Source organism: Platalea leucorodia, assembly GCF_965183815.1.
Source record: "Platalea leucorodia genome assembly, chromosome: 1".
NCBI classification, from domain to species: domain Eukaryota; kingdom Metazoa; phylum Chordata; class Aves; order Pelecaniformes; family Threskiornithidae; genus Platalea; species Platalea leucorodia.
The window spans coordinates 33,718,153-33,790,241 of NC_138823.1; the positions used below are offsets into that span (position 1 = coordinate 33,718,153).

General features: G+C 37.9%; 1 protein-coding gene across 2 annotated transcripts; it reads left to right on the forward strand.

Moving 5' to 3' along the window:
• The first annotated feature begins 10,849 nt into the window (after nucleotides 1-10,849).
• Nucleotides 10,850-35,653, forward strand: PEX2 (peroxisomal biogenesis factor 2). Of its 2 annotated transcripts, XM_082305752.1 has the most exons (3): nucleotides 11,041-11,124; nucleotides 11,461-11,505; nucleotides 30,828-35,653. In XM_082305752.1, exon 3 carries the CDS (start codon nucleotides 30,849-30,851, stop codon nucleotides 31,761-31,763), a length of 915 nt encoding a protein of 304 aa, XP_082161878.1. In that variant the 5' UTR covers nucleotides 11,041-11,124; nucleotides 11,461-11,505; nucleotides 30,828-30,848; the 3' UTR covers nucleotides 31,764-35,653. The 2 variants fall into 2 exon arrangements, with proteins under 2 accessions (XP_082161879.1, XP_082161878.1); XM_082305753.1 differs by lacking the exon at nucleotides 11,461-11,505 and having other exon boundaries at nucleotides 10,850-11,124.
• The last annotated feature ends 36,436 nt before the right edge of the window (nucleotides 35,654-72,089 follow it).

The window sequence follows — 72,089 nt, forward strand, 5'->3', positions numbered from 1 at the left end:
TAACACAGACCACCTCAACCTCCTGGCTGCCCATCACCATACCAGAGGTGTTTGCATGGACTGAGTACAACTCATGGCAAAATAAGCGCAGCTGGGGTGGGGCGGGGCAGACACAGGTGTTTATGTAAGTGTGTGTCTAATTGCTTGTCATTTTCTTCTTCTCAACACTCAAAACAGTGATCAGAGATTAATGTTGGTTTGCAATAAATTATCTCAAGTAAAATTCCCCAACTCTAGATTGTCTCACCAACTATATTACCTCAAATTTTAATCCAGGGACCTAGTTCTACCAAATTTGAGAGCGATCGAGTTCCCAAAGATATTACAGCTGTTGTGGTACTCAGTAAATGGGGAGAGCCAGGGGACAGAAAGGTGGGAATAATCTCTATTAATGCCCTAACTGATGGTAGAACAGGGAGACTTTAGATGTTATTCACTTTGACAACAGCCAGCAGGCCATTCAGCACACGCATTCTTTGGAATAAGCACAAACTTTGTTTGGAATAAGCCAGAGCGCATGATGCCTTTTGCCCAGCTAACAGAAGTGAAAGGAAGCTGAAGGTACTACAAGTATATGTTTTCAAAAGGACATGAGAAAGAAATGTGAAAAACTGCAGTGGGATTCAAAAGATATCATAGGACTGAATGTATAAGGATATAAGGGATACTGCTTTAGAAAGCCCTAGGGAGATCTAGAGGTAGTACTAAAAGATGCCAAAGAAAGAGGAAGGTAGCAAAAAGCTGGATTTTACAGTGGCGGGATGTAGGGGACATACGATACAAAAAAGAAAAAAAAATCAAAGAAAATATACTTTGTTACTTCTCACTGAACAAAATATTGCACTACTCTAACAATAGAGCATTAGCATGGAAAATGAGAGATATGGGTTATCTTCTCAATGTGAAGACGTACGCTTTAATTCCATGGCACTCTAGCCACCAAGGATGGGCAGATAATGGGGTACCACTCACCCTTCCTGCAGCTGCTGCTGTAGGTAGTCAGGAATGCACGACACCTGGGACCAAATATGCCACCATGGGAAGTTTGCCCTTCACATCCTTGCTCCCAAGAATGTTTACTTCCTCTGCAAGATCCACTCCTACGCTCTTTCAGATTTCACTGTAAAATGACAGAAAGTTATCTTTGATGCCAATTATGGCAGCTTCCTTCATCACTCACTTGCTAATTATTTTTTTCTAACAATTTTGATACTACTTCTCATTCTCCCCTTACTATTGGTTGATGGTCCCTATAAGACTGTGCTACATTTTTAACTTTTACTGGGGGGAAAAAAAGAGAAGTATTTTACCAATAGAGTATTTTAACAAACTAATTAGTCTGAACTTGAAAGCTATTAACTTATTGAAAAAGCTATTAATATATTTTCATTACGCTATCTTGCAAATTAAATATTATCTATGAGACTCCAGAATCAGGTCTTTATTCTGAGAGGAAATGTCTCTGCTAAGGAGATTAATTTTTTTTTTTTTTTTTAAATTAGAAAAATAAGGTAACTTGACAATGCGTATACATTTCCCTCGCACATATTTATAAGTGGTGTTCGTTGTACAGCAAATGTTACAGACATCAGACTTTGCCCAATTCTAAAACCTGTATTTCAGTTCCCCAAGTGACAGATCCTTGTTTTTTGGATGGCATGTTTTTATGCTTGTCCCAGACTGTACTTTTCATTTTTGTTAAACCAGGGAAAGAATTACACATATAGATGTCAAGAAAAATGTTGCACCCACTTCAGAAATTAAGTACATAGGAAATGCTTTGTCCTTATTGAAAGCGGGGAAATGTTTTGCTTAAAAGCCTAAACCTCATCACAATTCAACACAAAAGTTTGAAATAAGGCATATGGGATGAACTATCTCAATACTGTGTTTTCATGAATCCTGCAGAAATTCTCCCACCTTTGGCCAAGTTGTGAATCTCTGCAAATTATATTTTGCATATGCTCAGTAGAAAGTTCATTCCAAAAGCAAAAGTCTCTTAAAATAAACATCCCTACTGAGTATTCTCCAAACTGGAGATGAAGGAGCTAATCCAGCCCTTTGTAGTTGCCTCTGTTCCAGGCTATTACAATGCCAAAGACAAGAACAGACAGCAAGAGAACACTTCCTTCTGTGCCTTTTGTTCCTTCACTAATTGAGCACTGAGAGTTCACAGATGAGAGAAGCATAAAAGAGGGAAGAAAGACCAAAGACAATTAGGTAGATTAGACAGACAACTGCTACTGGAACAATGATACAAAACGTCAGAGGGGAAAAAAAACAAACAAACAAAAAAAAACCAGCAAAAGGTGGAGAAACTAAGATGAGACAGTTTTAGACCTGCATTTGCTCATGAAGGACAATGAGCAAAGTCAGGACAGAAAGTAAGGTGAGGCTATGGGTTAAGCAAGATGAGGAAAGATGCCAGGGAAAGAAAAGCTGCATTAAACAAGAGGGACACAGACAGATGTGGTCAGCTGAGAGGAGGTAGCGTGCAATTCTGTACCTATATAATACATCCTGCTCAGAAACTAGCACTCAATCCAAGTTTACAATCTCAACAGTCTTCGGTGGTCAGCAAAGCATGTGCTTTAACAACCTCTAGAAGTTGGCCCATATACAGATGATTATTGTTGGTACTCTCTCAAATTAAGTAGCAGATGTTTGCATTATCACAATGAACTATGTGAAGATCAGTATAATTCCAGATAATGGAATTTTTTTTTTTTCAGTTTGCTTCACTTAAAAACTTAGCAGTTTATATTGATAAAACTACAATTTTTCTGAGTGATTGTTTTCTAACTGGGTAATATTATTTCCCAAATTACTTTTATGCCTTCTTTCATGTCATAAATCACTGCTGGAGAAGCACTGGTATTATATCTAAAACTGACAAAGAGTTGAGCTGGCATCACCAGTAACAGGGTAAATATTTTTTAAAGATCTTTTTAGTGCTTTGCAGGAAATATCACCATCACTGCTCCGAGCTAATAAATAACCCTGTTTTTGGATAAAACATTTACTGAATTTGTCCTTCCACAGAAAAATAAAATCTTATGGAATAAACTTGAGATACCAAGATCCCTCTGATCATACATAATGAGGTGAAAAAAAAAAATCTATTTAATTCCCTTACCAAATACAGTCATTTAAGAAAAATATCCTTCACAGTAAGCCAATTTAAAAAAAAAAAACAAAACAATATCGTAAAAGCGATCTTCGTATTTATCATGCTTTCCTAGTCTAGATAATCAGAAAGATAAGAGGGAGACCTGTTTTGATGAATGTGGCCCCATTTTTTTCATTCAAATTTTTTTATATTATTTTCCATTGGGAGGGTCATAAAAGAGCATGCCTTCTTCCTTAGTTGCATGCAACACTAAACTGAAATTTACAGTGAAGTTTAGATTTTAATGTTGATTTTCGTATCGTCATCAAATATAATGTAGACACACTGTAGTGCCCCTGCTCTCATGAAAACCTACACAAAGTAGGAGACACCTGTGCTTTGAGAATCAAGTTAGCGTACAGTGCTGCAAAGATCTAAAGGGACAAAGGATGCCAAGAATTTAAAGTGTAAATCTTAAAATGAGAAGGATACTACTAAAAGATGGTCCCCCCCAAAAAGAAAATGGGGGAGAAACACAAATAAGAAAAACCATACCTTCTCTATCTCTAGCTATTGTTCTGAAGAAGAATCCTAGGTCTCACATCGAAGAAACATTGACTGAAAAGCACAGAATGGAAATTTGTTGCATTAATAGGTACCATTTTAAAAAGTTACTTTTCAGATTGAAACTGCATTTTACAGTGATGCAAAGAACTGCAAAGTTGAAAAGAGGGATTATAAAACAGAAAGGGTACTCTTCAGTTTAAGAAATATTTCTATTGCTCTCCAAGGTGATTTATTTCATCCACCATATAGCATGTGTCAAGAGTTATGCTGATCCTTCACTGGGAGCTAAGTACCCAATAGTTTTTACGTTACCATGCACCACAATAGCAACCCTTGACATTGGTTATAAGTGTCAGACAGAGCCTTCGTTAATTGTCATCACCTTTAAGATATAAAAGAAACCCTCTCTTCCTGAATGTTATTACACAAAAAGTGTACATGTTATCTATACACAGCAAGTGCAAAAATGTTTTGTACTGTAATAATAATCATTTAGAATATATGGGATAGAAAAGTGTACTATTGTTAAACTGTCAGTCAAAACCCTTGTTATACAAGGACAGAACATCACATTCATCTATAACAGCCTTTTCTGTCAGTCAAATGTGTTGTTCTATACAAATCTAACATCAATTTGATTTTTAAATTGGCAGAGGCTGGAAAACATTATTCTGATGTGATACCAATGTGATCTAAGTTGCTGCTGATATCAGAATACAACACAGGTTTCCTCTCAAATCCAGTTCTCCTGCTTTTAGGCATCTGCATAACGTAGATGATTTTGCATATATAAGTACATGAACAGCCAAATAATTTTTTTTTTTCTTTCATTACATGGCAAAGAATGTTTGGTGATAATGTGCTCCAATTTGAAATAAACCATAATTTGAAAAGTCTATATCAGGGTGATGAAATCAACATTAATATGTACCCTACAAAACCCCAAAAATATTCCTGTTTACCCATCACATACCTTCATTCAGAATCAGATTAGTCCCTGTATCCAGCTATGAGCAACTGTGGCTTATGAAAATTGAGTTAAAGAGCATTGAATTTCTGCAGCATTTTTCTGTGACATTAGCCACAGAATGAACCGAATGGGACAAACTATTCACTCATAAAACAATGCAGAGTTGGACTCTGTTTCTTGTGCCACTGCAAAATTGACCACGAATAAAAAGGACAGATAAAAATTAAATTTTATTATGTGAAAAAAAATAGAAAAGAAAAAGTCAAGACAAGCTCAGGCCCTTTTTAGCCTATTCCATGTACACCTTGACATCTGCAATTTTTGTATTAACTTACTAATTTTTGTACCTGGGTTCAACACAAGCTAGAGAAAGCATATCAAATCAATCTCTCCACAGACCACTAACAAATTAAACCATCCATTTTCTTCCGTCTTTGAAGTGTGTGAGTAGAGGCAATAAAAAGTACAGGTTACCAAAAGCGACGCTAGGTTCTCCTGTCATATTTTTTTATCTTTCTTTATTAATTTCGTATAGGAATCATTAATCTAGAGTGATTTATTAGCATTCTTACAATTATTTGGGCATATGCAATGTAGCAAACCTTCTTCATGGATTTAATCAGTGACTTTTAATATACTTGGTATACACAACATTCCACTTTATGGAATATTACCTAATGAATTACAAGATTGCAAAATCCTCAAGAGCTCTGGGGGCAAGTTGAAGCAAATTGCTACTGAGATGGTATGGTTTACACATAAAAATTAAAAAAGGTAATTAATGCAATTAACATTTATTGCAATATTTACTTAGGTATTATGTCAAATGAGGCTAAAACATAGGCAGCTTGCATATTGGTACCGTGTGCGGTCTTTCCATTCTGAGAAAACTGTAATTTACTCAGCACAGTGCATTGCATGTATTCAATTGTTTGGCCTTATAACATTCCATGTGGCCAGTCATGTTATGCTAACTGCTTCTGTTTATGTGCTTTTTAATTTAAGATAGGGGTAAAAACTACTCAATCTCAATTACCATTTTGAACATTTGAACTGGTATATGAAAGGTGGTCTACAATGAAAAAGTCTCGACAAGGTAACTACACAAATCACAGAGTTACAGAATGGTTGAGGTTGGAATGGACCTCTGGAGGTTGTCTTGTCCAACCCCCCCCACCCAAAGCAGGTCGTTAAGAGCTGTGTCCAGTTGAGTTTTAACTATCTCCAGGGATGGAGACTCCGCAACCTGTCTGGGCAATGTGCTCCAGTATTCAATCACCCTTAAAATAAGGGGGATAGAATAAATCACTCGCTCTCAGTCAACCATTATACTGTCAAAAATAATATAAGCATAGTTACACTGGAAAAAGAAAAAAAAAATCTAAATCCTTTTGAAGATGTTGCTTATTCTGCTTAGAAAACCAGTCTATAAATAATAGCAAAAATATTTTTTTTTCCCCAGTAGAAGCTTCCTTCATGAGAGGGCAGGCGCTTGACACTGTAAAAATACATAGGACACAATCCCTGTCTCTGGGAGTTTACAGTATGCCATCAAAGTGAAATTTAGGACAAAGAACCTCAAGTACATAGAAAAACACCTAAAAACTTGGAAAATAAAGGTATGGAGTCTGCCTGTTCCTTCTTTTTTATGGATAGGTATACATATAAAAACTGAAATGAGCTAAACTTTGTTTTAGTTTTCAACTTTCTTAACAATATTCTACATAGCCTTAATATAATACTGATAAGAATAACTATTTCTTCTTTAGAAGGAAAGTGTAATGGGGAAATAATCAGAAATTACTAAAAAAACAAGGAAATTAATGTTTGAAATTCATGTGAGGAAGAAAATGTTGATCAAACTATACCATATATTTTATACATTGGAGTCAAATGTAAGGAAGTATATTTACAAAACCATTCACAAGATTTTTCCAGTTACAGAACTAAAGACATTACCATCACAGTCTCAGTGGAAACTTGCTGCTTTCTATTAGAGACTAAGAACCACATAAGGGGAAAATAAAATAATTTTTAAAAAAATAAACCAGAAAAGATGCAAGATCTTTCTGTTACTTCACAAATAGCAAAACTGAATCATGAAATTGAGTTTATATAATACCTTAATCTGACAAAAGACAAAAAAACCCCAACAATCAACCAACTTTAAATGTGGAGGTTACCACATAAACCTTTCTTTTCCTCCAGAATGAAAATACTAAGATTCATTCTTTCCCCAAATTTATATCTTCAAAGAAGACTACATCATAGTTGATTTTCAAATGTATGGAAATAGTCATGGAATACAGCACACAAATTTTCACAGTGACAGTAAAATTCTAATCATTACTTTGATTGATAAAAATGTCTAATGTCTATACAATGTAAATTTACCTAATGTACAATCTCTTCCACCAAAAAAAACATACTAAAGATTTTTCAGTACCAGTGCACTGCCTTACTGCATCACAAACTATGGAACAGAATCAGTTCTCTCAACAGATTTGCATCTCCACCAGGGCTTCTGCTGGCTGTATCAGGTAGGTACTATGATTTTTTTCTTCCTCCTGTGCTGTCATGATTATGCCAGCAGAATACAGTTGGATGTACGAATCTTAAAATTTCAAAGCATAGAACAGACATTAATTTATGTCTACAACACTAAGAAGCAAGCAGGTATTTTACATACTGGGAAATCAAAGAAAGGTGAAGTGCTTTGTCTAAAGGCACTTGGAAGAAATGAGTAACAAAGCCATAATTAAAATTCAACATCAAGCTTCATGTTAATCCTCTAGACCTAACTGCCTTTTTCAAAGTGCATGATTTGGAACATCAAAAATAAGAATCAGTTCAGTCTCTTTTCTCAGTACAAGCTTTAATGATAAAATAAACCACTGCATTCAGCTTCTTCCTCTGTATTAGCAAGAACACTCATCTTTCTTAGGAATCAAATTCATGAAATCATTTTGGATTTAAAAAAAAAAAAAAAAAAGAAGTATTAAAAAGGAAGCCAAAAGTTAAAATATAAATTCCACATTCGATTTGGCCTCTACCTCTACGTACTGAGGTACTCACAGGAAAACACACATACGTGCCAGGTATGCTCGTATACCAACTTATACTAGACTGATTTAATTAGTTTGCTTTCAATGCAAAGGTGCAGCACCTCAGCAATTATGGGATCATTAATACAACAGAGCATAACAGCACCTTTAGAGATCTTGTCTAACCTCTAGGCACACATATAACTCCCATTAAGGCTAATGGGAGTCACATGTGTGCATCCAAGGGAGAAGAGACCCATTAAAACGGATACAACATATCCATTAATCTTCAGGTCACTCTTAAGGTCAAACATTATAAAAATGTTTATGAACAGTACTTACTAGGTATGCACAGTGGCTACTTTGGTTTTAGGACAGACCTGTGAGCAGTTGAGGCCGTGGAAAATGTCTGCTTTAAAAGCATCACCACTTTTCAAGTAGTGGCACGGAAATTTGAGAGTGCTTTTCTGTAGTCAGAGAGGACATTTTTCTATCATCTCCTGAAAGAATTAGAAGGATAGAAATGACAGGGAAGGTTAGACACGAATGAAAACCTTGGACAAAGGTATGCCCTAGCTTTTTTTTTTTTTTTTTTTTTTTTTTTTTATCCCCCATCCGTATTTCAGTCCCTTAGTTGTGGTTTTCCGCTTCAGGAAGAACATTAACTGCAATGACTAAATTCCTAATCTGTGCAGTCTGCTACAAAGACACTACAAATAAGATTTTGATTATTGAATCACCGGCAAACCACAACAATTCAAGCACTGCTTGCAGGGAGGAAGGGGTGTTGAAAGTTTTCCAAAGAGAACAGCAACCTTAGTTTGCTACCTATTTCATTCTGCATCTGAAAACTCCCCTTTTCAGCACTGTAGTATAGTTTAAGCAAGCATGCTCTTTTCCAGCTTAGAAAAAGCTAAGGCTATCCAGTCTGTAAAACTGATCTGATCAGCAATGAATTTGCTATCTTAGTCCACATTGAGTCCTGGAGGAGAGAGAGATTTCTCAGCAGCATGGGGGCCAGATGATCACCATAGGAACAGAGCAGAGAAGGAATAGCAGGAGGAAATGTGAGTGCCAGATGAGTACAGAAATGAGGATGAACTTCAGACATGAACTACCCCTATTTGTTTACTGTTTCTTTCAGGAACTGGAGTGAATGAGGAAAGGTGGCTTCATCAACAGTTACTCATGAACAATTCTGAAACTCATCTTCCAGAACTCGTGTCAAAACTCTTATTCTGCACGTGGGACTTGTTCAGCACTCCCCAATTACACTTCCTGTTACAGGGTCTGTAAGTATTCCAAGCATTGACAACTTAGCATTGCAACCTTCTGTTCAGAGACCTCATGTGACAGACATAAATGGTCAGCTGCATTTGGAGTGTCAGGTCAATACACAGGCAAGATGCTGGAGAACCACCTCTCACCTAGAAAGCATGGCTCCCAGAGACAGTCACAACAATATCAGCCCCACCAAGAAATAGCACATTGCTTCAGTCTTGAGTGGCAGGTCCTCTGTTGCCTTTCTCTGGCATACCCATGTCACACAGGGTCTCACTTCACAAGATTTTTAAACGCTGATATAGCTCTTTACAGTGCCCTGCACAAGGAAGTGTTTTTCTTTGTTTCTAATTCAAATATGCAGTGATAAATAAATGATAATAAATAGAAGATTAATTCCATTATTCAATTAAGTTAATTACTCAGCAGAAATAAATGATTGCATGGTTTGTTTCAAAAACAAAGCAAAAATCACCCCAAATACCTTGGTGTATATGGCAGACTATCTAATCATTTCGGGGTGTTTTTCTTTTATTAGTGGTCATAAGCTTTTCACTAGAATGTCTTTCTGTGAAACAAAAGAGCTATCCTAGCTCAAAAGATAAAGTTACCTCATTTTGCTTAAAATGCAGTTTTCATATAAAAAGATCTAATCCCCATTTTGTGAAATCAGCCATGTGAATTCATTCCAAACAGTTCTTCTGAAATAGGAATTACTCATTGTTAACAAAGTTAGGCATCTGTTTTGAAGATGCTTTACTATTCTGAAAAATGACATGTAAATATTCAATGAAACTGTTTGCTCAAGACCATAATATTCATAAAGGGCTGTATCCTGTTTTGTGACACCACAAGTAGTCCAGAGTGCTATCTCATTTCTTTGTTGCGAGTTAGAAAAAAATGGTATAGAATCCATCAATCTATGCCCACAGAATTCCCCCACAGCCTCCTTAGCACAGATAACCTCAGCAAGGTATCTGAAGAACTGGGACCCTTAATGTCACCTGTGAATCTGTATTCATGAATATGCTGAAACTAAACATAGTTACTATTTGGAAATAAATCACTATTTGAGTATCTTTTAATTTTTGTGTTTAATAAACAATACAGATGCCTCTCAACCTGTTCATACAGTCACATTTTAGAGTTCCCTTTAATTTGCTTTCTAGAACCGTAATAGCCAACTTTCCAACGCAGTTTTCCTCAACTAAGTGTGTAATACGTTCAAATAACACCTTCTGAGTCACCTAAACCACTTTGGGACCCGTGAGGGAGGACCTGGCTGTCACTAACACCAGTAACCAACCGATCAACCACGCATCAAGCAGCGCTGCTGTAAAGCTGCTGGAGAAATACCTGCCTGCAGTACTTCCAGGCTGTTGCCACATTCCCTCCCTAGTCTGCTCAGTTTCTCCTCTCGCAGCGCTGTGAATCCTGTCACTAAATGCTACATAAGCCCCTCGCCCCCCACGGGCCGCGGCTGCAGCCCAGGTTGCTCTCGACTCCAAGCTGCTCGGTCTCGCCGCCCCCGCCCCGCCCCGAGCCGGGAGCCCATCCACCGCCGCACAGGCGGCCGGGGTGAGCAGAGGCCGCTCCTGGCGCTTGCCGAGCTGAAAATGGCGAAACCGCAGGTCCCCTTCCACTGGGACGCTTGACCGCCCGGAGGGCCCGGGAGACACCGGCTTCCCGGCGGCCCCCACCGCGCCCCAGCCCGCTCCCCAGCACTCGGCCCGGAGCCGCCCCTCCTCCTCCCTCTCCCATTGGCTCCACGTCCTCATCCCGAGTCACTGATTTGCTCTGTGGACTGTCAGTCAAACCGCCCCGCCGTTCACCCTGGCACGGGTAGCATCTCGGGAGCCCTTCTGGTGCGTCATCTCGAGCGTCCAGAGTACTTCCTGCAAAGCCACTCTAGGCCGTTACCTGCAGTGTCTATTGTCCGTGCCGCAGCCGCTCTAGGCAGCGGGAGCTGGCTCTATGACCCGGCGGGGCCTGCTGGCGGCTCGGTGCCGGTGGGCGGGGGGCGGCAGCAGGGTGGCGGAGGGGAGAGCCCCCGGGGCGGCCCGAGCAGGCTACGTCCGCGTAGGCCTTCGCTAGGGAGATCGAGGCAGAGCCCGTCGCGCCCGCTCCCCTGCAGCGTCCCGGCGGCGGCGCAGGTCAGTCGGGGCGCGGGGCGGGACGAAGCGGGGGTGCCCCCGGCCTCCCTGGCGAGCGGGGCTGCGGCGGGCGGCACTGCTCGCGGTGCGGGGGCTGCTGCCGGAGCCGCGGGCCTCGGCGGAGCCCGGCCAGGCAGCTCCCGCGGCCCGGCAGGCTCCGGGCGGCTGGCTGGGGCGCGGCGGCGGGCCTGCAGGGCCGGCGGGGCGGCCTCTGCGTCAACCCCGGACGCTCCTCCAGGCCCTGTTCATGAAAACTTGTGTTTCTCCTCACGCTGTCTCCGGGCGGCTCGGTTCCCCGAGTGCCACTGGCGTTCTCTCTCCTGTTGCGTCCCTCAGTAGGCAAAGAGACTGCAAGGTTTCCAGCTAGGCCCAGGCTGTAAGGTAAGAAAGGATGGAGCCTGGTAACATGCTCTGTAGAGAGGAAAGGGCGTAATATTCTGGCAGAGGAGTATTTTAATCTGAATTGTCTTTCTGATGTCAGTTGAGAGAGTGAACCATTTATAGACCTCCAAAGGCCTTTCTTTTGACAGCCTGCTACAGGTGACAAGGTTTCCTTTAGATACTGCCTGCTAAAGGTGACAGTGGCTGCTCTCCACTTTCTGTTAATCCAGTTTCGTGCAGCCTGTACGTGTAAGTAACAAACCATTAGTTTGCCACAAAATTAATGTCGATTTAGTCTGAATGCCCAACGTGTTTTGGCAGAAGGATGAATTCCATTTATGATACAGTCCATACTGAAAACCACAGCACTGTATATTACTTTCAGTCCCCAAGTATATTTGTTGTATCATCTTTCACCTGTCAGTGGGAGGGAAGTGTTGATCAGGGTCAAAGATGAAGTATGGCCAGTTTGTAGTAAAATCTGATTCCAAAATCTTTAGTCATTTGTTTGATTTTACTGGAAGTTAGTGAATGCTTGTCTAAGTTCTGTGGAGCCATTATTAATATGCAGTTCAGCAACAAGTTGCTGGTAAAGTGTTGACTTTAAGTCTTATTACTATTTTTATTCTTTATTGTGATCTGTTTTATCAGTACTTTCTTCTACAAACTTCTTTTCCTCTCTGTGCTTCAGTTTTTACTCAGCAGTTTGTTTTTCACTTCCTGGATGTCCATCACCACTAGTTTATCTAATGAAGTGATTAGTAGGAAAACAGCTAAAATTGTTATTGCTGGGGCATGAATTAGAGTAGCAAATAAACTATTAAGGGAAGTAACAATTCACGCCTTTGAATTCTTTTGTTTAAGTTTGTTCATACTGCATAAAATCATCCATTTCTGTACCTTATCTGGAGTTAGAGGGATAACTTCACAGCAATAAGATGTATAAATGAACTCTTTAAAAAGGCTTTTTTTTTTTTTTTTTTTTTTTTTTGTAGAAATTGAATAGACTGATAGGGCTCATAACATCAAGAGTATTGGAGGGACACTTATATTTTAATTCTTTTGGAATTTACTATGGAAATAAATGATCATGTCAGTATTGGAACACCTACCCTGCTTGCTAGTGCTCTAGCACTAGCTGCTAGTAAGTATACTTTTTTGGAATTAAAAAGTTATATTCTCCATGAACCCTTTCTTTGGAGAGAATAGCTTACCACTTGTATCTGTGGTGATGTATGTGGAGAAACAGCACTTTGCATGAGAGATTACACCATGAATAGGCTGTTTCAAACTAATTTCAGTTTTCTGTAAACAAAATCCTTCCAATATTTTGCTATCCTATATCTGCAGTAATGTTTTGAAAATAATTTGTCTTCTTTTGTGTAAATTAGATATTATATTTATTGCTAAAAATTGTCAGAAGTTTGTGTCTGCCTGTGCAAACATATTCTTCAGAAAGCAGCATTGTTATTTTTTATTTTTAAAAAATATTAATATTTTAATAGCTTATGCATTTACACTTTAACTACCATGATGCTTATAGTGTTCTCTATATTGTTAAGTAATTGATAGAGTCGGTGAACTGGAAAGTGGAATACACTTAAAGCTATTGTCTATGAAGGTTTTGCAAGGATCTTATATTTATATCCTCTTTCTTGCCTACGAATCTGTGTTGTATTGTGGGAGGGTGAAGGAGGTGGGGTGTTTGGGTATTTTTATAAGTAACAATTTATATATATATGTATTTTAAAAAGGTTATGTACATACATTTACATTTTTAAAGTAAGAATTGAGTACATATATTGAGTAGAAAGCATACTGAAATTGCGTTTATGTGGGGACAAGGCAGCGGAAATAACTCTTTGCTTAGAGTTTTGCCTCGATTTGTAAGTCCTTTTAACTTCTAGGCCTGCCTTCGTTCAAACTTGTGGTTCTTTATTTGTTGGGATCATCCTCTTTACCAAATGAAGAAAATCACTTCCCACTGAAGCTTTAGTGAAACTTTTAATGTTGATATAATTGACTAAATAATCAAAATTAGACATATCTTCGAATGAGTGGCAAAGTAGCTTTTACTCATGTTAGAAATGTTGAAAACTGTAAAGTAATAGTGGTGAACTTACATGTATCTGAATCAGCTCATGCTTAAGTCTCTCATAACTACCCTTAGAACTCTTAGTACAGCAGTACAAGCATGTAAAATATCATCCTCTGACTTTATTTTTAGAAAGTTTAGTTTCTCAGGTAATGGGCCTTCAGATGCATTTAAATCCATCTACTGATTAAAAGGCTGTCAGGTAGCTGGAATGGTATCCCCCAGTTAGTGTTGGTGGATTATTAAGGATTAAGCTAGAAACATGGAATGTCTGTTTTGTTCAAGGAGGATGTTTAGATTTGGGAGGGAATTTTTCTGTCTGTTTGTTTGAGAGCTCTGTGTGCTTATCTCCTATTAGATTCTTTTATTATTCCCCCACCCAAAGACTGTAGGTATCATTTCTTTTATTAGAGAAGGTAGTGACTTACAGAAAGGTTTTGATACTTACTGTGATTCAGGACATGTAGGAAGCAAATGTTCTTGTGATGGACTAAATAAAACTCAATTAAAACTTGCAAACAGGTATTGATAGTGTATAAAGACGTTAGACACTTCATAGAATAGAATGGGAAAGGTAATTTCTATACTCTGATAGTTTTTGACACTGTTACTAATCCGAGGACCTCCATTTCTGCTTTGACATCAAATGCTGTGGTGCTAGTCAAGAAAGACATTTGATCTTCTCTTGTGTTTAATCTTCTATAGTCTTTTAAAGTGACAGTTCTGAAAATTGCTAAAGACTGCTACCAAGAGAATATTTGGAAAGGAAGGAAACAAGTTTATGGCTATATACTATCAATACCAAAAAATATATTGTAAAATGAATGACTCTTCAAGACGTAAATAATCAAGGGGCAGGGAGTGATGTCTGAATCCACTGTAAACATATATTTGGATATAGTAATGAAGCACATGGTCCTTCAGGAAAAAAAATAATTACTTATACAAAATGGGAGAGAGTGGAAGTGCCGTTCCTTTTCCTATTTTTTTAAACATATGAAAGTCATTTCAAAGCTATGGGGTTCAGAGAAAGTAGGGGGAATGGAAGGACGGAGAAGATGAACAGATGTCTGAAGGAAAACTAGTAGTAAATTAATCAGTAGACAAATCGGTCAACAATTTGAGGTTATAATTGAAGTACCTTATTATCTATGTGCTTTTTTTCTATATTGGTTATAATGGCCTACTCTAAAAAAAAAAAAATCCCACAGCACTTTTGCACTTGCAATTTATGCATTTATTCAGTGACAACAGGAATCAAGAAGATCTAAAAAAAAAATTGGGTCCAGCTAACACTAACTGATAAGTTTTAGGCATAAATACAACTTCATTAAATTAGCTTGTAAACACAGTGTGCTCTAATAATAATAAGAAAAATAAGATAATAATAAGAAGAAACAAACATGAATAAGTTTTTGAATTGAAAGATAGTGCTGTATTTCATAAGAAATGTTCTTCATATATTACCAATAAGCTTGTTCTGGATTAACGTCAGTCTAACTGAAGAATAAGATATTTTGTATTATATTACATTATTTTTTAATATCTGACTTTAAAACTTTTTAGATATTTAATGATTTTTGGGCAGAGAATTTTTTGAAGACTCTCTAGATAATACTTTTTTAATAAAGAAGTTTAGCATGTTTATTCCAGTTTAGCTCATGTCTCTTTTAAGCTGTATGGTCCCTGGCAGACAGTAATGTAATCTATTTCTTATTCAGTCGGTTACTGATATTAGTGCTTGCTTTCTCTGAGAGCCTGGTTTAAGTATTAGAAAGCAAGATCACTTGACAGGCTGGAGAAATGGGCTGACAGGAACCTCAAGAAGTTCAAGAGGGGAAAGTGCAAAGTCCTGCACTTGGGGAGGATCAGCCCCATACCCTGGTATCTGCTGGGTGGCAACCATCTGGAAAGCAGCTCTACAGAAAAGGCCCTGGGGGTCCTGGTGGACACCAAGTTCAAAAGGAGCGGGCAATGTGCCCTTGTGGCAAAGGCGGCTAGTGGTATCCTGGGTTGCTTTAGGACCAGTGTTCCCAGCAGGTCAAGGGAGGTGGTCAAGGATCCTCTCACTCTCTTCAGCAGTGGTGAGGCCATGTCTGGAGTAGTGTCCAATTCTGGGCTCCCCAGTGTAGGGGAGGCCTGGACATACTGGAAAGTCCAACAAGGGGCCACAAAGATGATTAAGGCACTGGAGCATGACTCCTGTGAGGTAAGGCTGAGGAAGCTGGGACTGTTCAGCCTGGAGAAGCGAAGGCTCGGGGGGATCTTATTAATGTCTATAAATACCTGAAAGGAGGATGCAAAGAGGGTGGAGCCAGGCCCTTCTCAGTGGTGCCCAGTGACAGGACCACAGGCAGTGGGTACACACTGAATGAAACACAGGAAGCTCTGCATAAACATTAGGAAACACTTTTTCACTGTGAGGGTGGCCGAGCACTGGCAGGGGTTGCCCAGAGAGGCTATGGAAAAGCCTCTGTAGCCTATGCAAAAGCTGTCTGTACATGGTCCAGGGCAAGTGGCTCCAGATGGCCCTGCTTGAGCAGGCGGGGATTGGACTTCATAAACTTAAAATAAACACACTGATCCATTTCTACTTGCCCCTGTTATCATGTTTATAAAAAAATAAAAAGGGAAGGGGTAAGAGTCAACTCTGAAGTTTACTCTTTCTCTCTCTCTTTTTTTTTTTCTCTTTTTTTTTTTTTCTTTTTTTTTTTTTTTCTTTTTTTCCTTAGCTTGGAGTAAATACACAAGCAGTATTTGGCAACCCACCAGTGGACTTTCACACACATACTTTAGGAAATTCAGGGAGGGAAACTGCTCTGTAGTACTTTAGAATGACTGCAAAAAAAGACTCCTTTGCCAGCAAGCTTCAAGAGAGGCACATTTTTCTTTAGATCACAACCATCTCCATGCTATAAATATTGTAAAGTGTCTATTGGTCCTTCACGTCATAAGTACACTTAACTCTCTACAAATATATTAGCCTTATACATATATTTAGTATGTATTAAGCTGAACTACTCATAAGGTACAAAATATGAAGAGGATGTATTTGTACTTGTATGTAATGTGTGCAGTTAGAAGATGATAATTTTATCAATTAAAATCAGTCTTTCACTAGAATAGCCTAATGTAAATTTCTCCCTAGCAAGGTCTGGTTTCCAAATGTTAACTTTCCGGGAACAACATCTGAATTCACACATTTTTTTAAGAGCATGTAGAGAGCAAGTTTAAGCTTCCAGTCTAAATGATGGTAAGTTGTGTCTGACTAAAAATGGCAATAGACTCAAACTCACTGTTTTGCTGCTGTAGTTAATGATGACAGCCCCTACAACTTGTTACATCTCTTGGACTGCAGCAGAAGGTTACTTCAGTGTGGTGTTTTCAAGTAGGCTGCTTATGCTGTTTGGAGGGTTTTGTTGGGTGTTTTTTGGCAGGGGGAGGGTCGGGTTGTTTTTTTTTTCCCTTTTGAGACCTAATAGAATATATGCTTTTTTACGCAGCCCAATGAAGGGGGAAGAGAAAGGGTGTGATGCTACAACACTTATTTTAACTAACTAGTATGCTCTCAACACCAGCTATTCCACAGCACTCCCTGTACTCTTCAAGTCGTAAAATTAAAAGCAGCAAATAAAAAAAAAAAAAAAAATAAAAAATAAAAAATAAAAAAGGTGTGTTCTGCTAAAAAGCTGCAGGGTCATGAATCAGATTGTGCTGTACATGGACAGAGAAGATAGCAGGCTCTCTGTCCTGCAGCTTCTCAGATGAGCTAAATGGTTCCTGCAGCCATGCACCTGACCTACATCTACAAGCATTGTTAGTTCACATCTAAACTTTACAAGAATCTTCAGGAGACAGAGAACAGAAAGGATGCTACCTCTTTGTAATGTGCCTCTCTCAGAAATGGTGGTAGGTTTTTTTGGTTTGGAGGTGGAATGCAAGAAATTTGGAAGTCTGAGATTATTTCAGGCTGTTTTCAAAAGGAAACTAAGTGCAGATTTTTCAGAGGAAGAAAGGGTGAAAATTCAGAGAAATAAAAAACTTTGAGGTGGAGGAAAAAGAGGACAAATACATGGTATGGGAAGAGAGAGGAATTATGGCAGTGGTGCAACTCTTGATTCAAGGTTGACTCTGACTGGGTCTGGGTATTTCCTCCTTTCCCTGCGCGGGAGGGCCTGTGGAGGTTTTTGGCCTTGAGAAGTAAGTTAAATCACTCCTAATATTCATTGTGTTTGTATCAGTCTCTGCCTGGGAACAACCTCTCTAAGAATGCTGTTTCTGCCACTGCTTATCTCCACTGTCTCCGGTTTTGCTAATATTGGCAGTGGGGTTGGAAAAGAAAGGAAATAATCCAAATTTAAATTCTAAGAAAACTTGAAAAATACATTGAAATAATATTATTCAAAAATAATAGTATTAATTCTATAAGCAGAGGAGTTGACAGGAGATATCACAAGAGGGGGCTGGCAAGGAGAAGGGAACTTTTCCTGGAAAGGAAATTAATATCAGGCCATGACACTGTGGGCATAACTAAATCATGAAGGGGAATTCACATTGGAATTGCAGAGGGATTGTAGAAGCTGTCAGAGTGTACAGCTCAGGCTGCCTAGTAAGGAAATTATTATCCCTCTTCTAAACTGTTACTTGTAATATGTGTGTGCAACCGTGCCAGTGGATTCTAAAATGCTAATGAAGTTATAGGATTGAAGAGAGTGTGGTGAAAGCATATCAGTCTCTCCTCATGTGCTTAAAGTTACCATAATTACCAAGTAATAAAACTGTCAAGATTTGGGGACACTGAGCACATCTAATTTTCCCAGCATCCCTATTAGTCACTGTGTATGCCAAACATTTCAGAGTACAATCATATCAAAAAGGTAAGAGTGGGGACGAATCGCATAGTGTTACTTATTTAAACAGAGTAGCCTCTCACCTGCAAGTCTGCATGAGCCCTGCAGCAGACTTGTACAAATAATTCTTCTTTTTTTCTTTTCATTTTTGAAAGACGGCAAAAAGTTTCATTATTCGTATTTGCAGTGTTGTGGTGTTATCCTTGCACGTTCAGCATGTCGGGTTTGAAGACCGTAACAGTTCTTCTAGTCAAATGGAAGGCTTGGTTTTCTATCTTACTATTGACTGGTGGCAGATGTAAAAGTATGATGCTGAGATTCAAAGGTAGCCAGTTTCATGACTACCTGTTTTTCCTGACCCTGATGGTGTTCTTACTGGTACTGCATGCGTCTTACCTGATGCTGTGCTGACCTGTTTGTGTACTAAAACTACAGAAAGATAAATCTAAACAGGTTTCTTTTCTGCCAGTTTAACATACAAGAACAGCTCAGTAGACAGTCAAATGAGTATTGGCACTAGTCTGTAAGAAAAGGTGGCAATACACAGTTGAAGGAAGATGGGAGGGAGTGACTATAGCTGTCAGAAATTACATCAGCTTATGTTTTTATAGAACACAAGCCTGAAAAATGAGACACACACATCAGCTAAAGTACTGTTCTTTATCTTTCCACCAGTTGAGAGTTCTTGATTATAATTAGATGCAATTATTTGTAAGTTATGCCATATAATACAAGGCCAAAACTTAAAACTGGCAGTGAACAGGCTTGTCTTTTTGTTGATGCAAGGCATTCTTGGCTTTAACATACCATAAATATATACAGTCTTTAACAACATTGGTTTTACATACAGTCCTCCTTTTGGTACAGATGTGGACAGAGGTTAATTATGAGTTAGCTGTGCATTTAGGACAGATTTTACTTTTCACATCTAATAAGTATTTCTAATAAAAGGTTAAAGGACATTATGTTCCTGCAGTGCAGTACTTGGATCGGCATTGTTACACTTGCATATCACTGAATATTCATGACTGTGCAGTTGGTATGCATATGTATATAAAAAGGAAGAAAGCTGGAATAAAATCTGGGCAGTGACTGTTTCACAAATGGTGAGGCTGAGGTGTTTAATGCAAAATTCCAGGGTTCTGTCATCTGTGGTAAATTTTATTGAGTATATAGAACAGGCATTGCTTCTGAATCCCTTCTACGTATCTTCTCAATCTTCATCTTGGCATCTCCATACTTATCTGGTGACCATTCATGTGGATCAGACAGGTAGGAGAACAGAAACACAGAGCTGTGAAATGGGAACTTAAGTTAGATGACTTCTCTCTCTCTCTCTCTTTTTTTTTTTTTTTTTTTTTTTTTTTTTTTTAGGTAGTTTTGAATGGAGGGAAGTTAAGGAGGGGCATAGAAAAGATGCATACAGTTGGGTTTGACAGTGTGCTTGACAAATAAAGTTATGTGAGATACAGTGCCCTTACAACAGTGAAAAGCAGATGTTACATATGTCACATAAGGCCAACTTTTCAGGTAAGTAACAGTAACCAGCAAATTAAGAGTTATGGCTATAACTGCCCACAGTGTGCTCACAACCATGCATTCATGTTCTCTCTTTGAACTGTTCTGAAAAGGAACTACATACCTCTGCCACAGTGTGATGTTGCACCTGCTTAACAGGAAGGATGGCACATAGACTAAGCTTTACATCCTTTTCACTTTTACATATGCAATGCAATGCAATGTAACTTTCAGTTATCCATCCTTATACCAGAACCTCATATCCTCATCATAACCAAAATCTCTTCAAAGGCAAGGGTCTCCCTGTCATCTGCTGTGATCAACAGTTGAGACCTACATTTGTAGCACAAGGGATCTTTATCGCTCTTATACCTCCTGGTACTGGTTTAGTCAGAGATGTTGCCCCTTGCTTGCAAGGGGCTGTTTCTTCCTAGTTAACCATCACAATCTCGACTTTGTCAAACTACTCCAACCAGACCGTCCACCATTTTGATTTAGCAACAGTAAATGTAAGGCATGTCTCCAGATAATTCCCAATACCTAGTTCCAAAGAAAGACAGTCAATATTGCATATTGGGCATATATTTTGGCTTTTTATCTTAGTGTTTAAGGGATTTTGGTTTTGAACCGCATTTTTTTGAAAGCTTCAAGTTACGATGCAGCTTTGTTTTGTTGAGCTTTTGGGTTCTTTTATCACTGATTTAATTAAAAGGAACAGCAGCTACGTTTCATTTAGTACAGCAGAGAATGGGAGCCTACAAGTGGAACTGACATCCCTTCAGAGATGAGTTTGCAATTTGGCATACTAAGGAGAGGGATGACAAAAAAGAGGAAATAAGATAGAGGAAGAAAAGGAACAGGATATGGGATAAAGAAGAATAGTGATTGAACATATGACTTGTTACATGCTTATCATCCTACTTACTCTAATAAATGAAAATTAGGGCAATATCCAAAAAGTTGGTAGGATGATTCTGTCTATGGCCTTTATGCTATGGGGAATACAAATGTGCTTTGAGCTTTTGTAGCCTGAAATTTAACATCACAAATTTTAAAAGGTAGTATCTTAAATATTAGTTATGCAGTAATTAGTCTATCAGTTCTAGTTGTTTGCATCTAATAATCTGTCTTTTAAGAGTGCTGACTGATCACAAATTTTTCTGAACTCAGTGGGAGCTCTTAGCATTCAGAGTATCTTTAACAGCGGCCAATAATAGTCTTAGTTGCTGGCATTCATTGAGAGAATGTATTACATTGACACAGGATTTTCAGTTTCCATCAAATACTGACAGAAATGACTGATGTACAGCTTCTAACAGTGCAGCACTTTCCTACCGCTCTTCGTTACTGTTGTATCAATTCTGGCTCTTCTGAGCTGTTTTTGATTTTGTAACGTGAAGCCCTAATATTTTGACTCTGACAGCTAGTTTATGGAAGATAAATCAATGAGCTATCGTTATGTTTTCTTGGTGTCTCCAAGCATTCAGCAGTGGCTAATCTCTTGTATCCCAGTTTATGAAATCGAAGTTTACTGAGTTAAAGTTGGAAAAGCAACCTGTGATTTGAATGTATCTTTGTCTTGTAATTGGTCTTCTGACATTAAATGTAACTGTAGCATTCAGGATTCTGGGATTTGTTACTAGTTGCTCACTCAACCTCCTTAGTGAAAATCTTAATTTCATCTATGGGATTGACTTGTTACACAGTCATTCAGTGTTTTGCATTACTTTGTCTATTTTGAAAAATAGTCCCGCCTCCCGGGAATAAAAGAAATAAATGATATTTTCTGTGATTGCAGTGTATTACTGTTTTTTCAGTTAGTGTTAGTAGTTATTCCAAATAGTTTAAGAATCAGTTTATGTTCTTTACAAAATAATAGGTATTTAGCTGAAGTATACAGAAATCCAGACAGTAATACAAAATCCATCTTTTGTAAGGTTATTTGAGGTAATGATATAATGATAAGTTAATTCTACAGTGATTAAGAGATGACACAGTTGGGGCTCCCAATTAGACTTTGATCTGAGGATATTTCTCTCTACACTTGATGAGCAAGAAAGAGATGAGAATTAATGGTAAAACATGAGATTTTGAGCAGCTGGGGTCTACATTCTGTGCTTTATTATAGGAGTTGATGTAAAGGAAGGTTTTAAAATTAACTGGATACATATAATGTGATTTCTCATCTTTAAAGTTTATTGGTTTCAAATTGACATCTAAAATATCCTCTGTTATTGAGAGTAACTGAAAAGAACAGTTAAGTGGAATATATTTTCACAAAACCCACAAACACAAAAACAACTCAACCCCCCACACCTCACATAAAAAAAAAAAAAACCCAAAACGCTCAGCATTCTTGTGATGGGTGGAAAGATAGTTTTCATTACTATCTGTTGGTATCCTAACTTTGTGAACATAAAAGGAGGGATAGTAGACCAAAGGTGTGGCTTGCTCGCTCTCTTACACACACACACCCAGTATGGCAACACTGATTGCACAATACCGAATGCATTGTAGCTCCTGAAGTAAAGAGGAACTGTGTGTTAGTGATATTGTTTCCAGAGAGGGTATGATTCCTAGCATGTCCACCACAAACTACTTCCCACTGCCTGGGCCATAGATCTGAATGCTGGGACTTGGCAGAATCTAGTCTGTTGAAAAGGCTAAAAAATCTTTTCTCTTTCGTGCATATGCTGTTGTTTCTTTGTGTTGAGGTATTTTATAATAATAAAGTAAAATAATAACAATTAATGTTAAAGAGACTTTATGGATCAGGAATTCTTCAGTGGCCTGGAAATGAAAAGAGTTGTCAAGGCAAAAATAATGCAACATGATCAGGGATGAATGTAAAGGAATAGCATCGGAATATAAGAATAAAATCAGCGACTCTAATGAATAAAATAAGTTTCAATTTACAAAGCACAAGAAAAGAATCAATGAAAGGGTTCAAAATTCTAAGAGGAGGCACAAAAGGATAGGTCCATTACCTAGATCTGTTATTAAATAAGAAAGGAGAACAAGTAACAGATTTTCAAAGACTGATTCTTTACTTCATATTTTATAAAAGAGATACATTGTGACCTGCTACTTCATAAAATTAATCTTAGACAGGAAATAAGAGTGGAACCAAAGCACAGAAAGAATAGCCTAAGGAATCTTAATATAGATGTGCTCAAGTGGCAAATCCTAATAAAATTCATCCTAGAATGATTGAGGAATTAGGCAGCACTGATGTTGTATATTTATTTCTTTATTTAATGTCCCAGAGGGTGAAAATAGCCAACGAAATGGGTTTGTGTGTGTGTGTTTTGTGTCTCTTTATTCTTCTGTTAAGAGAATTATTGAAGCTCTCAGTTTAAATTCCAAATAAAGATTCAGGAGTAAATAGTTTAGCAATTAATTTTGTATCTAAAAATACGCAGAAGAGAGATTGTAAAACAGCCAGTATGGTTTGACATGACCTGTTCATAAGAAAGCTCAATCTGTTTTTCCTCTTAGCAAAGGATGACAAGCTTAGTAAGTAAGAGGAAAACTTTAGGTATAATACAGCTTGATTTTAATAAAGTCTGTTTCCTTACATAAGCAAGCTGGGGAAGTGTAATATTGATACTGTCTCCATTAGATGCTGATATTATCAGCATCAAGTTGAAAAATTGTCTTTACAGAGTAATTATCTATAGTACCCTGTCAAGGTGAAAAGGCATTAATGAGTTGATGATCGAAGAGAACACACACTTATAAAAGTTACTGATGATACTAAGCTGAAGAGGGGTTGAAAGTTTGGGTTTTTTTTTTCCCTTTGTTTTGAACATAAGATTTGAATCCAAAACTTCCTTGATAAATTGGAGAGAATCTCTGAAATCAACAAGATGAAAAGCAGTGCAGGCAAGTACAAAGCACTCCATTTAAGACGAAAAACTCAAATACATGAATACAAAACAGGAAATAATTATTCAGACAGAAAAATGACAGAAAAAGATCTCAAGATATAGTAGAACTCAAGGTAAATACTGACCATGCTGCTGGAAAAAAAGTGAAGTGTTTTTTTTTTCTAGAGGATCATACAAGGCATGTTGTAGGAAGAGGATGTTGTCTAGTTTGGCAAATCTTCTATGTATAGTTGGTCCTCTCACTGCTTTTTCCTCTTGAGAAGATGCAGACAAACTGGAAATTCTCCCCCATTGTTATTGTTTTCTCCTGTGGAATAAAAACCGTCTTTATTTGTGATAAGGATGGTTTAGATTTCATATGAGAAGGAACACTGAAACAGACTACCTAGAGAAAGTGTGGAATCAGCTTTTTTAGTAGTTAAACATCTGTTGAGATATTCTTGAGCCTGCATTCATGCTGAGTTAGGGTTACATGGTCTCTTGTGGTCCATTCCGTCTCTGCATGAGTACAGTGCTCAGACTACATGTTTTGGCTGCACAGAAGAGATTATTTAAGATAGTTAAATCATGAACTCAATGAAGTGAATGGAGGTGCTACTTCTTGCATCCTAAATGCAATTTTAAGTTAGAACAGTAAGGAACAAAGTTCATTTTTGACTTAATAAAATATATTTTTATTTGGCTTCCCAAAAAGTGTTTTGACAAATCATACTTAAAAATATTTTGAAGCTTCTGCAAAAACGGAATGCAATTGCAGTAGCACTGAGACAATAGAAACTCCTTGATTACTCATCCCCAGTGGAATAGCCCTGTCAAAAAAATGACACCCTAGAGGTTACTTGGATTTGTATATTTCTGCAGGCAAAGTTTACAGACCTGTAAATTTAAATGTAGAATTTTTGTGGGCAGAATGCATTGACAAATATGCCTGATGGTAATACATCTCATACTGATAGTCCCAGAACAGGTCAATAATAATGCTTATATTGATAGCAGCAACGCAGGAGATGTTACTTGGTATTATAGCTAAAATCCATGTTATCCCCTTAATCATAATTACATTAATATTGACAGGCTGTTGACAATACTCACATTACTATTGATAGATTTCTGTCAATAACATGTTTCCAAATAAAATATATTCATTCATAATTTGTACAATGCTCGATAACAGCACTAACATATACCAGAAGAAATTCCTTTTTCCCTGGTGATATATAATAATATTTTTTTTTGTTGCACAGTGTAATGTACGAGTGGGATTGTTCATTTGTTTAGTTTAAAAAAAAAAAAACAGACAAACTATAGGTTATTTAAGAAAGAAATGTTCCATGTTTGGTGTTTTTTTTTTTTTTTCTGGGAGGCAATTTTTTATTTTTTCCTGTGCAATATCTGTGATGGTGTAAAATGAAGGGAGAACCTTTCAAGTAGTAGTCTTTAGTGTTTTTATCTTGAAGTGTATTTATGTAACAAGTTAATCACACATTATTCTTTATGTATCTTCACCTGATTTTTGACTGTTCAATTCTGATCATATAAGCTAAGCCTGATGGCATCCTTAACTGAGCACTGATATTTGTCTCTTTCATTACTGGGTCTACAATTCTGAGTTCTTAAGTTTCAAATAATTTAGAACAGACCAAATAAGAGGTTAAAATAGTAAGGACATGACAAATAGAATTTGATGCAGAAACATGGAGGAAAAACAACATTCTCTTTATAGTCTGTGTAGCTCAGTAGAATATGGAATGCAAAAATAACATAAAAAAGTACAAGTTAAGTGTCTCGTCACTTACAGGATGTGTTCATTGTCTAGTTTTAAACCAGAACGTTTCTCATTTATTTCTACTCTAGGACAACTATTTGTGAAAACAGTACAAACTGAAAAATCTAACAAATTTCTGAAAGGATTTTGTATAGAGGAAGTAATTTTAAAAAATTTTTAATTAAAAAATTTTTATTTGTTATCATTTATTTATTCTTTATTATCACTTGAAAAAATGGACACCATAGGTAAAGAACATAACAACAATTCCCTACTATAGCAAAATAGAGAGAGATTAGAATTTAGGCCTCTTCTTTCAAAGAAGCAGTTGCTGTTATCCAGATCATTAGGACATTTGCAGACATTTTTCATAGGAAAATACAGATTTCCAACTTTCCCTTTTAATGTTTGTTTATGGGAAGTAAGTATCTACCCTATAAGTGCAGTAAAACCTTAAATCAGTTTGGGAATAAGCATAGTTAATAGCACAACACTTCAGCCTGTATGTAACAGTATGCACACTGAAATGTGCTTACACATTAAAATCAAAGCTATATGGATATAATCTTTAAGTAACTTGCAGGGTCCAGTTAACAGCCATGGCCTATGGCAAACTCTCAGTGTTCTTAGCAACAAAGAACTTCAGACTAATGCTCAGTTTTATTGCTTAAATTGAGAATGCTTACCTAATTGTTCATCAAAAAGAAAGCTTTGCTTACGCAGGAATATTATAAGCATAATTTAAAGGATTTTAAAGGAGTACATCTTTATTATCAGATGCTTATGTTTTTGTCTGATATTCTTCCTTTTCCATATAGTTTGTATAAAAGTGATTTCAAAGTTGAATGAAGCTGCTAGTTGGTAATTCAGGAAAAGACATAAATATGCCACAGTTAAACAGTATATATGGTCTTGATTCTATTTTTTTTAAAAAAGAGACTTTTTGGATTTTGCAAAATTTTGAAGGTTAACAAACAGTGTTTGGACCTGTTGGCTCAAAAGTGGTTCCTATGTTCTGTGTACAAAGTTCCAGCCCACACTGACAGGTTCACTGAAGTTATTTCTATCAAATAAAGTTCTATAAAGGATCATGGACATGAAAAAAATATGTATTATCTCAGATCAATTAGATTCTACAATGAGGCATGCACAAATTTTTGGGAAGGTCCAGGGAAGATCGTTATGACATCTAGTCCATCCTCCTGTGAAAATTGGGGGTAAATTCAATGCTAGAATGGGTAGCTTAGGGCGTCATTTGGTCAAGTTTTAAGACTCTCCAGGGATGGCGATTTCACAGTCCCTCTACACAAACTGTTCCAATTTTTCTTGTGTCCAATTGGAATTTCTCATGTAGCAACTTACAACCAGTTGCCTCTCTTTCTTTCATTGCATCTCACATAAAGATTTGACTTAATCTTCTCTGTAACCTTTAGGTAGTGGAAGATTACTATTATATCACTTCTTAGCTGCCTTATCTTCAAGTTGAGCAATCTGAGTTCCTTCAAGCTCTGTTCATATATCAGGTGTTGGGGTTCCTGATGATATTAATGGCTGGACTCTTTTCATTTTGTTGACGTTTCTTTTGTACTATTGATAGAAAAGAGGCAAAACTGGACTTAGTATCCCAGGTGTAGGCTCACCAATGCCAAGTAGAGGGGAATAAGCACGTCCTTCAGTCTGCTAGCTATGTGCATGCTAATGCACTCCAGTAGGCATTATTGCTGCAAGGATGCACTGGTGACTTGTGTTCAGCTTGCTGCCTACCAGAATCCCCTAGTCCTTTTTTGCAAAGCAGTTATGCAGTCAGCTAGCTCTCAGCCTATAGTGATCCATGGATCCAAGTGATCCACTTGTGTATTTCATGATCCATCATAATCCTGTGTATTTGACACATTTTCCTTGAACTTCAGAAAATTTCTTATTTATGAGCAATCTACAACAGCAATTTCTCATAGCATCCAGGATAGTGGAGGACAGCTGGAAAAAATGGTTGAACTGATGTTGGAAAATAGTCTTAGTAGATGGATCAAGGAAGCTGTTTGATAAGATGTCCCTTTTGAATAACTTTAGGATTTTGAAAAGGGATTTTCTGTATTCACAATTATATAGAACACTAGTAGGAGGGTAACTGAAATGAGTAGAACGGACTGAAATGAGTAGAAGGGACTGAGGTGTTACCAGAAGTGAAGAAGACACTAGACTTTTAGGGGTTACGAGTGAATAGCACTAGAACAGAGTTCCAGAACAGACGGTTATCAGAGGCTGTGGCTCCTAAAATGGTAGTGGGATGAGAAGATGAGGGGTAGGAGGGTGGGTAGTCATTGGAGCTGGAGTTTTTGAAGTGGTCCTTTGATGACAAAGTGGAGGAGATAAGTTATTGGGATGATACTGGATAATGCTTTCCAACCACACTTCTGGTGCCTTGGTGCTTACTACAGAAAAGGCAGTAGTGTGAATGAGACAGGCTTGGGTATACTGCCTCTGTATGCCCTTGTATACTGTCTTGTCAGGCCAGTGCAGGTTGACGCAATGAACCCCATAGCTGTTTACTCAGAGCAGGTGGCCTTATACTACCTTTAGCCGTATTTTGCTTGCTAATGAGGAAGGAGGAGTTTAAAGAAACCAAATGGAGCTATTGTATGCCCTACCCATGTAGCCAGTCTTAGTTAATTGGAAACTACTGATGTGCAGCATACATTAAGAACAAAATCATATTTTCTGTTAGCTTTGCATGATATTTTCCTTACAGACATGACCAATTATAGATATAGAAAATAGTAGGAATGCTACAAATAATGTTTTATACTGAGTTTTAAAACTTTTGGTGTACTCTGTTTTGGCAAACAGTTACTGGTTTGGAGGATTTTTTTGTTTTGTTTTTTAGTATTCTTAGCATCCTTAGCAACCATTCCTATACAAGATCCTATATGGCATCTTTTATTCAAAGCAGTCTTGTGTTATGGCAGGTTTTCCTCTTATAAATAAGGATTTGAAGTACCACCTTCTGTACTTTCTCCATAAGGCTGTTGACCCTTGCTTGTCTGTTATGCAAAGAATCTCGTTTAGAAAGTGAAATATGTTGCATAATACCTGAAATATACCACTTCTCCTAAATCACTTTGCAGTTTTTATGTGGACAAAAGGAACCAAAAATCAGTTACCCCACAATTTTGCATTACTGAGGTGTTATCCATATTTTCTTCTTGCAATTTATTAGATTTATTTTCTTAGTCACAGAATTCCAGATACAATAACATTTAAACCAAGCAATTTTAACAAATGTTTTTCTCTGTAATGCTTGAACAAAAAGAGTATACATTTGTTGAAGTTGCTAGTATACATTAATCATCTTGCCAGGAAATTTGTTATACGACAAGTAGCACAATCCCACACCTGTCAAAAGACTCTAGAAAATATATGTAGACTTCGGTGATGTACTGTATGATAATTTATGTCTGAATGCTGAATATTTCTTTAATCTCATAGAATGATTCTTCTCTAAACTAAACAAATCATAGAATCATAGAATTGTTAAGGTTGGAAAAGACCCTTAGATCATGGAGTCCAACCATTAACCTAACACTGCCAAGTCCACCACTAAACCATGTCCTCAAGCACCACATCTGCCCATCTTTTAAATACCTCCAGGGATGGAGACTCAACCACTTCCCTGGGCAGCCTGTTCCAGTGCCTGACTACCCTTTCGGTGAAGAAGTTTTTCCTAATATCCAACCTCAACTTCCCCTGGCACAGCTTGACGCCGTTTCCTCTCGTCCTGTCGCTTGTTACTAGGGAGAAGAGACCGATCCCCACCTCACTACAACCTCCTTTCAGGTAGTTGTAGAGAGCAATAAGGTTGCCCCTCAGCCTCCTCTTCTCCAGGCTAAACAATCCCAGCTCCCTCAGCCGCTCCTCAGAAGACTTGTGCTCTAGACCTTCACCAACTTTGTTGCCCTTTGGACACACTCCAGCACCTCGATGTGCTTCTTGTAGTGAGGGGCCCAAAACTGAACACAGTACTCGAGGTGCAGCCTCACCAGTGCCAAGGACAGGGGCGCTATCACCTCCCTGGTCTTGCTGGCCACACTATTCCTGATACAAGCCAGAATGCTATTGGCCCCCTTGGCCACCTGAGCACACTGCTGGCTCATGTTCAGGCAGCTGTCAACCAACACCCCCAGGTCCTTTTCCACCAGGCAGCTTTCCAGCCACTCCTCCCCAAGCCTGTAGCGTTGCATGGGGTTGTTGTGACCCAAGTGCAGGACTCGGCACTGAGCCTTGTTGAATCTCATACAGTTGGCCCCAGCCCAATGATCCAGCCTGTCCAGGTCCCTCTGTAGAGCCTTCCTACCCTCCAGCAGATTGACACTTCCACCCAACTTGGTGTCATCTGCAAACTTACTGAGGGTGCACTCGATCCCCTCGTCCAGATCTTCGATAAAGATATTGAACAGGACCGAGCCCAACATTGAGCCCTGGGGAACAGCATTTGTGACCGGCCGCCAACTGGATTTGACTCCGTTAACCACCACTCTCTGGGCTCGGCCGTCCAGCCAGTTTTTAACCCAGCGCAGAGTGCACTTATCCAAGCTGTGAGCAGCCACTGCCTTTACTTAGCAAGTTTTATCATTCCTACCTTAATTTTCATCCATATTTTTCCTTATGTAATCCTTAAATTTGTTAAGATTTTACTTTCAGCTGCAGCTACTGAAGTATTCATATGGCAATATTTTCTGTCCACCCCACTGTTCTCTTCTAGATTTCAGTTAGTGTATTCATTTTCCCTATTTCTCCATAAAACACCATATAGTTTTACAATTCTTGTTTCTGATCTTCTGTTTTAAGGTCCAATTGAATATTACAGTTATGCCCAGCAATTTTTTTTTTTATTTATACAGTGCAATATTAAATCTGTGGAGTTTTCTAAATATCTGGGTGAAACACTCCTCTGTAACCAAATAAAAATGTTACTGTTTGTGAGAAATAGTCCAATATCACTTCTCTTGAGATGAAGTTTTATACTGTTAATGTAAAGCATCCTGAAAGGACTTGTAGCATATTAATAGCATATTAATATAGCATGCTGAAAAAGCTTTTTTGTTATTTCTTGTTTACTGCTGGTATATTACAACTTTGCTATCTGTAATAAGAATAAAAATAGGAGATGCTCCATTATACTAAAACCTATTTGTGTTTATTCCTAGAAAGTTTTTTGTTGTGAAGAAATGGCCTCCAGCATCGGAAATGAAAAGAGTGTGAATCCTGTGCTCAGAATAAGTCAACTTGATGCCCTTGAACTAAACAAAGCCCTGGAACAACTAGTATGGTCCCAGTTTACCAGCTGTTTTCATGGATTTAAACCAGGCGTGTTGACTCATTTTGAACCAGAAGTAAAAGCATTTTTATGGCTTATATTATGGAGATTCACTGTCTATTCCAAGAATGCAACTGTAGGCCAGGCTATTCTGAATATTCAATACAAGAATAACTTATCTCAGACAGAGAAATACCAACCTCTGAGCAAACACCAGAAGTTATGGTATCTTATTTTCACTGTTGGTGGAAGATGGTTGGAAGAAAGATGTTATGATTTATTTAGCAATCGTCAACTGCAGTCTTTCTGCAAAATTAAGCGTTATATTAACTTTGGAGCTGGAGTACTTAAACTTTGTGGACTTCTAAATTTCCTGATTTTTCTTCAGAAAGGAACATATGCAACGCTTACAGAACGCATTCTAGGAATTAGGTCAGTTTTTTGCAAGCCGCAAAGTGTTCGTCAGGTAGGATTTGAATACATGAACAGGGAGCTCTTATGGCATGGCTTTGCTGAATTTCTGATCTATGTGCTACCACTTATTAATGTACAGAAACTAAAACTTAAAATTTCTTCTTGGTGTTTGCCTATTGCAGGTCTTTCCAATAGTGAAAACACATTAGCAGCTCACTGCAAGGAATGTTCACTATGTGGGGAATGGCCTACCATGCCTCATACCATAGGCTGTTCACATGTTTTTTGTTACTACTGTATTAAAAGTAACTATTTATTTGATATGTATTTTACATGTCCTAAATGTGGCTCAGAGGTACACAGTCTTCAGCCACTGAAACATAAAATTGAAATGACAGAATTGCATGCCTGATATGGAGTTGATGTGTTTTTATACTGTACATGAAATATTATGTTGCAGAGATTAATGGAAAAATCAGAAATTATTGTAAACAAACAGCTTAAAGATGGTTTTGGAGACTCTGTAATTTGTTGTAACATATGTCTTTATCGGTCTTAGTTTTTTACTGAGTAACAGTGCCAACTTCCCTCTCTGAAGGGAAGAAAAGAAAAGAGTTCACCACGTCTTCTACTCTCAGAATACTTGATCCCAGTTTGGTACCCCTATGTTGTCAAGTCATTCCTTCTTAGGTCTAGAGTCTGTCAGCCTACCACTTGCTAACTGCATGCCCCTCAAAGACAGAGAACCCTTAAAGACACAGAAGATGCCCAGTAAGCTTTTACCCATTTTGTGGATTTTCTTAAGCTTGTTGTAAAAGCTTCTGCCATTACCAGCTTAACTAGTAGATGGATGTAGTGGGAAAGTCATCCTTCTCATGCCTAAAGAATAATTTTAAGTTTGAATATTTTAAATTTGAATTTACAGTATGATGTTCCACTGCAAAAAGGAAAGGTGTAAGATGGATTGTCCTCTCAGGAGATTATCAATAGTTTTCATCATATTCAGCCACCTTAACAGGACGTACTCTTTCTCTGGCTCAGAATTGCTCTCTTATCAATAGACCATAAGCCTTAAGTGATCCATCTGGTACACAGATAGATACTCCATAGTTAGCATGTGCCTACAGGAGATATAACCACTTCCTGTACAAATACAGTGCACTTTCTAAATCTTCATGAGATGACCGAACTCGTTTTCTCGCAGCTATATGTTTGTGATCTTCAGTGACATATGTACAACCACCCCCCACTTCTTCCTTATATAGCTGAGGGACACAGTCCATCATCCATTGGAATGTGGCAGCTGCCCAAGGTAACCCACATTCTTCCGGGTCCCAGACACTGGAGAAAACAGCTTACTCACAAGATGCTGTCTTTGGGACTTGCCACTCTTCTTTGTTTGGTGTGGTCAAGGTGGGTGCAAGACCTCACTAACAGCTCACTACCACACAGAAAAAAGATCAAGCACATCTATTTGCATGTAGACATATTAAAAAACTAGGTAACTCTTCCTGTTTTTTTATTATTACGATTTGCTTTCTCTGTTGGCTTTGCAATGTTTTTATTATTCCCTGTTTTAACACTTCATCCATTTATTCTCTGACCTGGTTTTATGAGTTTTATTACTTTTTTTTTTCAAAATTGCAGTCCTTTCTTAACAGGAAGTCTTACCCAGAAGTGTCTCATTAACACAAAAATACATTGCATCCTTTTTTGGCTCTTAAATCAAGTTCTCAAAAACTTGTATGGTTAAATTGAGTAAATCACTTTATGATGGCTGTGTTCTTGATTGGCTATCATCAATAGTCAGTCCCAAAAATAGTATGGTAACAACTGATCCAATATCTTTGATCTACTTTTATGAAATGGTTTATTACATTCTTCAGTGTCTGATTAAAACAACCCACCAGCCTATTTGTTTGAAGATCTTAGATTCTAGGTTTTGATCTTTAGAGTGACACACAACGCTTTCATCTGATGCAATTAAATATAGTTAGCAGGCTCATAAGTATCTGTGGGCAGCCCAAAACTTCATTAATTCTGCTACTGTTCTGTGAGTGAACAGAGACTTCAGAGCAACTGCTTCCAGATATTCTGCTGCAATATATTATTTGCCATCAAACATGTATATCAGCAGCCTGCCAAATTTCTGTTATTTGCAGTTGCTGTTTGAACCAGCAGGTGCAAATTCGTCTTTATTAGAAGTATCAAAATTGGCAAGCTGTTGGAGAATATCCTGGAGTCACTTGCTGGTCCTGAAGTGATTTTGTATGAATTGTCCCTACACATCACTTAACAGCTCTTCCCAAAGAAATGCATTAGCAACCGTGACTTTGAGGTGAGGATCATCAGCATTGATGCTACCTCTCTCTTTAACTATCCTTTTTAATTAAGAGTTGTATACATCCAAAATCCAGTGTTCGCAGTTTATAATCATAGCAGACCCTTGTTTACTATGGACTCTTCATTCCTTCTGAAGTCACAGTGCAGTACTGTGTCAAAAGGGCATGGATTTTCTATATTGGACTCTGTTAGGTGTCATGTTCTTCTTACGGAGGAGTTAACTTCTTTCCTAATTAGAAAAGTGTCTTTTTCCTGACTATTTAAAGAATGTTATCCTTCTTTTTCATTCCACCTCTCTCTGTCCTGCCATTTGATTTACCTAAGCTGTATGAATTTCCTGAGGTTTTTTTTTTTCTCTTGCAGCTTCATTCAGGTGAAATCCTAGTAAAATGTATACTCCGGTTTTCATCCCTGTTACACTGTCATTACAAAACCTGTTTCCAGAAGTTTTGTACCTCTATTGTACAGCTGTTTTCTGCTGGCTGTGCTATATTGCAGTTGGCTTCTCTGTTTTTCTTCTGGTGTTGAACTTTTGATACTTAACTTACGATGGCTTATTATACCAAAGGATTGGCCTACTACTGTAGTACCTCATCATCAGAGTGTTAAGTTTGTAGCCCATAGCACTGACCAAGTTTGTGTCTTGTGGCATAAATGAACAGTTTGCATTACCCTAAGATCCTAGATCCTAAGGTGTGGCTGTAATTCTTCTTGTTTTCCATGCAAGTAAGCAGATACCATGCATCTGGCAGAAATAAAACATTTGGAAAGAGAGTGGTTCCTTTGTCAGATACTGAATTTTTTTTTTTTTTTTTTAATCTACCATGGGATGAAACCTTCACTCGGTTGTAGTCAAAACTCAGATTGATGAGACCAAGATTTCAACTTGTGTATTGAAAAACTACTTGCTACCAGGTTAGCTTTTTAGGACTCCAAAGTCAATACTCAGCAGCTTCTTTATGGAACTGAAAAATTAAAAATATACCTTTTTTTTTTTATGTTGTAGTTCTCTTTTGTTGTGGCTTCTGATATATAAACTGCAGAAAAGTCTTACTTGAAGATATTACAGAGAAAAATCATGTAATTTGTAGACTAATCAAAGGATAATCTAATTTTACATACTAATTGCATTGATAATTTGTCCTCATAAGCATTATATTTTCAGGTTAAAATGCTACTGTAACAAAGGACTAATATACATCTAGTGATGCTTCCTGCAGTAGAGGGAATAAAATTTATTTTGGAATGTTAATCTCTTCAGTCATTTTCTCTAAACAAAAGGTTTTTAGTGTTCAGCTACCATGAGAATGTACTTCTGAGCAGTCATATGTGCAGCAGTGAAAAGGATAAATGCCTAGAATTTAAGAAAGCTAAAGGACCAGAAGTCTTATTCAGTCTTGGATAGGAGTTACAGCCCTGTATTAACAGTTTTATTTGTGCTCTGTTGTGTGTCTTTGTGTGCTACATGAATGTTTTCATTGTATCGGAAATCAAAATATGAAGCCATAACTGAAACAGACTAATTATGAAAAGTTTTTTAATATGTTTATTAATATACCTTCATTTGAATGAGAATTATCAGTTGTCAGGTGTGATTTTGGAGGCATTTAGATGAAAGGAGTCAGAGAATGCTGATTCCTTGCTTCCACACAGCACTACCACTCCATCTACTCTATATACTTTAAGAGAGGTCTCGTTTAAGTAGTGTTATGGGAGACTTAGAGGCAGGAGTTTCAATATTCTGTAAAAGAAATGACAGGGATACTATCTGATTTCTGCATTGCCTGGAAATATTTCTTTATTTTTTCCATAAGTGTGAGCTGTTACGGGCAAGGATGATCTAGACAAAGTGGTGAAGAGATGATGTTGAGAAAGATGAAATAAATGTGTTTCCTACATACAGTCCAAACTGATGAATGTCCTTATTTGAGAATATTGCTACAATTGTTATCTGGGATGTATCATTATTATGCAAACCAAGCTGACAAATAAAAGATGCTTCTTAACAGGAGGTTCTGAAGTTTGCAAGACTTTTTTTTTTTTTCTTTTTTTCTTTTTTTTTTTCCTTTTCGGAACGCTAGTTATCATGCCTATTCAATGGTTTGGCTGTCAGGTGATTTCATACTTCAGCATTCATGGACTAAAATCAAAGTGGGAAACTAGTTTATAATTACAGTTCACTTAAAAATTTTCTTTAATTTTAGGTTCCAAAGCAAATTATCTTTCTAATAATTCTCCTTTTGAGCAGACTAGTCATACCAATAAATTGTCAACTGTTACACTTCTCTGTGTGTTTGCTAGGAAGCTGACTTGGCTTGTACTAAGAAGAGAATATTGTGGCATGACTGGACACACAGGATAGGGTCATGTGGTTACTGCCATGGTAGATATTAAAGTTGATGGTCATTTACTTCTAATAACAAAAATGCCTGGGCTACTGCAAGTCAGTGCATACAACCAAAACACCAGGGAGCAGTTTCAAAATGGTGCTTCATACCCTTTGAATGTCAACACCTTGTGCATGCCCAGCAAAAACTCTAGTAAAATTGGTCAAGTAGATTCCAACTGCTTGCCTTCACCCTCCTAAGAGAGTTTTCCACATTGTCACCATCAAAACATCCACCTAAATTGTTATTGCAATCTTAATAGTTTCCACCATTCCAGGGGAGCCCACTTCCAAGGCAGGATCTGACACAAGCCTGGCAAGGTGATCAAATAGATGGCATTCAAGCAAAAGACATTTGTGGGGGGATCCCTCTCAGGCTGGGGCACTGGGAGCAGATGACTACAGAAATGTGCACAGATATACTTGTAGGGCATCTGCTAAGGCCAAGAGTGATCTTTTCCGTTCTCTGGAGCGCACCTGGGGTTTTATACCTCTGCTTAAACTGTCTGTTCACTGCACACAGAATGCAGACCAATTTCAGATAGGAGGTGTGGGCAAACTTATGCAACAGCATGTACAGGTAGTTCTAGATCTTGCAGGCAGTTTTTAGTAAGTACAAAATCTCTAGTTGCATACCTCCCTGATCCTGAGTCTACTTAGAGAACAGACTGGTGCAAAGTATGGTAAAGTTGGCCAGTGTGCTACCATTCATCTCAAAGGAATCAGTCTACTTTCAGGAAGATATTTCAGGGATATTTCAAGCAGCAAAAGGTTGTCAGTCTGGTAACTGCTCTGCATTATGCTATGTTGGAAGAGCTGTAATGGAGAACTAATCATAGCATGTTGGAGTAGCACAGGAGAGGGGGGAGAGACTGACTCTTCTCTCCTCTGCCATTTGCCATATTCATTATAACCCTCTGTCTAACCTCTGACTGCAGAACTGCCAAGTTTGATTAAATTGACCAATGTGTCCTGTCATGTCCCCTAGCTTTCAGACACTTGCCTATAGTTGGTGTGCCATCTTGTTTAGAGGTCTTACCTAACTAGTCTTTCAGGACACAGTCTGCCAAGGAAGTAGCCCAACCTAGCATCTCCAAATTGTCTGGGCATTTGGGAAGGACACCACTGGTGCGGTAACTGTGTCAAGGATCTTCCTCAGAGATACATTGTCTTATTGGAAAAAAGTCACGGCTTATAGGTTCAGTGGAAGTCTTCAGGTAAATATACCTGATTCCCTAACATGATTGATAGCCTGCCCTCTGTAGTTAGTTCTCGTGTTGTTTGGGGCCCAAAGACTGGGTGCAGAAAGGATCAGGTTTCTCTGCCAAGAGGCAGGGCAATCACTGGGGCTAGGCAACTAGGTGAGTGCCTGTTGCAATAGCAAAGACAGTAAGTAGTGTTTGTGGCAGTATCGACTCTTACATTGGAATCTGTATTAGCACTAAAGACTTGCAAAGAGTTTGGAAACTTGCTCTGCCTTAAATCGGGTTTACTGCCTGTTATGTGATTACTCTGAAGGAATCCTCTCCTATTATACCCAGTCTTGATGTAAGATCTTTAGTCATGGTTGTGCATGGTGCAGTAAGGTGCAACAATGGGCTTGGTATTCTGGATATTGATACCCAGTTTGTCACTGGTGATCTCCATCTTACTTTCAGATGCATTAAACCACAACAGGAACTGAACATCTGACTGAACATACTATGTGAGACACAATTATCTGGGTAGAGATGCATGGCCCATGACAAGGCATAAGAAGCAGTGTTCACAAAGGAGACCCAGAGGCTAATTAAGTTTTTCTGAAAATATTTTTGCATTGATGAAAAGAAGGTTTCAGTCTGTTTGTACTTAAGTAGGTAAGTTTCTCATATGATTAATTACCATAGCCAGTTATAATATCCACAAAACAGTCTCTGTAGTTTGCAAAAGACTGTATGATGTGAGTGCAATATTTATTGATAACTGCTAACTCCAGCCTCCTTTGATGTAGGCTCCTACCAAAGATTGTGGATCCCATGCATTGCCCCACATAATAAAGTCACATGGTTCAAAGCGTGGTTCAAAGATAGATTCAGAGAGCAAATAATTACCGTCACTTCAAGATAATTTTCACAACAGGCTCTAACATCTCTATGACTGCTACACTATCAGTAATAACGACCCATCCCTGATTTGTTCCATATTAACCCAAAGGATCAGAATAGGGCCAGACTAGAGGCAACGAATGCTGTTGGACACAGGAATCAGCTCTAGAGGACTGTGGCTTCAGGGTAAGCAGCATGAGGATTTTGAAGAAAGCCTTTTCCATGCAAAAGCTTTGCACTCACTGCTGTTCATTCCATATACAGAGGACAAAATGGTCCTATGTGGTGAGTAGTACTTCTTCTCCAAAAGCAATGTTTGAATGGCCAGAGCATGCTCCAAATGCAAGCATGAAATGGGCAATTAGCCAAGTGGCACAGCTTCTGTTACATGCATTGTGGAAAACAGGATAACAGTTAAGTCGTGCTTAGCCAGCTGTCTCCAGATTTAAGCAAACCTGGCCATTGCAGAAGGTATAGATGGACCTGCAGCATGCCTTCTCAGTTACATCCTTTTCACAATCCCTGTGACTGATAGCAGCAACAGCAGGCACCATGTAACAATTTCAAAGATGGTAGATGTGTGGCAAGGCACGAAGGAATGCAGGTTGCTCATTGTGCCATGGCTTAGTGCCCCAAAAACTCATCTTCATAAAGGTACACTTATAAATTGATCCAAGAAAGACTGGTGCATTAGCAGTACTTGCAGAACCAATATAGATGTCAGGACAAGGATATAAGAAGTATGAAGAAAATAGCACTTGAAGTTTTTCACATACATAGCAAAACATCTTTTGCTAAAGAAATGCAAAATGCATTAGTCATTAAAAATATGTATCTGTACATTTCCAAACACCTACAGCTATTCCTGGAAATATTTGGCAGGATCCAAAAAGAAATCCCATTCAAGCAGTGACATCTTTTACTGAAATATCTCAAGATACTGAAAGAAATGAGAAGATCGTAGCAATCAAACTCTTGTTTCCATCCCCCAATGTAAGAATAAAACAATTATTTTAGTTAAATTCTCAAAACTAGCTCCACTAATTAATTTGCAGACATACAACTGTCTTCAGACACATATGATGATTGTGAAAAGTTATTTTTCACATTCAAATGGTCAGTTCTTACCCCCAAGCTATCAGTTTAACTCTTGCTTAAAAGAGATTGTTAGTGAAGGAGCATGTGAAGAAAAGCAGGTACTTGGCTGTCCATGATTACAGAGAGACATTGCTTGCTTTTTGAGGAATTGCTCACGAGCATGATTTTCTTCTATATTATGTTTCAGATCTACTTTTTGAAGCAAAATGCATATTTTTTGCAAAAAGTATTCATTTTACTTTAAGATATGTTAACAAAGGTAACAGTGTTAATATTGTCCCTGTTATTTTTTTCTCATGTAAGACCTTAGAGGATGGAAGGAAATTTTAATTCTATTATAGAAATAAAAGCCCTTTTTTGGCACTTTGTAAGCAGATGATATTCTGCTAGTGACTGTCTTTTCAGTAATGCATTGGTCTAAATTCTGAATTCTATTATTTTACATCTACAGCAACTGAAAGTATATTTTTTATAAACAGCAAACTTCACCTCATAAAAATTCATTACATAAGGGCATAAACAAGTACTTTTCCTTCCAGTCATTGGCAGTAAGTGATTCATCAGTTTTCCACAGAAAACCAATTTCGTTGCAGATGTTCTGTAATTTCCAGACTCCCTGAATTGTAGAATCATATCATCCAATCCCAGCGCAAGGAATGCAGGATTTTTTTTAAAAAGGGGGGAAAAAAGGCTGTGCTTAGTCTTTTTAATAGGATTGAATATCATTTGCTGTCTCATCAGTTTTGTGAAATAACCATAAAGTAATCAGCTTGCCATTCTTTCCTTTCCTGTACAGGCTATCAACTTACCCACAATGCTGATTCCATAGCAAGTGCATAAGTGAATAACTTGCAGGAGAGAAAAATCTTCCTTTGAGGTTAAACAAAATGTAACTGGTTTGCATAGTTGTCTTTCTTTCCTTCATTCTTTCTTTTCTCCTTCCTTTCTTCTCTTCTTTCCTCCCTCCCTTCTTCATTCCTTCCTTCCCTTCTTCCTTAATACTTCAAAATACAGAAATTTCCCATAGTTATCAGCCAGTAATTTTCATTGTCTACCAGGCTTGCCTTTTTTTTTTCCTATTTTTTAAATTTTTAAATTAGGGTTTACTTTTATAAGAACCGGCAATAAAATATTAATTCAATTCTGTTTTATCCCAATGAGACAGAAATAAAGGATGGGCCTAAAAGCTACTTTTTTCAAGTGTATGCAATTTTGTTTAATTCTGTTCTGTATAGCATATAGAATCCACCCTACTATATTTCCATTGCATTAAGTTATGTAGATACCAAATTCAATTCTGATAGCTGAAGGAGGGAAAGGAGACAAAGGAAAGAATATATTCAGGTGAAAATGAAAAGGAATGGAGAACGTTTGAGGCAGAGAAACCAGAACAGTAGCCAGCAAGCAGCAGGAACCAGAAAGAATTACTTTCCACTAGGGAGAATGAATTTCATCGATAACTCCAAGCCGGGGTTGAATTTAGCCCTTAGAGAAGAAGCTGATAGTAGCAAAATGCACAGATTAAGTCAGCAAGTAAATGTTGGCTTATACTGGTTTAAGTCTTGCTGTAAGTTTTCTATTTCCCATTTTGTTTTCTCCAATGCTACTATTCTTAACATAGCATGATGAGAGAACATTTCTCCAAATGTGTGTGAATCACTGAACTAATAACAGAGCAAGATCCAATCTTGTATCTGTATCCACAAAAATAGTATATAATTTGATGCTGAAAAAGTTGGTGAGAGTCCTAAAGGAGAAATCTTTGTTCAAAGACTGAGAAAATAGCAAAATCCGGATCCAACTGAGTTTTGTTGACCTGACCAGATTCAGGATTTCACCAGATTTAACAGCTGCACTGTGTCTATACTAGAAAACCAAACCTGTCAAGACCTGTTTTTTTTTTGTTATTATGGCCAGTCTACATGGCACAGCCCCCATCTATGTTAGTAAGCTCACTATCCATCAGAACAAGATGACTTTGAATGCTTGGGCTCAGCTGAGTTTATTTACATGTATATCTAGAAACAACCACAAAGACTTAATTTCCAAGTAATTTCAAATATATTTCAAGCGGTAAGCACTTCCCATGTATCGCAACTATGCTCACAGGTTGTGCAGTGTAACTGATCTCAATAAGAGATAAAAACAGACAGAGGATGCATGCTGCCTTCTTCAGAAAATGGACATCAGTAGAAGTTAGGGAGCCATAAAAAGAGCATCAGCTCCAGCTTTGACATCACTGATTCTGCAGAGGGATCTGTGAGTGCCCCCAGAGTGCTTTCTACTTCTTTATTGCTTCTCCAGTTCACTTCTTTCCATGGCAGCATCCTTGAGTGGTTTCCCTCCTGTGACTGCTAGAATAAGCAGAAGAACTCAAACTGCTGATGTCCATGTTTCCAAGATAAAATCCATATGATTTGCTAAGAACAGTGCTACAGAAATCATCTCCCCATGCCCATTCAAGTCCTTGCTGTGCAAGGACACCAGGGCAAAGCCTAGACTGGGTTTAAGCATGACTATCTCCTAAGCTCTTTCTTTGCAACCTTATTTCTGGCTCCAAACCACACAGGACCAGGACGTTGACTTTGTGTCAGCAAAGAAAAGCTGAATTTGGCATACGTCCTAGAGGCCAGTGCACTCGAGCTATCTGTATTTCTCCTTTGCAGGTTATAAAAACAAAAACTTGAGCCCATGCTAAAGCCCTGAGCATATGTAGTCTCTTACCCCTTCAGAGTGCTACGGAATTTATTCTGTATGTCTGTATTTAACTGTTTTGTAAACAATATGGATGACGAACAAATCTAAATTCAAGAACAGGCTCAGATACTTAAATGGATAGCTTTGGTATACATAGAAAGGATGAACACTGATGTCGTCATTAGTCCTGCTTTCCTTGTGTATTCATGAAGATGGACCTATGGAGTAAGTGCCAACCAACGCAAAGGGATCTGTTCAGTCCTAAATTCAAGTATGGTGAAGAATGAGAAATTGCACCCTGATAGTAATGAAGAATGGATTTCTTCATGTATAATACATAAATATATATTAAAAAATATATATGATGGTTTATTAACTATTATTTTTAGGATCTACTGTTGTAGCACTATAAACTTTCTTCTGAAAGCAGTAGAGCTGTCCTCCAGAGTGCCAGAGACTGTAAGATCAGACACCTAAGGAGAAGAGTTTACACAATTTTGTAAGAATGAGCTGCAACAAGACATAAAAATATGGTCCGGGAGAAAAAAGCTATAGGTATGTGGACAGAAATAAAAACAAGAGGAAGTAGTTTCAGGGAAAAGTTTAAGGAGGAATTGAAAAAGGAGAAGGTACTTGGCTACTGGGGACAAGAAAATTTACCTCATGCAGCTTGGTGGAGTCGAGGAGAGCGGCACATAAAATGATGAAAAGTTGATTCTTACTGAGGTATTGAAAAATCATATTGAATTAAGTTTTTCCTTTAAGATGCCTTGCTGGAGCTTTCTGTCTGAAAAACAATCAGCCTGCTAACTGCAGGCTCCAAGTGAATATGTGGGAAAAGATTTTTCTTTCTGTGATATAGGTTACACTGACATGTAGAATGGAAGCTTAATACTGTACTTTATCGTTAGTCCAATGAAATTACAGATATCAACTCCTTTAATAAATTAAAGTTATACCACATGGAGAAAAGGATTAAACCACATACAGAATTAAGGCTATCTTCATTCTTTTCTGGTCTTAGACCCATTGAAATGAAAAGGGCCGATTTGAGAAAGTTGCTAGGAGACCATAATCACAAGTGTCAGAATAATACATTTTTATTTAAAATAGGGAATGTTGATTAATGAACATACTTAACAGATAATGAGTAAAGGTATTGAAAGCATCTATGTTCTATCAAATTTCAGGTGAAACATTTAATTTATATGTTGAAAAGCCAATGAGAATTGAAAGTCTTCAAGGTAAAGCCAACCAACACATGCAGTTAAAGCTGAAGGACACAACGGTTTCATAAGTACTTGATTAGAAGCCCCTAGATACTAAGAAGCAAAAGAAAATGTTTCCAGTGTGCAAGTCCAATAAGACTAAAAACAAAGAACAAAAAAGGAAATTATTTAGCTATTAGAGTCTCATGTAGGCATGTTGTTGAAACTCAGGTAAGATGAGCCAATTACTTTGAAAGCAGTGAATTGATTTAAAGGTGAGACGCTGGAGAAGATGCTGTGTATATAGCACATTAAAATTACAGAAAACTAAGCAATAAACTAAATTGATGGTAAAGAAACTTCAGCCTAAATGAAAAGTTAACTTATTAAACCCTGAACAGAAGGATCCTAAGATTTATTAAACCAAATCCTCCAACAGTGTCTACTGCAATAGCTACATTGATTTAATTTGTGTCATGACAATTTAAACAGGTATTATGCCCTGAAAACACTAGCATTATATTTTGTGTGCAAGATTTATGATCTTTATGTTCTGGGAACCAGGAGTCTAAGAATGTTACGTAGCTAGGAATCTGAAACTACAAGACATTGACTCTCCTTTCTCACATTTGTGAGAGTAAGTGGTGATGTACAATACACAGTTCACTGTGATGACCCCCTTGGCTTCATGTGCATAGCATGGATTGTGTTCTTATTGATTCATGTCAGTGTCTTGACAAGGAAACAAGTCAACAAGACTGTCCTTCCAAACCAAGTAAAATAATTTTAATCTTATGTACAACTTGCTTTCTATATGCTAATAGACACCTGCAGAAGACAGGAAATGAGATACTGGTCCAGTGTCTGGCTGCTGATCGCTCCTCCTGCTAGTAACAACAAAAGCTTCTCATAGATACAAATCTTGCTAAGTCTTCTAGGGAAAAAACACCTGTACTAACAGAACAGGAGTTAGTTACAAAATGCTCTTGAAATAATGGTAGTTTGAAATAAACAGATAATTCCATTTTTAACATGGAATCATCATAAAAGCGTAATATATTTCGATGCTGGTTTTACTTGATAAATAATAAATCCAGATATTTCTTTTTACAAAGCCATTACTTAGCTAATTCTAACTAACTTAAATATTTCTAATAAAGTATGATATGCATAAGTTTATTTCTATGTACAGCACGTATTATTTCTAATAAGAAAGTGTAGTTGCATGCAATGAGAGAACAGTCATGCCTAAAGCAATTACAATGCAGGAAAAATACATTGTTGGTGATGTTAGCTGAAATGACAGCTACTTACACAGAGAAAGTATAACCTGAAATAGTGCTTCACTTAAAAGCAAAATAGATTAATGTTATTTTAATAGTTGGCTCTAATTTGAAACATGTTATAAGAAGCACTGTGTACAACTGATAGTTTTCCACTATCCAGTAAAATAATGAAATTAGGAAAAAAATGTTTTGGTAACTTGTAATTGAGAACAGCACGTGTGCTTTGTGTGTAAGAAAAAGACTGAGATAGCACTAATTTGGAAATGTTTTGTACTTCCAAAGTTTATAGTTGCTTCCATTAACAGTTCCAACAACCTTTTAACTTTTGATCTGAAGGAAGCTTTCCTGGCAAATTGGAAAGGACTGGCACTACAGACTCCTCTCTTGAATGGTGCTTTTATCACCTACCAAAAAGAAAAGTAAATAAGAAAAAATTGCTGTTCATTATTTATTCATAGAAATTACAAACTCTGACAAAATACATTTGTTATACAATTGTGTAATATCATTATTTAGTCATCTTTATATGGTATGATATTATTCTGGGATTGCTTATTTCATTTATATTCTGATTTAATTTAACATCAGGTCTTGAATCCTTATATTAGTTAATGAATCCAAACTCACCAGAAATACAACATGAGTAATCAGCCAATAATTAGCAAAATTAATTAATTTCTAGTGTGTAAAGGAAAAAACAAGGTAATCCTCTGTATAAATTAGTGCACTCTGTTTCATCCTGCACCTGAGGTGAGTTATTTGCTGAAGTATGTAGCAGAGTTTGCTCTTCTTAGGAATCTTGGGAAAGCAGTTACCAGCTGAATTTCATAGCTATTATATGGGGGAAAAATGCCGATATGTGGAAATTAGTAGTTTCCTAGGAATATTTAAGGGAGAACTTTTTTAAAATTCATACACACAAAAAAGACTAAATAGTAAATAAGGTAAATGTGATTAATTCTTAAGCAGAAACGATTAGGCTCTAAGAACATATTCAAGAAAGTATTTCAGCACCTGAGTCCAAGCGAGTGATCCACAACCCCCCCAAAATATTTAGGCACCTTGCTTTCTACTGGTAGCTTTGTTGCTACAACAGATTTCTTAGACATATATTACTCTGGTACTATGCATGCCCCAAAGCACAGCTCTTTTTGGAGAGCAGAGCATGCCAGTGCCCCCCTTGTGCCTAAGACAACTTGGGTTTTATAAAGCAGCTATCCTTCTGCCTATGTCTCTTGAAAGGCCTGTTTCAGCAGTCATGCACCAGGATCTCCAAACATGTATTGACAACTGTAAATCATACATAAAACACAGAAAGAGGTAGTGAGAGGTGCACCTGCCTATATTCATATTTTTTAATATAACAATGGGTAGAAGCGAGAGATTTGAATTCTGTGATTTCCACCTCCTGGACGTTCAACTCATACATGCCTGTGAGGAGCTAACACCAGCTCTACATTAGACTGCAGGGGAGGCAGCAGTCAAATATGTAAGCATTTCTAGCATCTAGATGTGACTTTTTAATGATCTATTTCTTTATTTTCTGTGTTAGGTTCATCACTGTGCTTTCCCCTCAGAGCAAGTTATCCCTTATTTTCAACTGAAAAGTTAATAAAGTCCTATGTTGGCAGAAATATTTTGTCAATTAATGTCTCTTCTTCTTACCGCTGTTGATTGCTAATTCTGTGTCTCTTCTTGGAGTTCAGCACTTGGGAGATACTAAAGATCAGCTTCCGTAGATGTTGATGGCAACTGAGTCTTTCAACAATAAGAGCTGATGGCATTCAATGCATCATTGAATGTAATAGGTTCTGCATTTGTCTTTTTTTCTTTTTCATCTTTATCTACTGGACCTAAGTTATATTCAGTTGCATAATTTCCAAAGGATTTTTTGCTGTGAGAGGTTAACCACAGACAGTAAAATTTTATTTTACTTGGTACTAATAAAAATTAGAAATTCTTGTGCCCTTACATTCAGTTCTGAGAAGTGACACAAGACAAAATACTTCATACTATCTTTTTTAGTAACAGCAAAAATACTTCCATTTTAACTTATAATACAACACTTTACTCACTTTCTGGGCCTGAGTCCAGAAAAACTTTTGAGAATGTAGACCTTAATATACTAAGAAAACAGTCATCTACTATTCTTGAAAAACAAAATCTTCTGTTTTGCATAATACCTGTTTTAGCAACTTAAAGATATCATTTTTCTTACTTATTTGCCTCATAGGTTGGAACTGCAGTACAGACAATCACATAGCAAGAAATAGGTTTTACATGAAGAGTTTAGAATACTTTTCGTATTGAAATCTTCTGTATATATACCTAACATACAGTATATATACTGTTAGATGAGTTACGGTGTATACATACACACACAGGAAATTTGGCTTTAAGGTCCAATAGCTGAGGACAAAGATTTGCTGTTGTGCAGTTCCTCCTCCACACACTGAATTTGCTCTGAGTCTTTATTTCCACTTGCATCAAAATACCCACAAATGCATTCAAATTCTCTCTGAACAGCATTGGGAGTTGCATTTCCTTCATTTCAGCTGAACAGTGAGACAGTATAATCGAAGTAAATGTGACTTTATCTATTTCCCTCCCACCTTCAAAGCTGTTGACAGTGTTCAACTGTTATCTTAAACAGCATTTAATTTTACCCTCCAAACACTACATGAATTTCATGCATAAAACTAAGATGTATAAGCTGATGCCTGTGAGACACCGAAGGACTGGCAGAAAGAGTAGCTGCATGGGCTCACCCAGTGTGCAGTGCCATCAATACAGTTTTACATAGACCATTGCAAAAGAGTGGAGTTATGCAGTACACAGACCCATTCCAAGTACTGTCTGAACGTTTAATTTTGGTACTGCCATTTGTATACATATCTATTAGGGGCAGAAGAGAGAAAGAAAAGGAAGGAATCTAACAAGGATTGCCAATTCAGACCATAATTTATTCTTAGTGACAAACTTCCTTCTCAGTTTCCCTAGGGCTGATTTCACCTGGTGGGCTAGAAATGAAAGAGCAATTTCAAAGTAGATGTAGCATCCCCTCTATTAATCAAAATTTTTTGAACAAAACTTCCAGATTTACACATTTATCCACAAATTTTGTTTGTTCCTGCCATCTGTACCACCAGAACAGCAAAAACCATACTCACCCGGTAGCTCATCTAAACTGTTTCCAATGACAACTGCAATAATTGTCCATTTATTTTTTTGCTCCGGTGTCCCAAATCCTCTTACACAGTCTGGTAATTCAAGGAAGTTGAGCAGGACTGGAGAACAGAGAGACTGGCATATTCAATCTCCATTTTTGCACAATTGACATTATTCTTGATAAGAAGAATTTTAAAATTCCTCTTTCATGAAACATTTTGTCCATGTTGCTGTTTTCCCTGTGCAATGGTCAAATGCAGGTATTAGATAAGCTTTTAGGTGTCGCACAGAAGTTCTGTAAGGATCTACTTTTGAAGTAGTGAAGACAATAGGAAAGGTTCAAACAGCAGCAGAAGAAAAATCGAGCCTTACAGTCAACTGTTTTTCTTGTTCTTACTATTTGTCTGCTGCTATGTTATGAACATTTAATTTATGGTCAAGTTCATGTGTAACACTTATTAGGATATTTTCTGTCTTCAAGACTATTTTTTACTCTTTTCTTTCATAAACAACTAAACTAATGAAATAGTACTGAGTGAAAACAGACCAGAACTTCAGAAAAAGGGAATAAAGTTTCAGTCTCTTGGGTTTTTGCTTCATTCTACTCTAAAAATGCAACAGAGAGACATGCCCAGGATCTCTCCAGCTCTCTCATTCTGCAAAAGAGAAAATAATGTATAGAGCATTTTCCAGGCTTTCCTAAGAATTGGGTATGTCATAGTAAACACGGCCTAGATGTCAAGGTAAAATGTATTTTGAAAATTTCCCTGTTGCTGCAATCATCCACACCAGTGTTCTTCTCATCCTTCCACTTTTGTTTTCTTCTGTTGGAAACCAAAACAGCTGTAAGATGGAGTGGAGTGCTCAGGTTCTATTCCAACACCAAATCAAAACATGATTTCAGCTTTTAAAGGCGTTTGGGAAGTACCCCTGTATCTCACAACATAGTCATAAGCTACAGTTACAAGCCTGCCTTAGTGCCTCAGCTGTATTATGTGGATTGTCTGATGCTACCAGGTACCAGACATCTTTTTCATCACTATAGGACCAAAAATGTCTCCATTCCTCCCTCCTCTGCCTGAAACTCAGCATCTAAGCCCCAAACAACAGGACTGATTTATTTACAAATCCCAGATAAATTTTTCAAGACTATAAGTGGCATTGTCTCATGTTCTACCAACAATTAGAAAAAAAAAACAATGAAACTTAAACATTCATTAAATTTCTGAATGAAACTGCAAAGAAATAGTGAAGAGGGAGGAACTGTAAGGCTCAGTTTGTGCCTGTCAATATTACAAATAAATGCTTTACACTAAAAAAAAATATGGAAGGACTAAAGTGACTATAATCCACCTTTTTAAAGAAAATTTATATCCCATAATTTGTTATATATAATATGTCTAACCAACAATGCAATTGAAAGAGTAGTCCTGCTTGTTCTGTTTGGGTTTTTTTTCAAGTCAAGCTAAATCCTTCTCAAAAAGGTATTATAGATTTTTAGGTTGGACAAATAAAAGACTTTCTAAAACTGAAATATTTTCAAAAAGTGTCAAACATCAGGATTCTGAAAAGTCCTTCATAGTGGGGGACCCAAAACAAGACACATGGATCCTAGGGTCACTTTTGAAACTCTTGGCAATCTAATTTTAAAATTTTAATCTAATTTCCTGTGTTTATTTATAGAACAATGCAAGCTAAGCCCTTTGTTGAACTGCAGCCATCCTGTGAGTTTATGTTATCAGTTATAAAAATGTATGCTGCCCCAATTTCACAAGTCCTTAATTACTCATCTCCTCCCACAGAAACCATTAGCAAGTGATACATGATATGTATTTCTTAAAATATAACATGGAATGCAAAGCAAAGTATCAGGCTATTCAGAAGCTATGCATATTTTGGTGACTCAGAACAATGCACAGCAGTATAAGGAGATTAATAAAATTAAGAGTTCATACTCATTCCTAGTTCCAATTGGTCTTATTTAAATGCTGGGCTGTCCGAAGGTTAAAAATAAGCCCTTCTAGTTTTAAGCTTTTAAACTGTAGCTTTAATCCTTTGTCTCATTTAAATTTGATAGTCTATATTCAAAGCAGATGGGTTATAAATATTCATGAATTATTTATTTATTTATTTTGTTAAATGCTGCCCATTGCAAACCAAAGAGGTCAGCAAAATGCAATTTCATAAATTTCCACTGATTATTGAAATATATTTTCCACATGACCACAAAAAATGTTGTTTAACTTTTCTTTTAGTATTTGAGCTCAACATTTCCTCACAGAAAAGTACTCTAGTAGCAAGTATTTTTAAGGAGTCCATCAGATTGTGAATCATATTGCATTTGGTGCAGAGAAACAAATATGTTGCATGTATTTAAAGCAGGGAGAAATGTGATCTGGATAATTACAGGCATAGTAATCTTACATCATGAAGATTTTAGAACAAATATGGATCAAAGTATAATTAATTATATAAATCAGAAGTGAAATAAAATTCTAGGTAGGTTCAGCAAAGGCAGATCATGCCAGGGTAATGCTGTACCTTTCTTGGCTAAACTAATAGGTTTTCTAGGCAAAGAAAATGTACTAGCTACGATATATCTGGACATCAGATTTACTACAAAGTAATTCCCATAGGAAATTATTTATTAAGTTAATGAAGAAAGACTAGCACAAGAATTGTAATATGGGTAGGAAAAGAGTGCAGGTGATACTGCTAGGGGAAACTGTGAGTATGAAAAGTAAAATAGTTACAGCGATACTAAATTGGGATTAGCACAGAAGAGGTCCAGACTATCAGACAGAGCAAAATGGAGAACTGAACATTGGAGTAAAAAAGATGGGATGACACACAACAGTAGGAAGTGTGAGGTTTAGGACTAAGCAAGACTTTGGTTCTTACAGGCTGGAAATAATAGAGAGAGAAGATAATGCTTGGTACTATTAATCAGTCACATAAAATGTTTGAACCATCAATGTGAAGAGGCTATGAAAATGATAAATATGATCTGAGATTGTGGCAAGTAAGGTATTTGTAATAAAGACAGGAAAGCAGTAATACTATTGTAGAAGACATTGGTGAGATCTCACCTGAAGTACTATTTAAAGTTTCTGCCATCTGTTTACCAAAAAGATGTATAGAAATTAAAAGAAGCACAAAGAAGTGGACTTGAAATATCTACCTACAGAAGATAAAGAGTGTGTTTAGCTGCACCTATTATATGCAGAATAGCTCACTTTTCTTAGCCCAATTGCTGAGTTTATAGTCTTGTAACTGTGTCAGAGAAGTACTTGGTTTGAGCTGATATAGTCTACCTCTGACATAAGTTTGCTCTTTTAGAACACCTTACGTAAAAAAAAGAATGCAGAACATGTAGGCAGAAAAAGTGATTCTCACAAAGGTGGTCTTTAGTCTGGAAGGCTAATCTTTCTTTTCCCTGCAGTCTTGCAACAGTCTGTGAAAAAAGGTTCCTCCAAGGAATGATTCAGAGCACATAAAATTAAGCTACTACTCCAAACTGACTGAAGTTCATGAAGTTGATGTGTCTGTGTAGTGTTTTTTTCTTTTGCAGTATTCAGACAATTGTATGCTTAATGTAAATGACTAGGAAAACTTAGGAGAACAGAAAATTATGGTTCTCAATGGAAGCTTCCAATATATAGCTACTTGGGGAATGCAGGGACCAGAGACAGAGACATGGACATAGCCAAATTTTTTAGAAGATGAAGTGCGTCAAGTTGTTTTATCAGCACACTCATTTATATTAAACCCTGGACCTGATTCATGGATGGACTGTATGTAATGTGAGCTGTTGGAATCAGGGGAACAGAATTTCTCGCAGAAGAGGAGCAAAGATGGGCTTGTCTACCACTGTAACCTACATCAAAGTGGAAAATGTGAAGCTGCATGTATAAGTTAAGAGCCACTTACATTCAGATCAACCACGTCAACCTATATCCCCGCCTTCTAAAGAACAGGGGGTGCATCCAAGTGAAGCTCAACCAGCATTTTGAATTTGATAGTGAAAACTATAAATGTCATTAAAAATTTTTCTATGTAATTAATTAGATAAAATATTATTGACTTGAAAATGTGTATTTCTTCATCCAAACTCATTCTGTCTTCCATAAATATTTAGGAAATAATATATATTGCAGGCTTCATCAGTGGAATTTCTGTTAAACACAATCTACTGAGTGTTAGCAGTCCCAGCAAATAACTGAGATCACTAGCTTGAAGTGTTTTATTTTAGGGCATGTTTTTATCGGGATATATATATAAAAAAAATAATCCTCAGGCCGAAACTTTTTATACTCTGGAGCTCTTTCTCCCATGAATCCATGAGAGATTTGCCTTGATAGCTCCTATTACCACAAGTGGGAGTTGCAAGCCAATCCCCTATGCATTATTTGAAAAACTTATCTCAAAGCATTGCCCAAAGCAAATTTTTATGATAGCTTGGCACCCCTGGGAACAGGGATTTATAATGGCAACAACTGAAAAAGACCCTAATCTATAGTTTAGTGATGGGAATAAGAGTACTGTTATACGTTTTCAGTTATTATGCTGCTGAACTTGAACTCCAAATTGTTTCCTTCTTGAAGAAATATTTGAAGTAGTTTTATTGAAATAACTATTATAATGCTTTAAAGTTTCTAAAGTATTTTAGTATTATCTCAGATTTCAACCTTTCTTTGCATTCCTCAGTCAAATGGTGCAATGTGTAACAACATGCATTATTAACAGAACTTATATAAAACCCTTGAAAAACATCATGTAAAGCAACAAACACTCCTGTATGTATACCTTTAAAGTAATGTTTTCCTAATATCTATACATTTAATCTATTACTGGCAATTTTCACTGTGATAAAGGATCTGACTTGTTCTTTGGGTAATCATCTATGTTTTAAAAACTTCCAAAAGGAAATAAGAAACAGTAAGGACTCTTAAGCTAAATGGCATGAGTAATGCTCTGCAAATTATCTTGTCAATAATGCAGCCCAACATTTAAAAAAACAAGGCTGATAAAAGCATCTAAATTAGAACTCTGTTTAAGTTTGGGATTTTTTAAAATCTTTTGACATGGTAAATGTTGCCGTTCTGTAATTTTAGAATTTTTCCTAGGTTTGAAAAAATACTAATGAAAAGTTAACTCAGAGTGGGAGGTTGATACTAGGTTTTTCGTGGTTATGTTTTTGGTTCTCATAGAGAAAAAAAAAAGTTTTCTTAAAATTCATAATGGTGAAGTATTTTCATTTTCCAAATGAAGTGAGAATTACTTGTAAAGACAGGTTTTGAAGAAGCTTGAAAAAAATGGGCAAATTTTGGTGTAGTCTAATTCTCTTTGAGCCCGTGTACAATAGTATAGTTTTGTAGCCTAAGAAATGCCCTTTCACTGAAGAGAATTTCCTTCACTTAAAGTCACAGAAGCACAGAATGTTGAGGTTGGAAGAGACCTCTGGACATCACCTGGTCCAAGCCCCCTGCTCAAGCATGATCTGCTACAGCCAGTTGCCCAGGACCATGTCCAGATGGCTTTTGAATATCTCCAAGAAGGGAGGATCCACAACCTCTCTGGGCAACCTGTGCCATTGTTTGGTCACCCTCACAGTGAAAAAGTGTTTCCTTATGTTCAGATGGCACCTCCTGTGTGTCAGTGGGTGCCCATTGCCTCTTGTCCTGTCACTGGGCACCATTGGAAACAGCCTGGCTCCCTCCTTTTTGCACCCTCCCTTCAGATATTTATAGGCATTGATAAGACCTCCCTGCGCCTTCTCTTCTCCAGGCTGAACAGTTCCAGCTCTCTCAGCCTTTCCTCATAAGAGAGATACTCCAGTGCCTTAATCATCTTTATGGCCCTTCACTGGACTCTCTCCAGTATGTTCACATCTCTCCTGTACTGGGGAGCCCAGAACTGGACACAATACTCCAGATGTGCTTCACTAAGGCTGAGGAAAGGGGAAGGATCTGCTCCCTCAACCTGCTGACAACATGTCTCCTAATGCAGCCCAGGATACCATTAGCTACCTTTGCCACAAGGCATGTTACTGGCTTACAGAAGACCCTCAAGTCCTTTTCTTCCAAGCTACTTCCCAGCTGGGTGGTCCCCAGTGTGCACTGCTATCTGGGGTTGTTCCTCCCCTGCTGCAGGACTTTGCGCTTCCTCTTCTTGAACTTCATGAAGTTCCTGCCAGTCCATTTCTCCAACCTGTTGCGGTCCCTCTGGATGGCAGCATGACCCTCCGGTGTATCAGCCACCCCTCCCAGTTTTGTGTCATCAGCAAATTTGCTGAGGTTGCACTCTACTCCATCGCCCGGATCATTAATGAAGTTGTTAATGAAAATTTTCTGAGTTCTCTTCTTTATTTGTCTCCAAGCATCTTTCCCGTATTCTCTCCGTCTTTTTAACTAGCTCTTTTGTGCTTCCAACAACAAGAAATGATTTAGGCATGCTGGCTGGTATGAATGGTGGTATGATGCACACAACTGAAGTGCTGCAATGGATGGCTACAAGCTCTTTAGAAGGGACAGGCAAGGAAGGAGAGGTAGTGGGGTAGCCTTGTACGTTAGAGAGTGTTTTGATTGTCTAGAGCTCAACGAAGGTAATGATAAGGTTGAGTGCTTATGGGTAAAGATCAGAGGGAAGGCTAATAAGGCAGATATGCTGGTGGGAGTCTGTTACAGACCACCCAACCAGGATGAGGAAACAGATGAAGTATTCTACAAGCAGTTGGCTGAAGTCTCACAATCTCTAGCCCTTGTCCTCGTGGGAGACTTCAACATACCAGATATCTGCTGGAAATACAACACAGCAGAGAGGAAACAGTCTCGAAGGTTCCTGGAGTGTGTGGAAGATATAACTTCCTGACGCAACTGGTAAGTGAGCCAACCAGGGGAGGTGCCCCACTGGACCTGCTGTTTACAAAGAGAGAAGGCCTGGTGGGTGATGTGGTGGTCGGAGGCTGTCTTGGGCTCAGCGACCATGAAATGATAGTGTTTTCAATTCTTGGAGAAGTAAGGAAGGGGGTCAGAAACACCGCTACCCTGAAATTTAGAAGGGCAGACTTTGGATTGTTTAGGAGTCTGGTTAACAGAGTCCCTTGGGAGGCAGTCCTGAAGGGCAAAGGAGTCCAGGAAGGCTGGATGTTATTCAAGAAGGAAGTCTTAAAGGCGCAGGAGCAGGCCATCCCCATGTGCCGTAAGTCAAGCAGGTGGGGGAGAAGACCGGCCTGGCTGAACAGAGAGCTTTGGCTGGAACTCAGGAAAAAAAAGAGAGCCTACCACCTTTGGAAGAAGGGGCAGGTGACTCAGGGGGACTACAAGGAGGTTGTGAGGTTATGCAGGGAGAAGATTAGAAAGGCAAAGGACCAGCTAGAACTTAAACTGGCCACTGCCATTAAAGATAACAAAAAATGTTTTTACAAATGTATCAGCGACAAAAGGAGGGCCAGGGAGAATTTCCCTCCTTTGTTGGATGCGGAAGGTAACTGTGCCACGAAGGATGAGGAGAAGGCTGAGGTACTTAATGCCTTCTTTGCCTCGGTCTTTAATAGTCACACTGGTCATCCTCAGAGCTTTCAGGCCCCTGAGCTCGGAGATGGAGATAGGATGCAGAAAGAAGCCCCAGTTGTCGAAGTGATGGAAGTCACCGACCTGCTCCTCCACCTGAATGCTCACAAGTCCATGGGGCCAGATGGGATCCACCCAAGGATACTGAGGGAGCTGGCAGAGGAGCTTGCCAGGCCACTCTCCATCATTTATCAGCAGTCCTGGTCAACCAGGGAGGTCCCAGATGACTGGAGGTTAGCAAATGTGACGCCCCTCTACAAGAAGGGTCAGAAGGAGGATCCGGGGAACTACAGGCCTGTCAGCCTGACCTCAGTGCCGGGAAAGGTCATGGAGCAAATCATCCTGAGTGCCATTACGCGGCACGTGTGGGACAACTGAGAGATCAGGCCCAGACAGCATGGGTTTATGAAAGTGAGGTCCTGCTTCGCTAACCTGGTCTCCTTCTATGACAAGGTGACCCACTTAGTGGATGACGGAAAGGCTGTGGATGTTGTCTACCTGGACTTTAGTAAGGCCTTTGACTCTGTCTCCCACAGCATTCTCCTGGAGAAGCTGGCTGCTCACGGCTTGGATAAGTGCACTCTGCACTGGGTTAAAAACTGGCTAAATGGCCGAGCCCAGAGAGTGGTGGTGAATGGAGTCAAATCCAGTTGGTGGCCGGTCACGAGTGGTGTTCCCCAGGGCTCAGTGTTGGGGCCGGTCCTGTTCAATATCTTCATTGATGATCTGGATGAGGGGATCGAGTGCACCCTCAGTAAGTTTGCAGATGACACCGAGTTGGGTGGAAGTGTCAATCTGCTGGAGGGTAGGAAGGCCCTACAGAGGGACCTGGACAGGCTGGATCGTTGGGCTGGGGCCAACTGTATGAGATTCAACAAGGCTCAGTGCCGAGTCCTGCACTTGGGTCACAACAACCCCATGCAATGCTACAGGCTGGGGGAGGAGTGGCTGGAAAGCTGCCTGGCGGAAAAGGACCTGGGGGTGTTGGTCGACAGCCACCTGAACATGAGCCAGCAGTGTGCCCAGGTGGCCAAGAAGGCCAATGGCATCCTGGCTTGTATCAGAAATAGTGTGGCCAGCAGGACTAGGGAAACAATTGTCCCCTTGTACTTGGCACTGGTGAGGCTGCACCTCGAGTACTGTGTTCAGTTTTGGGCCCCTCACTACAAGAAGCACATCGAGGTGCTGGAGCGTGTCCAAAGAAGGGCAATGAAGTTGGTGAAGGGTCTAGAGCACAAGTCTTCTGAGGAGCGGCTGAGGGAGCTGGGGTTGTTTAGCCTGGAGAAGAGGAGGCTGAGGGGCAACCTTATTGCTCTCTACAACTACCTGAAAGGAGGTTGTAGCGAGGTGGGGGTCGGTCTCTTCTCCCTGGTAACAAGCGACAGGACGAGAGGAAACGGCGTCAAGCTGTGCCAGGGGAAGTTGAGGTTGGATATTAGGAAAAACTTCTTCACCGAAAGGGTAGTCAGGCACTGGAACAGGCTGCCCAGGGAAGTGGTTGAGTCTCCATCCCTGGAGGTATTTAAAAGACAGGTAGCTGTCGTGCTTAGGGACATGGGCTTGGCAGTGCTACGTTAACGGTTGGACTCGATGATCTTAAGGGTCTTTTCCAACCTTAACAATTTTATGATTCTATGATTCTACGAATACTCAGAAATCAAAGTGAACTCTAAACTGTGTAAGGAGCAACAGAAAATCTAAAGTGAGTAGGAAATGCAGTCTAAGTCATACTGCAATGGCAGAGAAAGATATAACGGAAAAACTAAGTTAGCAGCCAGCTTATTAACTGCTGTCATCTCATATGTATTCACACATAATACTCCAAACTGCACTATCCTTGTTGATGTCGGGGGCTTGAGAACTAAAAGTTGGGGTGAGAACAACTGTGCTTCTTGTATTAATAATATGCTTACACCACTCAAATGGATGCTGCGTTACAAATAAGTTCCTCTCTGAACCACTCCTAGTAGAACACAAGTTTAATATGAAAAGAAAATATGAAATTGTGTACTCTCCTCATAAAAATATATTGAGATGAATCCAAGACTGATCAACTCTGTTGCAATTACTGTAGCTACAACAATGACAAATTTGTAGTGTCTGCCTGGAATGAAGTTTTAACTGGATCTCAGGAAAGATAAGATCATGCAGGTATAAACTATTTTGGTTCATTATTTTTAAATGTAAATTTTATAAGGATTGGATGCCTAAAAGTAACTGGAATAATTAGGCTACATTTATATATTGTTCAATTAACTTCAACTTGTGGGAATATTGATAATAGCTGACCTGCTATTTCCTGCCAGTTGTTATTGTTCTTAAATGATTTTAACCTAGCTTACTTATCTGTGCAAGAAGGCTGTATTTTGAACAATGGTAAAAGCCAAGTAATTTATTTGGTTTTGTTTCAATAAATGACTCCCTGACTTCTTTGTCAAACTATTAGCTCTTGATATGCGAGCCCTACGTCTTCTAATATGTGCATAAAAATGCCACATATGTTCATCTTATACATGGATATCTGTATATCTCAGTTCCCTTCCCTACTTCATATAGTATTAACTTACAAAGCTTAATCTTTCTAACAAGAAACTAACAGATTCCAGGGCTTTTCTTTAATAGTAACCATACTTTTTTTTCTCTCCTAACATAGTTGGCAGTCAGATGAATGATTCAAAATGTTTCATCTGAATGAAGATGACGAGTCTCTTTATCAGTGGTGTTTGCACCTATACAAAATGTGCCACACACATCCTTTTGTGCTGTTTGAATTATTGTATTTGCCTGAAATAAGTTATAGCAGATTCATTTTTCTTGGTATCTACATTGAAGTAGTATACTACACAAACAGAAAAATCCCATTGACCCTGAATATATTTGCAACACTATTTCATATTATGGACATATTCCGATTTCATTTACACTGTTCTCCACCTACAGAAGTTGCTCACCAAGGGAATAAATTGAGAAAGAAACCTAGATCACTGTAATGAAAATTGATGTTAATATATATTCCATACTTTCTGGCAATAGAAAGCAAACAGGTTGCTATCTATTTTGAATATCTGCATGAAAATGTTATATACAAAATAATCTGTCATGAGTTTTCTGTATTCAAAATAAATATTTCTGAATTGTTTTAAACTTAGTTCCATTATTTCTTATACCAGTAGAATTCCAGCTTATTTATTAAAACCTGAGGGCCCATCACATGATAGGTTGTAATCAATAAAACTTGTGCCAACTGATGTTATTCTGCATGTCAAGTCATATTGCTACTGTTCTGTCTCTAGGATGTTACAAAGCGCTAGCTTGTTTGTGGTGTTCTTTTCTACCTTCTTAGCACTGACTCAGGGATTGTTTCTCATAGCTATAGCAACAGGAAAAAAACAAATAATATTTCCTCCATTTCTAACAAAACACAAAACCAGACCAACAAAAGCAATAGAAAATTCTGCTCTAATGCACCAATTGTTACTGCATTGCCTCAGATACATTATGCAAACTAAATAAATTACCTTCTGGTAAGAAACTTGCATGATCACTCAGTCATGTCAGCTTGTTGCCAAACCTGACTAATTTAACCAAACAAACCAGCCAACCAATCAACGCACAAACTATATTTGACACTGTCAGATCTTCTCAAACACTACAGCATTCATCCAGATTAGCTTGGTATATATATTTTAAGGAATAACCTAGATTTTATTTATAAGAATTTTTTCTTTACATTGAGGAAGTTAGGGGAGAGAGGGCCCTTCTGAAGGAAGAAGATATAAGAACAGAATCATCAAGGATAATGTGGTAAGTTTTATGGTAGAGATTCACAAGGGACCGATGAGGCCAAGATAAGTACTGTCTTTAATACGCACTACAGAAGCCAATTCTATGACTCTTCAGGGATCAACTGTTTAAAGCTGGTTTTGTTAATCTAATATGTATTTACATCTATCCAGAGACAGGAAAGGATTTCTGTTGCCATTTGGTTTTTGACAACTGGTCTGCTATTTAGTTCTCATACATTCCTTCATTAATGTCTTGGACATTGCAGGAAAAGAAGACAAGACACCAGGAATGTGGTTTAAGTAGGCCGTGACTTCATAAATAACACATCTGGGAACCATCTGGCAATGACTCGTCCAGTGCAGGTCATACTTCCTTTGTAATCCATACCACGTGGTGGCAAACTGCCATCAGCCCTCCACCCTGCTAACATGGCCTTAGCATCACTCCTGGGATCCATGGGCCCCCTTCCCCCTGAAGAGGACTGAAAATAGAAAAAGAAGTCTGTATCTCAACTCAAACGTAGCCCCAACCTTCTTTGCAGTCTTCTGTTCCCTTCTCACTTCTGATTACAGTTTATCATAAAGTGGACTCCTTAGTCAATAATTACCTTCACTGGACATTTGCTACAGTGAGGCAACAACTTTTGTACCCCAGCCAGATTCTCACATTGTCAATAATTGCTTCCATTAGAGCAGCCAGTGTCATATTCCCTTTCAAGTCAGAAATTTGAACAGAACATAGAATTCAATTGAATGCACACTGCAAATGAATAGTTATCTGATTTTTCTTTTCAGGTAATTTATAAATAAGCCAAATTGCTCCTGTGATCACCTAAACCTCCTGGGGTGGTGTCCTGAAATCATAGTCATTTTGCTGTCATATGATCTGACTGTACTTATGACCTCTTGTCCTAATCTCAATTCTGCCATTATTTTTTCCCCTCCATCGGTTTTATCATGATTTATCTTGATCCATTCATACAGCCTCTCCCTCATCCTGAATGAATCAGAGCTATCTTCTGACCCACTGCTATGCCTCTTCAGTTGGGCCAATGCTCACCTGAAAGCTAACAGATCAACTTCCAGAAAAACTATCATCTTCCTGATGCAAGCCAAATGCACACTATTAGCCAGACAATATATTTACAGTCTGACATGTCATTCTGAAAAACAGGCTGAACATTGATGCTACTGAAACTGTCCCATGAAATACTTGTGTCATCTCAGATATTATCAGCCACAACCAGAGTCTTTTGGATTGTATTGCTGTGTCTGCTTTAGATACTATCATTTTCATTTGTAATGAAGAAGAACCTAGTTTATGGTGATAATCTCTGTAGTACCTATTCTTTGACATTAGCATGAAGCTAAATATTCTTTATGAATTAGTTGCCTTCCATGGGAAGCAACAGTGGCATGGCACCAGCTGACTTCTATCCCTGTCACATCTGAATAGTGTGATTGAGAAAATCTTACATTATTGTAATACAGAAAATTACTTAATCACCCTTATTTTTAAAAACAATATTCTCAGAACCAGAGGTATTGTAAGACACAAAGGCAGCTTTTCTTCATTTTTCAAATGCCTGATTTGTAGATACCTAAGATAAGGCTCTACCAGAATTGTATTTTGCCAATTCTTGAGAAACTTTGCAACTATCCTACCCTCAGACCTACTTAAATCTAATATAAAGTTTCTCTTTAAGCTGATATAATCGTAAAATAATGCTGATCAATACTAATGCAAAAGAAAACAATAACAGAATGCCTTCTACCCCTAGCAAATAAAGATGGAAAATGGAAATATGTAATATTTTAGCAGAGATTATCTTTCTCCACTTAGGGAAGGTGAATAAAATTATTAATGCTTACACATTTCTAGATGTTTTGCATGTTGGCAAAATTTCTGCAGGAAATCAAGATTCAAGAAGCCAACAGTACCTGAATAGGCTCCTTGCTGGCGCCCAGCAAATGCTCCCAATCTCTCTCTCTTTCCCTCTTTGGTTGATTTGAAAAATCTTGACCTTATTTTTCACTATTCCTTAGAAATCAAATTAGTACCATTTATGTAAATGGGAAATTTTACTTGCTTCATAATATATCAATCTATCTGAAATGGTTGTTATGGCTAACTGTAGTCCTACTCTTCCATTTAAAGTTAAAAAAAAAAAAATCGGGACCCCTTCAACAATAAAAGTCCCCCATTTCTTGTTTTGCCTTTAAAGAAGAAATTGGGTCTGGTCATTACTTAAAACACAGCCGATGGGAAAGTATCAATTTCAAAGTGACTTCCCAGAATATTAAAGGTACCATATCTGTAGTTAATTTTTTTTAATATTACAGTTGTCTTAATGATTTTCACAATACTAACAGCTTTAGTGAACATTTAATCTAGTCTATAGCTGAACTAACTAAATATAGCACTGAATAGAGAGGAAAATTCACTATATTTCATTTGTTGGCAGTATCTCAAACTTACTGGCCAAAAGAATATGAAGGCAGCAAACTTTTGTCCTCTTACGAACTCTTGCGCTGAAGAGAAGTTGACTATGGTGGCTACTTTCATATGACCTTATACTTTAGCCAGTCCACATATATTGATCCATATTCATACTATGCTGTACTTTTACAATCTGAGTATATTTGGTTTGATCTGCCAAAACAACCTGGACTTTTCACTAAAAGGTGGAATTAGACAGAAATCTACTTAATAAGGTTCTAGCTCATCAGCATATGAAGCACAGTATAGAAAAAAAAGAGTGGGTTAGACTCCTCGCCCCTGGGAAATGAGGGGACACATCACAGGCTGTCAAACAAAGTCCTACTGGTATGACTGACAGATGTTAGCTCACCTCTAATCCTTTGGACACAAAAAAGCAGGTAAACACATGATAAATGTTTCTGCTCTCTGCCTTCTTACAGTAGCTTTTTCTTCTAGCACCAGTCAGGTAGTGAAAGAGATATCTTCTATAGAGATATAGATACATATGTATGTATATGTAGAATCTCCTCAAGGGGAACCACTCACTGGAGGAACAGGAGCCAAGAAGCTGAACCCTCTTCTTCACCAGTCAGCTACGATGCCCTCCTCCTGTCTTCTCCACACTTGAGAAGAGGCTGAGTGGACAAAGAGAAGGTGGGTTGAAAAGATATGGTATATAAAAGTCAAAGTCTCTGTTTCCCTAGTCTCCGAAGATGTGGAATGGGTTCTCCAGATAGACAGTGCACAAGGCGGTTGTTAAAATGCAAAGTTTAAAAAAAATCTCTAGTGTTTTGATTCAGAAGCTTTCTCTTGTTCCTAGAGCTTCATATAATCATATCATTCCCTAATTGCTGCTGAGAGAATGCGCTTTGAGTTGCAAACTGATGAGAAGAGCAATAATTAAGAGGGTATACCAAGTACATCTGCCTTAAGCAAAAGTAATTTGCAATACTGAATTAATGTATTCTTTGTCTATCAGTGATATTTGGTGCCACATTTGCTTCTGTTATTGTTTTGGGCATATTTATTTATTCTGACTGATTCTGTCTCCCCTGAGTCTGCTATTTCCCCAATCTCACTTTCTTTTTTTTCCTGAATAAATGCAAAAATAAATATGCCAGGAGAATGCCTCTCTGACAGCCTGCACAAAATCAAAAGGTATTTTTTAATTATTATTTAACAGAAACTCCTAAAATACATACATGTCTTTTGACAGAGCCAACTGTTCTCTGAGATGGAAATTATTTTTTAATTAATTTTATTTTAAAAGTATCCTTTCCCTCCTAATTTTATCTATTTCAAGCTTCTGTTCCACTATTGTTTCAATAAGTTTTCTCATGATTCCAACAGATGCAACTATTATGAGGTCAACTTAATTTATTTGAGGGTATTATTTTAAGTATTACTTTACCTAAACATGTTTCCTGAAGATCTTTCCACCTCACAGATTGGCAAAGGCTAAATCTGCAACAGGATTTTGATGTTGAAATACAGACTACTGCAACATTTTTGGTATCCTACCACCATCCCCAGTTTCCCAATGCGAGGCATGAGGTGAGTTCAGTTCTGAGCAGTTGACTCAAAGCAGCTAAAAGTCAATGGAGAGCCCTCCACTTTAAGCTATGGATATATGCATGTTGCCTACACCATGTCCGTCACAGGGACTTAACTGAGGGTGAATTTAGACTGCGATAAAGTGCTTCCTTCTATTCTGGAGTCACATCTGGAAACCCTTTCCTGAATGAGGCACCTATACCAAGTCAATCATTTCCTGAAAAATAAAATCTGTAGGGAGTTTTTAGTTCCATTAAACCCAGCTGCCTAGAGGTTAAAGCATCTGACTACTTTACATGAAAGGATGTAGGTGATCTACGTTTAACTGTGTCTCTCCATGCCCCACTCAGAGCATACTCCTGCCTGCTGGGATAGTACACTAGCCATGAGGGTATAGTATATTTGGGGGTAAAATTCCTAGTTGCTTTTAAAGCCCTTTTGTATAAACTACTTACATATTCACTTGGAGCAAGGAGTAGGAGCTGGATTTCCCTGGTGAGTGATTTAACCACCAGGCATTCTAACTCTCTCTCTGGCCTAATGAATATTTCATATTTTATTCTGTGGAACAACATATTATGCAATCATTCAATTAAGTACTGTCTCATAATGCATATGCACAAGGTGTTATTCATGAATAACACCACTGAAGCTGAGAGGCTTGTTTTGTGAAATAAAAAATGCTGTTCTTCATTATTAAGCACTACATCTTTATCGTTCTGCAGTTGAAAGCAGAGCTCACATTTGGAAACAGAATATCAACCAGCCATTATTGAAAATATTACTAAACCCCAGTCAACTCCCAAATCAGAATGGAGAGGTTCAGAGAAAGAGGATGATGGTCTTTCTCCATCACCTGAGGCATCTTCATCTGTCTTTGAAGATACAGTCAGCTTCCGGGGGGGGAAGACAAGAAATAGTCCAGAGAGCATAAATACCAAATATTTGGGTACAGGAACAGACATCTTTAAATGGAAGAGGCAGGAATTACAAAAGACACAAATGAGTGAGGAAAAGGAGAGCAAAGAAGAACTGAAATTTCAGGGCTGAGAGACCAACGCCTTACAAATACCCTTTTTTTTTTTCCCTGCACTGAATAAAGAGAATTAAGAAGCTGATGCCGTTGCCTCATCCTCAGGAAAAAAGCCAAAGGAAGGGAAGGAGGAGATGAAGATCTCAAGAAGATAACTTCTGTGAGAAAACTGCTTGCCGTTTTTCAGGAAACTTAGCCTGTTTGGCTTCAAAGACCACAGGTAAAGGCTGGAGAGGCCTAAGAAAGAAGACTAGTTGTAGATTTGCCTTAACAAGTATCAGAAACAGAAAATTTTGAGATCCTGAATTAATTCACCACATTAGAAAGGTTTTTACTTTTACATAAAGCTTATATAATTTTTCATAAGACACATTTAGTGTCATCTGCAAATTCTTGGCCAGCATTTTAACAGTATTCTGAAATGGATTGAAATGTACTGGAATCTGTCACAGATGGGAGTGCTGGAATGGCTAGAGGTAGCTGGAGATACCTGCTGAACCTCATACACACCCCCAGTGCTCATGGCGCTTCTTCCAGGTCACAAACTTTGCTGGATGCAAACGGTACATGGGTAGGTAGCAAGTTCTTGGGAGTATGCCATATGGCAATAGAAAAAAATGTCAGATTTGAGTTGTGCTAAGAAGCCATATCTGAGCTTGCTTTATAGTTAAGGGAGAGACAAGGGGAGAGGAGGCAGTGGGGACAACAAGCTTTAAAAAGAATCTCAGGTAAGTGGGATCAATCCGTCCTTTAGATCCTTAGGTAAGGCAATATAAGGACATGCATAAATACCTGTTGCTAGGGACAGGGCTGTTAAAGGGCCTGATTCCCTGTTCCAGGAGTAATTGTGTTTCAAGAGTGGGATTTGTGTGTATAGCAGCTTAAAGAAGAGCTATGTTTGTGTGTTTCCCCATAACTCTTTTGTTTAGGAGGTAATTAAGGCTTTGAACTTTCAAATAAAAAAGTATCTTAATACACAATTTAGACCTTGTAGAAATTACAAGGATTGTGACAATAGCATCACTCAATTGCAATGACTGTTTTTCATTCAGTACCACCATGAAGTGAGGAAGAGACAGGGTAGTCAAATGTTTATAAGCTCAGCTATGGTCGCAAACAGATACAAAAATGTAATTTTAAAGTCGGTTTTCTCTGTATTTTAGTTGTATTACTAAATGCTGGCGTGAAATCAAGATCCCTGCTTTTTACATTTTCATTCCCGTACTACCCACTTTAAGTCATGCTAATTTGCTTTTTTAAGTTCTAAAGTATTCTAACCTTTTGTTGTCCTCTTTCAAAAATAGTCTGCTATAAAAAGTTCATATTGATCCTATGCATTAATCCTTGATGAGAACTCCTACATTGAGCTAGTTTGACCAAATTTCCTTTCCAAATTAAGTTACTCAAGGTCAAAACTGCTACTGCTGAAGCCATTCTCTCCAAGCATCATATACAAAGCTAAACTTTCAAGACTTGTGAACTTGGACTGGAAGTGCTGTAATTCCACATGCTCCCAAATCTTTGTGTATTTCAATTTTCACAAAAGTTATGTACTTCAAAAACAGAGAACTAAAAAAACCCACAACTTTATAACATCAGTCAGCATTTCCTGAAAGTTTCAGAGAATGCATTATCTTTTGAGATAGTATTGCAGTCTACAAATGCCAAATTTGAAAAATTGCTGATATTATCAGTGTCCATATAGAATCCATAAACACAACATTTCACAGATTGTATTCAAGGTCATCACAAGCTTTGCTGGACACTTCATAACGTATGCTATTTATGGGCTTCAATTAGAGTACTACAGAAAGTGACCAAAAAAGAGAAATCCATCCAGGGCATTGAATGGTTTTGTGAATTTTTATAGCTATAGTTGTAGGCACTTTATTTAGGTGAGATTTAGCGCTAAGTTTATCAAGTTAAAGGAAGCCTTTTTCTCACTGCACTGATCAGGATTTTTTTCTCAAATCAGTCAGTAGTCAAGCCTCACATCATTCTGCATTGTATTTCTGGATGGTATCACTATTTACTGAAGGTTGCTTTCTCAAGGAGATGCTATTCACATGTAAGGACTGTGGGCATCTGAGTGAGGCTGAGAAGTCCATGAAGTGACTGACTAACAAGGAGTTTGGCATTGAAATGATATTTAGGAGTCTAATTTAAGAATGTGATTTTACATTAATTAGTCTTTTAAGTTTGACTAAGGCCCTGAAAATTCACACGTTCATGCCTCTATTTCATATTTGTCTTCATAAAAGTATTCTGCTTCTAAGAATAAACAAAAACAAAATCAGACATTCACAAAGAGTAATGATTATCGTCTGTTTTCAGTACATGTATTTAAAAGCATCAGTGCCCACGCTTTTTTCCCCCTAAAAATGAGTTCATTTGCAATTAATAATTTAAAACTAGTGTTACTGTGTGTTTAATTGTAAATATTTTATACCATCCTTTTAATGGAAGTATTTTTCTTGAGCTTCTTTTAATGCAATTTTGTGCTATACAATGAGATGGACAAATCAGCAGGTTTGGGTGTTCCTTTGTTCACTTTTGCAGTAAACACTGTTTTTTATTGCAGTGTTGAATCACACTGGAACTGAAAATTTTCTGCTGCTTTTGGGGAAAAAAAATCCCCACCCAGTATTTTAAATAAAATTAATTTCCAAATATCTTAGAAATAGGCTGAATGTTTGATCTTTCTTCCTTTGCTAGAACAGGAGAAAGCTCTTCTCCTTGTATCTCATGCTGTCACCACCACTACTTGAGGTTAACATATTGTCTGTCTACTTTTAATAGAAACATTCCTCATGTATTCTAACAAATCGCGTATATCTGAATTCTACATACAAAGCTGTAATTCCATTGAGAGTTTGTAGTGACATTGATAAATGATGTCACCAAAACCCTTTGCTTGAATTACAATCTTAATTATGTACACCTGGGTTCTTATTATTCCTTATATTATTTCTGTCATAGCACTATCTTGTCCTATTCTTACTCTGATGCTAATTTGTTTTATCAGTAGCCTAGGCACTGCAGCTTTGCAAAGCCTGTCCACAGTGTTTAAAGGACTGTAAATTTCTTCCTCGTTAGTGCTGTTTTAAAGACAGAGTATAGTAGTAAACAACAAATAAAATTTTTTACATGAAGCTGATGCAGATTGTACCTAAAGTTTTTTGGGTTTGTTTTTGTTTTCCTCAGAGTTCTCTTACGATTGTCCAGCATTTCTGACTCTTCTAGTTGTTTCATGTCTCTCGAGAAAAGAAGAGCAAAAGGGTTTGTTTACTTATTTATTTTTGTGAGAGAGGAATTCCCATGTGGCTGAAGGTGGGAAACACTGTGTATAGTAAGTCTGAAAATGGGAATTACAAGTTTCTTCTAGTTCTCATTCTCTTGTTTTTTTTCTATATTCACCTTGTGAACCTAACCAGGATTACTTTTGTCACAGGAAATATAAAAGACTTTGCCTTGAGTGCATGTGTGGCCAATGGAATCCCTTTAAAAATGATCAATCAGGCTGTGGCTTCTTTTGCTCTGGAAGTCCCTTGAAGAGACAAGCTTGCAACAAAGGTGATTAAAAGCTCCCAAACCCACTTTATCCTCCTAACATTTAAAAAGCATGAAGAAAGCTTAGACTTTTAGGATATAACTTGCATCTGTTCATTATGTTTATTTAGCTTGAAGAATGTAGGTCTTATCTTGTACGACACTCGCAGTTACACACTTGCAAAAAGTTCAGAGCTAAATGATAACACATCAGTTTTGAACTTGCTCTTTAGTCAGGCAAATGTATTCATGAGCTGTGTCAGACTTTAAAAAGGAGCTGGAACATTTAGTTCTTGTAACCATTTATTCCTCCTCCTTTTTTTTCTAAGCTTTCTCTTATTTCTGTCCATTGACAGAATCTGAATTGCATCATCTTGAAAAAAGGTACATTTCTGCTTACTTTGTGGTCAGACTGACCAGGACTGAGTATTAACACTTGTCTTCCTCCCCGTCACTAGTGATCAAAATTCTTTGTTCTTTCTGCAACAGCAATCCACAAAAGCCTGAAACAATAGGCATCAAAATGGTCTGTATTTTGGAGCATTCAATTACTGGAAAATTAGGAGAAAAACCTAGAAATCAAAAGGAGTGTGGACAGAAATCTGGACAACCCTATCATAAGTATAATTCTTGTACCAAATGTCTTTTAAACAAATATTTACTTACCTTTTAGTTTAGTCAAGAAGGCTAGCATATTTATGATAGTTATTTACTTGTATATGAACAATCACATATGCTCAAGCCTACACTACAGAAATGATTAATTCTTGGCTCAACTCTCTGCCACTGAAAATTTGTGCTTAAATAATTTCTCTTGCCAGTTGCTACATTTATCTTTACAGTCTCCATTCTTTCTCATGAGATGCACAGGTCCAAATGAGCCTTTGAACTTTTCCCACACTGTTTCTTGAGTATAAGGTCTGTTCTGATGGCTCTTCCTTGTCCCAGCCAAGTTCCTTCAGAAAACATTAGTCCTTCTTCCATTCCCTGGGGTGACTGTAATGTTTTCCTGTTCCAAAGCCTTTAAAATGCTAATCAGACTCTTATCAACCCATGGGTTATAATTGTGAACTTTGGATATTTCTCACTAATTCCAGCCTGTGTCACTAATCATGACCTACTGGAAACTGCATAATCCATCACAACAGTCAAGAATATGGAAAGTTGTATGAAGGTGGACTCAAAAGGCAGCACTGTCAGGTGAGAGAAAATCTAAGCCTGCCTTTACTTCACTAATCCTTGAAGCACTTGGGTCTGGCATCTTAAACAGTTTTCAATAAACTTTTTCACACTTTTGATATGTTCACAGGGATCTGCTTTTCAGAAGGCCTTGGCATCCAAAGCTTGCTTCAAATGCAGCCAGGGTTTGATTTGCATGTTAGGTTTTTTTAAATGTACCAGAATGCACCAGTTTCTCATTCTGGTACCCCCAATAATTTTGAAAGTGTATAATAGGCCTTTTTTTTTCATCAGCAGAAGATCCAAAGAGGCCTTTTTTCACTCCTTAGTTGATATATATGTGCGTGTGCATGCATGAAAATGTGTGTAGATGCTGTTTGTGAATGTCCTTTATTTTCTGTCATTCTAAGGTCTGAGGCATGCAAGTTGTTGCCTAAAACTTGCATCCCACTCTGAAGAATGTGAGCCAAATAAATAACAAGATGAAGCACAGATACTGTTATAAACTGTTGGAGAGATTTGAAAAAGGTAAGCTCTTTCTGGTTTACTAGTTTTACTTTGGTCTTTCTGTGATCCTCAGTAAAAAAAGTGAGAAACTAGAGGAAAAAATATTGCTGGAAAGTTAACATACATGGCCTACTAGGCAGAGCCTAATCCACCTAAGTCTCCTTAAAAAGCAGTGAGCCAACAAACCTAAGTTAAATACTTGAAGTCCAGACATTTAAAACTCCATTGAATCAGGAGTTTTACAGAATCTCAGTGGTAACATACATTTCCACACCTGGTAAAAATTCACATACAAAACTGACTCATGTTAGAGAGAAGAGGCAGGGGAACAGATTCCTGTGGCTGAGATCCAGTTCTGTAATTTTCCTATTAATTTGTGTTTGTGGAGATGGAAGAAGTTCCTATGTAACTAGAGAACCTGATGGGACAACTTCCATATTATTTTAAAATGAACTCTGTCTTTGGTGAATAATGCTTAAGGGTAGTTCATATAGAATAGGTATGGCCTGGAATAAAAGTAAATTAAACTATCCCAGGACTGCTTATTTCAGTTGTTTAAATGAGAGACAAATCTCAAACTATTTTTTTTCTCAAAGACTACGCAAGTCCTCCATGAGTTAGGACTGACAAACTATTCAGCTTGTTGTTTCAAGCAGGTACATGAATTTACTAGTGTTGTACAGCTTACTTTCCTTCTTCATTTATTGTCTGAGACACTCACTGATTTTTCTTTTTAGCTCAGCTGTAAGCCTATTTATAACAGGGATCCTAATAAAGGTGTAGAACCGACCAATACTTCGCTGTGCATTCCCGAGATCACTTTGCTTGAAAAGAGCTTTGTTTTTTCCTGTATTTCTTTTTTCCCTGACCTTTGTTTCCTTCTTCCAAAATATAATTCACTTGTCTCCCCAGGTTAGAGTGAGCTCTTTCTTGGACAGTAGATTTATGTTTCTTCCAAAGTAAAATGGGATCCTAATTAGATTGGGGTCCCTTTGGTGTTATAGTACTACAAAACATAAATAATAACAGCAACAGCTGAAATGGAACAGTGATCCTGCATTCAAGCACTTATGATCTGTTCTTGGCATGGGATGTACATAAATGCACTTTGGGTTAGATTCCAAGGTCAGCTACCCAACTATAGATTAGATATAACTCCACTGGATTTAAGAGAGCTGATACAGATGTATACTTGGATAACTAAATCAATTTTTTTACATTTTGTCTCAAATAGTTTGATTCAAAACTTTCCTGTGTTCACCACTAAGTCTTTTGGGGGTGGGAGAATGAAATCTCAAAAGCTAATATTTTTAATTATTTTTTAGCAAGTCCTATACAGCTATTTAAAAAAAAAAATCAAGAACAAAATCTCAGTATCGGTTAGTATCTTGGAAGACAGATTTTTCAATCTCCCTTTGAGATTCTAAAATAAAACAATAAATAGACAGGATACATTGGTCAGTGGTCCTTGCCCTGAACATACCTGGGACACAGGCTCACTCACAGCTCATCAGTCAAAGCTGAGCCATGCTCAGTCATACCAGGCGGCTGCTGCCTCCACACTTCTATTTACACTTCACAGTGGGAAGAAAATTATCGCAATCCTTCTCGGTGCACTCAAGATGAAGGCATGGGAAATGTACTGCGAGCAAATTTCACCCAAAAAGGGGGAAGATGATGATTTGGAAAGCCATTAAACTGATTTCTTCACTCCCCAGAAGTCGTGTGTTTGCCATTTTCTCCAATTACCGTGCAGAACACAACACTTCTTTCCTCCACATTCCTCCTCCTCCTCCTCGTTATGATTTCCCCACCCTTGTGAGACACAAAAACAGAGAGCCTATCATTAATCTTCTTTTCTAAAGTGTTTAGGTCTATGAGATCTGGCTTTAATTACCAGCCATGAGAAGAACTAATTACCCTGGCCTAACAAAGACAGGATGGAGGAAGGGGGTGATGCTGTGAGGATCTGACAGTGCACATCTTAGCATATTAGATATTCCCTTTGCTACTTCTGTGTCACTTGAGAAAAGAGATAAAAGGACAAGTATGTAGGAGTTATTCCAAGTTTATAAATGCCTCCAAAGATACCTCTGTGGGAATTAAAGTTTTCCTTGTGGGAGTAGTTCTTGTAGAGTGCAGAGCAAACAGATAGCTCTTCAACAATAAATGCATAATGATAATGAGTTGACCAATGACTCAAAGCTGAGCTATGCAAGCCTAAAATAAGCATTACAAATGTGGGTGTCTATAATTCTGAATCAAGGGACAAAATATTTCACTGCTTTAAATGTAAAGAAGTTACTTAGCTTTCCATCAGCTGAAGCTGGATCTGGCCACATCACTTCTGAAAAGTTCTCATCCTCTGTGGAATTGGGTTAGTTCATAGTACATTTTTTAAGTCCAAAATATACTCTTTTGCTTTAATAATCTTATTTAGCATGGAAGTCGGACTGGAACACTAATTTACAAATAAGCAGTCTACACTGAATGGAGCTACAGCTTGTTAAGTTAAAGCACTTCAATATTTCAGCCCATAAAACATGTTGTTTCTCTGATCCTTCTGTGTACCTAAATGAATTGACTGGGTGCTTTAAAATATCAAGTATAACACAGGAATAGCATTTAAAGGGGAGGATGTGTATCGCAACTTTATGTTACTTAGTATCTGGGACAATAACATTAAAAATGATAAGTGAAATGGGAGCCATTCCAGGAAAAATACATAATGTCTGAGCTTGCAGTGTAAAACATCTTGCAGAAGGCCTGAAAAGGCTGAATAGGTCAAGACCAGAAAAAAGCTCAGAA

What these genes read in the sequence shown, in the direction of transcription:
- PEX2 (XM_082305753.1), top strand. Translation starts at nt 30,849, where the DNA reads ATGGCCTCCAGCATCGGAAATGAAAAGAGTGTGAATCCTGTGCTCAGA.